This window comes from Lemur catta, chromosome 10 (genome assembly GCF_020740605.2).
Source record: "Lemur catta isolate mLemCat1 chromosome 10, mLemCat1.pri, whole genome shotgun sequence".
Classification (NCBI taxonomy): domain Eukaryota; kingdom Metazoa; phylum Chordata; class Mammalia; order Primates; family Lemuridae; genus Lemur; species Lemur catta.
In genome coordinates, this window is record NC_059137.1 from 68,287,667 (window position 1) to 68,359,755 (window position 72,089).

The following is a 72,089-nucleotide window of genomic DNA, read 5'->3' on the forward strand; positions in this document are numbered from 1 at the left end:
TGAGGGACCATTCACTATGCACTTGTTTTCCACAACACCTAACATAGTTCCCAGCTCAGAACTTTGTAGGAATTCAATAAATGCTTACTGAAGGACTGATGCTATCTATCTCAAATGTGTGCCATTGATATCAAGAATTCCTCTGGATAATAAAATGTTTCTTTACCCATTTGAGAATGGGTGGATTAGACTTTTACTTTAAATGTATCTTCATGCTCAATTTAATACTGATATTGAGTGACAAGGAGAGTAAATCACCAAAACCAAAACTTCCATTTAAGAAAATTCAAACTTAACAAGAGTCATGCAAGGTTGTTTTTATTAAGCTTCATATTCAGCTTACAGCTAAGTATTTCAGGCATTACTTCATTTGACAAGCAGACATAGATCTAGGAAACATTTCAAGACACTCCAAGGACTTCATAGCTACTGAGAACAGAGCAACTTACTCCGTAGTTAATATGTGTGTTAAGTACTTCAAGGAGTCCTTAAGGGAAAGAAGCTAAATGACAGCTGGTCCTCTTCTATGAAATGGTTATCCTGGACAAGTAGCTACAAAGAAAAGCACATGACTATGACAGAGCTTCAGAGATTTGGCATCCAAATCCACCCTTTTTATTTAGGATAGGACTTGGGGTCACATATCAGAAGGCAAATGACTCAGAATAAGCTACATGTCAAGTTTTCTATGGATAGTATTAACACTCAAATGAATAGCTTATGTTTTAAGCAAATCACAAAAAGAATTTGTATTGAAAACCCTCTCTATTAGTGACTATAGGAGATTCTCAGCCATTGAAGAATTTCTCTCCACTCTTGTAGTTTCTTTATGAGTTCTTCTGAGAGATTTTCACCGTGACTGTCTTGACCTCTGTATATTCATGGAGACCATATTCTCCCCTAGAGAGAGGGGAAAAAACACCCAAAAACACCAGTTAGCATAGAGTGCAAATGTACTATACTCCGTGATTGGTACAAGTTTGTTTTTGCTTATCTGGCTAGGAACAATGGAAAATATTTTCTGCGTCCAGAGAATTTTGTATAGTAGCTAGCCAACCAAAACTGTCTGGTCTCACATAAATCCCCTTGTGGGGAAAACGTTTTTAAAATTTCTTTCATTTTAAATAATCACATACTGTAAGTTGATTTTCACAGAAATTGTCCATTTTTGACATTATTCTACTTGATGTTAAAAGCTCTAACTACTCAAAACACAATACAATCCAACAAGACTTTTGTCATTTCTAGTTTAGCATCATCTAAGATAGATATAGTAAAAGAGGAGAGGTAGTAATATATAATCACTGAAAAGTAGTACAACAAAACTGTAAACTAAAGTAGGGCTGCATATACCAAGTGCAGAGAATTGGCACAGAAGTGATGAGGGAGTAAAATTATCATTCTGAAGGGTCCTAATATGGCTTGAAACAAAATATTTTGCAGCTGTGGTTTTAGCAATATCTTTTGATTTTTGTTAAAACAAAACCTGACCTTTATTATTAAAGTTTTCTGGTTTTTTTTCTTTTCTTTTTTATGATTGTTTTCTTTTTAGGAGGAGGACAAGGTTAGATTGTCCTAATTTCAGGCTGTTGGGCTTTTTGCAGTTGTAGGTTTTCCCCCTTCATATGACCTCCTCTCTCCCCTACCATTTGCTTATATAACTCTTAAGTCCAACCCAAGAGATCAGGGATTAACACAAGTCAATTCATTTGGACCCTACTATCTTTCCATAAGGTTTATGGGAACCTCCTACCAGTTTTAGAAGCTGTGATTTAGCCTTTGTTGAAGAGATAACTAAAGGGACTGGGGCTCAGTTATACTCTGTATTGTTCTGACAAGACGATCAAATTACATGTACATAAAAATATTCTTAAAATGACAACACTCACGAACATGTAGGCTTACAGAAAAATAAGATCTTGATCCTTTCTACCCCTCCCTTCTTGTTATATAGACAGGTATGTAGAAGACATCATTTTCTCCTGGGTAACCTAATAGTCTTATACTGATTATTTTCTTGCGCAGTTAAGCTTCTGAAAATACCTTTTAAAAACTTCAATGAGCATGTTCTTCAAAGCAATTAAAGGGTTTAGCCTCAGTTGTCTGAAACCCATTAAAAGATAGTATTTTATCTCCCAGAGTTAGATAAATCAACCCATGATTTTAGCCAGTAGGCTTTCCATTGTATTTCATGTCACACAGCACCTGAAGTTCTCCAGAGTAATAAGTGTGATTATTGTTCTGCTCAGGCTGAGACAGGCCCTGCTCTTTAGGATTCTTACACCTCTGTTATATCTATGATGTAACACAAAGACATCTGTTCACATTTCTCTTTTTCTTACTAAGTCTGTGAGTCACTAGCTCTGTACTTCTATAATAAAACCTTCAATGTACAAATCTTCTAGGACGTTATTCAAACACTGACTCTGATTCAGTATGTCTGGAGTGAGGCCTGACACTGCATTTCTAGTAAACTTCCAGTGACACCCACACTTCTCGTCCAGGGCCCACACTGTAAGAAAAAGGTACTAGTAACAAGTCACACTTGTTTCTTCCCTCTGTACCCAGGCCTGAGATTGGCACTAATGAAGCAGGCACAGAGGAAATATTTGCTGAACTAACTAGACAAATATCTAGCAAAAAATATTCATCTGAGTTCCTGCTCTAAGCCTGGTAGTTTACAACATGTCCTTGCTCCCTTCCTATGGGAGGGGAGGAAAGAAAATATCTTGTGAGGCGCTGAGACCAATTAAGTTTAAACTGGCATGCTAGCAATGTCTCAAGGGACCTATGCTAACCTAAGTGAGAATGAGTGCCATTACATAAAGGGGGAATTTACCCTTTAACCCATTCAGTGCCAACCTACTATCAGAGATGCAAAATCAAGGCTTGTGCATTCTGTGTCACCATCAAACTAACTGGGGTCCGCGGACCACCATTTTTGCCTCTTTGGACTCTGTTCCCAATTGATCAATTCTGCCTTTCTACCTTGGAAGACAAATTATAATTTAACTCTTGGGGATCATTTGAGATTATCACTTGAGTAATTCTCTTGAAACATCTTGCAGCAAATAACTCATTTATTAAGTTCATCAAATTTGGACTTACACAGATTCTCAACTGGAATTTTTGAAGTAAAAAAAATACAGCATAACTTTTTCCTTTGTATTTTAAAGAAGAAAATTACATATAACTATGTTCTAGATACTTAGGAAATTATTGATGATGGATTCCTGTTTTCAATCCTTTTCTTATATGATTCCCTTACGTCTCAACCTTAAAGTCTGTATTCAACAGAATTTACAAGTTTGGTCTACTTAAGTTGTTTCATCCCTTTTGATTATTTTGTCTTCACTGTTCCCAGGAAAATGTGGTAGGTAGCTGGGCCAGCAATGAACTAACTGACCTTCAAAGTAATGTAACCTTTGTTCCAGCTTTTTGCACAAAATAATTAGTTCTGCCAAAGAATTCTCCAGTAATAGATATTATAAAGAGAGGAAACGAGGGTAGGAAGAAACCATTTCTTGAGTTTCCAGTTTGTGTCAGTTACAAGGCAAGGGATTGGACATTCATTATGTCATAACCATCTTAGAGGAAAATTAACATCTCCATTTGAAATATGAGGAATGGAGGCTCAGAAGTTAGATAACTTGAAGCAAGCAGCATGGCTAGCAAGTGGTGGAGTCAGGATTTAAGTGCAGGTTAGTCAGATGCAAATGATGTCTTCTCAGATATGCCTTGTACTTTCTATGGGTTGACCTTTTGCTGCTGTCTCCTCAAAACATTCTAAATTTATCCGTGGCTCTTCACTACTCTACAAGTAAAATCTCAGACAATTTTCTTGGCTTCAGGACTTCTTATTCTACACCCACAATCCTTGACTTTGTGTAACAGAGGAAAATAGTGACAGAGAGATGCCATCCTAAATGCTAAAGTCTGGTGCTGTCCAGATTTCCTGTCCTTCAATACTTTGCTCTGCAGTTTAACTCTTTCTCTGCCCCCGTGAGGTAGGGAGTCTTGACCTAGTGTATGTAAGGTTATTTTGCACATATTTTTACATGTCCCTCCTGCCACCACAGTTATATAGAGGATGGAACATAGTGTCATGTCCCTAGGACCTTATCCATAGCATTGTTGAGAAAGTTGATGGGTCATTCTATCATTCCTCCATTTCGCTGGCTCCCCCAAAAATATTTGTTTCATTGTAATTTTGCTGATTCATTAAGACAAATGACAAAGTACATGGCTACTTCATGCATTCATGACCCTTAGAAATGAAGAAAGACTTATTTTTACTTGCTATTTACCAAATGGGTGGTTTTACTATGTTTGATTCCACAAAGATTGTATTTTTTCTTCATGAATTTTTAAATTTATTGGTAAATGCAAGAATATTAAAAAAATAAAATGGTTGAAATTTCTTGAATAAACTTACCAAACATCTTGTCGCTACTTGTGTTTACATATGTATGTGAACATTATTATAAAAAGTCTCCCAGTTTCAAAAGCAACTGAAGGCTCATAAATACATTTATGTATAAATATTCTCAATCTATTCACTACTGTAAAACATGTTTTCCTTAGTCAAATTTCCCTTCAGGTTTATATTTTAGTTCCAAAAATAACTTATTCAGGTAATTTAAAATTTTAGAGTCTACATCATAATATTTCAACAAATGAGAATCATTCTTACACTGATGTTTTCTGAGATAAGGCACCTAATTTACTTATTTAGGGGCATATTGAAATAACTGGAGTGTTCTTATATTTGCACACTTAACACAATCACCACTTTAAGCTTTTCACCTCCTTTCTGGAGATGTTTCCCACATGGATTTCATTCATCTATGCAGCAAGCAACTCTAAAAGTAAGCAATATTTTGATCACACTATAAAGTGCTTAATACAGACTCTTATGAATAGTAGGAGCTTAATAAATTATATTTCCCTTCTGCCAGCACCTTTCTGCACTTATGGGGGTACAGCCAACATTTAATAAGCTATTGGGTGGTATAAATTCTCCGGGAAACAACAGAAGCAGGTTTTATTTAAGGTGGCAACCGAGAGTTAATTCCTTAGGAGTAAAAACCATTTTTATGAAATAAGTATATCAACAGAAAGTTATTCTTACAGTTCTCGTCCATTTCCAGACATCTTGAAGCCTCCAAAGGGGCACTGGGCAGACACCACGCTATAGCAGTTCACCCTGAAAAGAAGTTATTATAGATGATACCTAACATATGAGATAACTTTTATTTAGCAATTTTAGAAATTTAGAAAGCTTCTTAAGAACTCAATTTCAATAAAACATATTCATTGCGACAAAAAAGTAGCACTATAAATTAGAATGTGGATGTATGTGTATATATACCACCTAGAAACAAAGAAAATGGTAGAAATATGTATGTATGCATATGTGGATAGCTATTTTGGCAGTATATTATGTCCCTAAGAAGCCATAGTTACAATTATAAAAGTTAGAATTACAGAATAGCTAATATGCCATAGGAGGAAGGATATGGTTTGCTGAAGACTGGAATTTGTTGGATGGGTGTTCCTCACTGCCTGTATTCAATAAGCTTTGCAGTTCTCTTGGGGTTTGTGTACTTAATAGGCTAGATTCAATTTTCTTTTGCAATTGCAATACGTATCATATTACTCAGTTCATTTTTTCTCCATTAATTGGTTCAATAAATTACTTAAACAGAGGCCTTGGCAGGAGTTGGACTTAATTATCAATCTGTTTATTCCCTGTCATATTTCTTAAAGTATTTAAATATGCTTATATAAATGTAATTACAAAAATGTGAATAATTAGAATTCAAGAAATAATTATGATAAAATATCAAGATGGGGGGGAAATTAGAATGCAGTTATGTAGGCCATGAACAATTTATTTAGCTTTAAATTTCCTGGTGGCCAAAGTTAAGAGCAAAATCTAATTACCTACATGATTCTCATTACACACAAAAGAAAAAAAAATTTTTAAAGGAGAAAACAATGTTCTTTTTAAATATTTTTCTCTCCCTTACGCTATTATCATAGGTGGACAACAGTGTGGCTTTCAGACTAATTGTATTATATTTGGAACAATTTAGTCATTACTTTGATCGTAAGATTAAATGCTTTCTCAGTTAAAACACTTGCTACCTCAATTCTCAGCATTTTACACTCTCCCCGGACCACAGAGTTATTATCCATGTCTCCCATGTTGGAGTAATAGTTCCCTTAATAAATTTACACTTTTAAAAGGCAGCTTGTCTGAGATTTGTTTAATACCCATTTAAATTGCAAAACCACACACCTGCTTTGAAATTGTGAATAAAATCCCAGCAACTCTGGAATTCAATCATTGTCCTAAAAGCACCAAGCAGCTGTTAGGATGGGACAATGCCACAATATTATTATGCTCTAGGATATATAGCAATAAAAATATGGTCCCCTCTGTTTTAATTGTAGAGAAATTCTTGACTGGGAATTCCTAAGACACCCAGTAAAATGATGTTATAACAAGTTTCTTTATGAATTTTAGGCATGTACCTTTCTATTTTTCAAAATCAAAAACCTGAAACTTGTGTTTGTTAAAAAAATGCAGAAGATAAGTTTTCTGTTTTGACTCTACATTGGTAATGAAACTATTTTAGTATAAATTAATGGAGGACTGAGACATATTCACTTAGTGAAAACTGTGGATTCAAAATACTATCGATGCTCTCTAAGCATGTGTTTCCTCAAATGTAAAGGGGAGATGCTACTATTTAACAGCATTGTTTCAGGGCACACAGAAAATGAGGTGTAGAATATGCTTGTTGTAGTACTTGGTACATAGTATGTCTGTAGTAAATGGACATAATATACATATGTACAATAGTAATGCTGAATTTTATTAATATTTTTATCAGTCATAGACAAATTCTACAGGATCACTAGCCATACTGACTATCGCAGAAGAATTTCCTCAATTTTATTTAGAGGTGTTGGAAAGAAAACATCTCATTACAGAGGGAATCAGGCTTTTAAGTAGCAGTTCTTAGCTCTGGTTGCAAATTAGAATTACTTTTAAGAATACCCTTTAAATAAAAGACCTATGCTCAAACCCAATCAGCAAGATTGTTTTAGCCTGTTTTCTGTTGCTGTAACTGCATACTACAGACTAGGTAATTTACAAACAACAGACATATATTTGTCTCATGATTCTAGAGGTTGGGAAGTCCTAGAGGATGGCACTGGTGTCCTGCAAGGGCCTTCATGCTGTGACATCCCATGATGGAAAACCAAAAAAGTGCATGCAAAAGAGCAAAGCACAAGTGGCTATACTGGGTTTTATAACAGCCCTCTCTCAGTATAACTAACTTGCTTCTGTGATAACGACATTCATTTGCCTTCATCACCTAGACCTCCCATTAGGCCCCACTTCTTAATACAGTTACAATGGCAAGTATATTTCAATAAGAATTTTGGAGGAGACTTTCAAACCATAGCATTGCCATAATTGGTGTATTGATATACATTCTCCTCTACTTCACATCAATTTATATATTTTGGAAGCCCCAGATGATTCTAACGAAGGGTTGAGAACCACAGTTTTAAAGTCTGAAATAAGTCTGACTCTCAGCTCTATTACTTATTGTGTGATCTTGATAAATTATCTACCTCACTAAGCTTTCATTTTTCATTCATAAATTTGAGATAACAATGAATGTAAGAATACAGTGCAGTGCCTAACATAGAGTAAACATTTAGTAAATGCTGACTCTCCCTTTGGCTAAGAGAAAAGATTCTACAGTGCTCAAAAACAGCAAGGATTTTTCTCTTAAGGATAAATACTTTTTTTAATGCATTTTTTTTAAGCTGGAATATGTGTGACTTAGTATTGGGAAGGAAAATAATCTTGGGCTGTTGCCAGACTGAGGGAACAAAGTGAGGTTTGATGTAAAAAAAAATGACTGAGAACTGGCCAGGGCCAGGGGCTGGGGATTGGGCAGGGAATGCAACAGTTTGAGAGAAGCAGCATTAGCATTTATAACCTTTAAATTAATGTATAAACATCAGAGACAGAAACTAGATCAAAAATGAGAGTGACACGCTCCTCAAAGCTCAATGAGTTCTTCTAAATTAAGAACTTCAAGACAGCTCTAATAATCCCAGAGTAAGAAGGTGATATAAAATTTAAATATTTGCATGTATTAGGGTACTAAATGAATATTTTTTATCTAATTAAACTTGATTAAAACAGAACTTTTCTTTTATGTCATTTGTATATAGCATAGTGCCAAGTGTCTAGAAATTACTTAGTAATTTCTTTGTATTAATCAAACATCAGTAAAATATTTTGGGTAAGCAATTTCAGGCTGGAAAGAGTTAAAGAAAACATCCTTCCATGTGAGTTCTTAAAATATGGCAGGTTTTTTTGTTTGTTTGTTTGTTTTGTTTTGTTTTTTAAGGCAGTAACTGCTTTTCCAGCAGGCCATGTATTTCCAAATGAAAAATCCAAGTCTAAAACGGTTTAAGGTAACCTGTTAATGTCGTTAACGTTGAAAACGCTGCATTGCTTAGGGTTGACTTACCACACTGTCCCAGCCTGCAGAGCAGAGGACACTGTTATGGCTTTATCGAGGTCTGTGGTAAAGATTCCTGCTGATAACCCATAGTGAGTGTTGTTCGCTCTCTTGATCACGTCATCTAAAGATTTAAACTTCATGATTTGCTGCACTGGTCCAAATATCTATACCATAAGAAATGGATTAAATAAATCAAAATTATACATTAAAACTAAATATTTCACATGATACTGCATTTTTTTAAAATAAACTATCCTAAATTGATTAAGATTTTGCTTCTATTTTCAAACCTATGTATAAGAATCCAAACAAGTAGCTGCAGAAATGGTAGGTGAGAATAGGTAATGGTCATGTGTTAAGTTCTCTTTGGAACAAGATAGGGCACAAATAATTAAGGCAATGTTCATTTTCTAGATGTTGGAATGAAGCTTGCAAGAACTTATAATTGTGCATCAAATCATTAACTTCAGAATTTCTTTTTCATTTAGGGCCATTTAAAATTCTCTCCCTAGTTTTCCTCATCTTCCAAGTTACTACATATAAACAGTGAGCTCCAGAAAGCAATGCTTGCTCTCCTGGATAAATGAATAGGCAATGATTGATAATAGTAATTGTCTTTTAAATACCAGTATACCATTTGTTGAAATATTAACTATTTTACTGTACTTAGATATTTTCATAATTAGTCAAGGTAGGTAAAACAACATGAATTTTTGTTCAGATTCTACTCTGTAGCCAAATCTTATGCAACTTACATATACTAAACAGAATGGTTCATTACTGCAAGAGCTTAAATCCTGAAACACCCTTACCAATCAAAGCTTGAGTTCATTAGCAATGGCTATAGTTGCAGAAAATAACTAAAAATCACAATTTGTTTATCTTAGCCTAAAATACTCTCACTTTTACTAGACTCTCCAGGTAGTGCAGCCCAAACTCAAGTTATTCTGTATCTCAGCCCCAGGTGGGAGAAAGACAATTGAATTTTCTCTTAAAAATCAAGCTCCTACATTATAGTTCAATAAGAAATTTATTAAAATTAAATAAAAGGGGGAATTCCACTCAGTGTTACCAGAATTTTCTGGGAAACATGAATAAGGGGAGGCAAACATCAGAAGCGACAAATGGTTTTCTTGTGTTCACCACTGCTTTAAGTGTTAGAGGGGTAGGGGCTACCAGTCAGTAGAGACTTGAGTGCATATCTCCAAAGGTTGTAAATCTAATCACGAGATTGTAACCCAGGACCCAGACATACAGCAGCTGCTGCTCTAAATGTGTTCATATTTTACATAATTTTAATTGAACTTAGCACATGGCTCCAGGCTCCCACTTTGAAGTAGCAAGCTAGCTGTTCCACTATGAATATTGTAGGAACACAATAAATATTTCCTTGAGTGAAGATCTTTTTCCTAGTCCTTTTTATCTGGTATTAATCAATATATGCAAGAACAACAGCTCTAATTTTTCTTCCTGATTTTGTATGTTGTAGTTAAATATTTGGTGAGCATGTACATAAATATTAATATAAATGTATATACACACATATATTCATTTATTTACACAATATACACAGATACATATACAGTCACCAAATATTTAACCATAATGTACAAAATTAGGAAGTCTAACAGCTAAAAAATATAGGGTTAACAGCACACAGATGATGGCGAGTGACATTGGGATGAATGCTATTTTCAAATATATAGATGGCTGTTATGTAGCAAAAGTCCATAGGACAAATATGGAACCAGCAGGTAGAATATAAGTACTTATTTATTTTTTTGTGGTAAGAACACTTAAAATCTACTCTCTTCATAATTTTGAAGTATACAATATGTTATTAATTATAGTCACCATATTTAAAATAGATCTCTTGAACTTACTTCTTCTACCTAACTGAACTTTTGTACACTTGACCAGCAACTCCCACCCTCACACCCCACTCCCCAAGCCCCTGGTGACCACCATTCCACTCTTTGCTTCTGTGAATTTCACTTTTTTAGATCCCACGTATAAGTGAGATCATGCTGGATTTGTCTTTCTGTGCCTGGCATGTGTCTCTTAGCACAGTGTCCTCCAGGTTCATTTATGTTGCCACAAATGACAGAATTTTTTTCCTTTATTTTAAAGCTGTGAAGGAAGCACCTAGAAATTGTTCAGCATCCTGATCTGTTTGGCTGAAAATGTTTGGCTGGCCCAATGGATTCCTTACTACTTTTAGTCTTGATCACAAACCTTCATGAGAAATAAAGAGTAACATTTATTTTGAAAGATGTTCAAAGAGGTGAGAATCTTAAGGGGACACTCTGTATTCACACATGCAGACAAAGCAAGGCAACAACAGGACAGAATGAAACCATTTACCTCCTCTTTGGCGATGCGCATGTCATCTCTAACATTAGAGAAAACTGTGGGCTGGATAAAGTAGCCTTTGTTCCCCCAGGGGCCTCCGCCACATTCCAGTTTGGCCCCTTCTTTCTTCCCACTCTCAATGAGATCAAGTATTTTGTCATGTTGTTCCTTGTCAATCTGTTTGAAAAATATCACATTAAAAGGCACACACACACAAAAAGATATTGTAAAGATAACACATTGCTGGGCCTGTTGAGGGTTTCAAAATGCTAAGATATTGTTATTAAATCAAAGATTGAATCAAAACAGCTAACAGAGGCTCAGATTCATTCTTTGGGTAGATTTTGTTCTCATAATGTTTTGGAGAAGAACCCTTGAAGGTAAATAGTTGTATTACAGTTATGTAAGAAAAGCACGTGAGCACTGTGAACATTTCACACAATTGTCATTTATTCACTCTGGAAGAAATGCCTGTTGATAATCTAACCCACTTACCTGGGAACTGTAGTCCTACCTGAAGTAAAACCAGTGAATGGAGACAAAGAGAACTTTGATGCTGGGTTTAAGTAGATATGGCAGTTGGAAAGCAGATGCTTTTAGATTTGTCTCAGAAGACTCCTGTGCCTATGTTTGGATCTCCCCATTCCTGAACCGCCCTCTGGGCTGGTCCAGGCCCTTGGATATCATATTCCGACTATACGTAGTTCGGGCATCCTCCCTGTTCAGGTCACATTGGGACAGTCAATAGGTTTGATTCCAATTTCTGGCCTCTCCTGATTGTGACCATCGTGCTTCATTAAATGGGCCACATCTAAATACATGACAAGTATTACAAAACTTAAATGGTCTTTTAAATATATTTTTATAAGAAAAAATGAGTCCAGAGTTCTGGTTGTGAACACCAGAAACACATTCCTCTTCCCCATGCACTGGCATTGGGAGGTTACATATTGTTTCAATTCCTGCTTTGGGAGGTTGAATGATCAGGTAATTCTCAGTCTCCAAATCATTGGTAAAACTGTCTGTCTCAGGTGTGGAGGGGGTTAAGGATTAAAGGCAAAACAGGAGATCCAGGAGTTAAGGTGGGGGGTAGAGTTTCTTTCCAGTTTAATTTGTCTCTTCTCATTACTTAAAAAGTGTTCTTTATCCTCTTCTTTGGCTCTGCAAATCTTCTAGGCCCCAGCTCTCATATTTAACTATTCACAGATTAAGCGCTATTTGAAACCAGAAACTATCTTCTAAAATTTGGCACAATATTTAATACAATGCTGTTCAATGCTCTTTAGTGCACCATATTTAATAGGATATTTCAAAAACAAAACCTTCCTTCATTTCTCACAGATGAAGGAAGTTGTAGTGTGGGTTTAAGAAGAGATATTTAAATTGAATATAATCAGACTAAGGGTGTAGTGTTAGAGAGACCCTGCTTGGTTAAGATATTCTAGTGTTTCAGTAAATACTCAAGGATCCATGTCCTATTCCAAGATATTAATCTGACTATGTCCTCCACGTGATTTTTTGGTGTTTAATTTAAGATACGTTTCCCAAGTCATAATGTTTCCCTGTCTGTGAGCAGAGTGGATACCTGGTGACAATCCAATCCCTGCATATGTACTAGAGAAAGAGGCTGAAAGGATTTGTTTGTTGGAAAACTTAGCTGGTCACTAACTTCTAAAACTACAGGACTTCATATTTCAGTGCCTTGCTACTGATGGGGTCCTACAGCCAGTAGCTCTGGCATCACTTGGTAGCAAAATGTGCTTCTCGGACCCCACCCCAGACCTACTGAATCCTTGGGTGATTCAGATGCACAAGAAAGATTGAGGAACACTGTGCTGGAGCTTGGGGTAAGTGACAGAAAATTTCAGCTATACTTAGGGGCACACGCAGTTTGGTTTGGGTAATTTTCATTCAGTGTAAATATAAACCTTCTTCAGAAGGTGTGAGATTGACCATATGTGAACTTAGCCTTCTTTCTGGACCTCAAGCACTGCTCCATGCTAGTTGTAGCCGGGGCTCTCTACTGTGTGAGGAAATGATTGGTATCAATGATATTGCTGTAACAGTATCAGAGCACACATTTTCATGTGTTTGTGCAAATTCTTTGATTCCTTAGGCTTGATGGGTTGCAGAAAAAGACAAATTGAGAAAAGACACTGACACATACCTCAAATTATTTAGAAACCATAGATCAACAAGAGCAATGAGAGTGAATAAGTCATTGATCTGTATGATAATTATCACCATAAATGAAAATTACATGCTTCTATTTATATTTATTTAACAGAGACTTGAGCATATACAGCAAACTCAACCCTCTGATGGAAGAATTACGTGGATTATCTCATTTCCCTGCAGAATGATCCCACAAACTTGGTCCTGCTATCACTATTTTACAGATGAGGAAATAGACTCTCATGAAAGTTAGATTTTAAATTTAGCCTGTAACTCAAACGCCCACCTTTCCACACTCTAACAGGATGCTACTCTGCTGATGTGTTAACACAGTTTATGTACATATCATTTTCAAATTAAAAGGACTGATTTTTCCAAGTTTCTAAGGAAATTCACATTTTTGTCTGTGAAGTCAAATAGAAAAATCACTTTACAAATGAAGAAAAATATACATATGAACACACACATAATATAAATGTGCAAAATATACATACATTATATATATTGCAACTATTCCATCCCCAAATATTTTGTTGGTAATATTAGAAATTTAAAAAATCTTGCAAAATTTTTTCCCCAAAACAAACCTCTTTGCTGATTGTTTTCTCTGTAATTGTTTTGTTTTTACATTTAATGGGAAATATTCTATAATTATATTTAAAAAGCCTCAGCTCACTCAGCCACCAGAGGATGAGGCAACACACTAACGTTAAGTGAATGAATGTTCCTTTACCATAAGCTGTTGCTCATAACAACAGATGAATATTTTTAAAAATAAAGAAGCTTGGGGATTTTCAGTCTTATTTCTTAAAGTTGCAGCATACCTACTTAGGCTACTTAGTGCAATCTATGATAAAAATCAATTCATTTATAGCAATTATAGTCTTATATTAATCAGATCACTAGATTATTTACTTTAAAATCCTATGAACAGGAATTTTTAAAAGTCTATTTTAACTCCCTTCTCTTAAAAATAATGAGGTATTCCAGCCCAATTTTTGAGACTGATTGAATTGTGCAGAACCCTAATGGAGGAAAGTCTTGCCTGACCAATATTCAAGATTAAGCATCTTAGATATTCTTTCTCTTTTCTCTTCAAATCTATCCATCCATCATCTATCATCTATCTGTCAATCAAATGGTAAAAATGCTTTATTTTTAGATACATAGATATTTAGAGAGAGAAATAATCACAGGAGAAAACTTAGAATCCTATCCTTTTATGGAATGGGTTACCAAGTCATATTGAATTAAATATATTTCTTGGCATCCATTTGAAAAGTTACCAAATGTGATAAAAATTGGAAACTACTTTTATGTACTCATTAAACTCAAAAACAAATATAAAATATGATGGGATCAACATCAAGCAACTTATTACTGCGTTTGTAAATTAAATTATTTTACGGATTTTAGGTGTCAATATTTGGCATTGCCTAAGTTCTAAGATGCTTCTACTTGGATATCTTGAGATAAGCAGGAGAAGTTCAAGATACTCTTCTAACTTACTTAGAATGTTCACTCCATGAGGTCAGGGATCCTGTCCTCCCTATTCCTTTCGGCACTGCCAAGAACCTATCTCAGGGTTTATCCGATAGCAGTGCTCACCAAATTTTAGTTCATTGAATTTATTTTTGGCTTAGTGAAGGAGTCAAGAATAGTGTTTTGTTTCAAATCAACAGCATGGAACAGTGTATAAGCTTTAGTGTGAAAGAATAAAGCCTCCAAAGCTTAATGTCTACATTCTAGAGCAGGATTTCTCAGCAGCAGACCTATTGGCATTTGGGCCAGATAATTTTGTTTGGGGGCTCTCGTGTACATTGTAAGATGTTTAGCAGCATTTCTGGCCTCTACTCACTAGATGCCAGTAGAACTACTCTTCCTCACTGAAGTCATGACAACTCAAAATGTCTCCAGACATTGACAGTTGTCCCCTGGAGGAGGCAAAAAAATTGTTCCTGGTTGAGAATTACTGCTTTAGAGCAAGACCCTAAAGGGCAGGAGGAAATTCAGAACCAAAATGTAGGAGCGTGAATAACAGATAATGAACAAAGACCTGTACAAGGAAGAGGGAAAGGTGACCTTTGGATAAATGAGAGAGACGCTTTTACTGATAATTGCTCAAAGAAAACTAGGAGCCCTAGGAGCTTTAATAACTGAATGAGAAGTTTGTCACAAACCCAGAAACTGAGGACCTTTTAGAACACTCATGCTCCCATTAGAGGGTCAGAGTAACTGAAGACTTTGCAGAAGATTTAGGGGCATGATTTCTATGTCTGTTGGTTGGCAGCTGAGATGGAAGATTGATTCAGAGGAAGAAATGATAGGAAAGTATAAGAACTTCAAAATGGACAGAGAACAGTTACAGGAATCAAGAGGTGTGCAGATTGAGGAGAGCAAGAACTGTATAGCATTTGTTAACTTCCCTCATGTCTTTAATTTCCAGCATGGTTCTTACACTGTTTCTAGGCAGGAAAACTGGGCAACACAAAACAGAATGATTTTTTTTATCACTGGGAATTGATTTTTTTTTAATCACCAAAATGGAACAGTATTTTTACCTACGAAGACACATAGATGGGAAGTAATCTTATACAATGAAATCTAGGCCTAAAGAAGATACTTTGTTCTTGTCCTCTGAAAATGCTATCCCTTCTATTGTATACTCACCTGAGGGCCTTGATTTACTCCTGGAGTCAGAGGATTTCCAAGAACGTACTTCTTAGCCCGCTCTACACTCCTCCGAACAAACTCATCGTAAATTGATTCTTCCACAAAAAGCCTGGATGCAGCTACACAACACTGGCCCTGGTGGTAGAATAACCCATGGTGTGCGGATTCCACAGCATTGTCCACTGCAAGGAAGACATTCACATTAAAGAAGAGATATTTTCTAAAGATTATATATTTATAATGCATTTCGTAGAGGCAATATGGTGATAAAGAAAAGTTATGAGTTGTATAGTCAGACATGGGCTCAAATACAGTCCACCTCTTAACAGCCTGGTGACAAATTAATATTTCTGATCTTTTATTTACCATGGAAATAATAGGAACAAATAGCAGAATCTGAAAAAAATAGTGTTTATCATTGTAACTTTAATATGGACATTATCAAGAATTGCAGATGTTTTTATGAATATCTCCATTTGTAATTAGATGACTGTGAATCTTTCAGGCCTCGTTTTTACTAAGAAAATTTGAAATGTCTATTGTATTAAATAATCTCAAAATATTCTTAAATACTCTGATAAAGAGGAAAAGTGATATTTAGGGGTGGGGGAACTAAAAAAAAAAAAAACCCAGCAAAAAACTACTAATACTCACCTACCCTATGATCTTATTCTAGCAAAGACATTTTCAAAATCTATCTAAAGCATATCATATTATTTCATATATGCCTATAAATTTTTCTTACCCATTTATTTTAGGTAGTAGAATGTACCTTAACAGGAAGAAATAGGTTGCTTCCTTAGTAAATCCTAAACAAGAGTAAAGTTTTCTTTGCATTTTAATTTTCTAAATGCTGAAGATGCAACTGAACATTATAGCAATTGGGTGTTTTTATTTATTTTGTAAACTAATCACACTGGCTTAAGTTGTAGTAGGAGCAGTTTACAGAAAGGTCGAGAAAAATTAGGAATCTTGTCCTGTTGATAGAATGTTTAATAAGGTAGCGTGTTCCAAAAAAATTCAGTTAAGATCACAGTAGCAACATAGGCCAATTCCATGAAGCATTTGTGTTTACAGCCTCAAATACATAATGTAGCTACAAAAGAAAGAGTTAGAAGAATGTTTGACCATCTATTTCTGCTGATTAACTTCTATTTAGGAATTCTACTTGGTAACATAATTAGAATAAACCCAGAATATGATATAGTGGAATCTCATCATAATTGTAGATTTATATGTAAACTCAACTATACTTGCTAGCAAAAAGAAGATAAATTACTTAAATAGTAGGTATGATTTTCTTCTGGCCATTTCATTTAATGAGCATTTGACTGAGAGGGAACGGTGATGGCAAGTGTGAAACTTCTGTCTCCCCATTTTAGTCTCAGTGCGACATGTCTCTGGGGTATCTCATTATGCTTAATATGATACTAACAATTAAGGATATGGAATTTTAAAAAATACATCATGGCACCTAAATACTAAACATTTATGTTATCTAGAGTTAAGGTGAGGAAATAGCAATCTATTCCAAACCAGGAAGAAATTGTGTTTGTGTTAAACTTATTAATGTTTTAATAAGTTTAGGACAATTTAAGAGATTTTCAAGAGTAATTCTGGACTCTGATTAATTCCTTACACTTTGATGTTAGGAGCAAACCCTTTTGTAAAATTTAAGTTCATTGAATGTCATGATCAGACACAACAAAGGACGCAGGGTGAAGAGTTAAAGCAGCTCATACTCACAGTCCGCATCAGCAAACACAATGCAAGGGCTCTTCCCCCCAAGCTCCAGGGTCACCCTCTTCAGATTGCTTTTCCCCGCAGCTTCTTTGATCATTTTGCCAACCTGAAATGGAGCATTACAAAGGGAGAAGGCTTAATCTGTTCTCACGAAGACAGGTTTATTTAGTGTTCTAAATTTATACGATGTTTGTGCCATAGTTAAACTTCACAGTTAAATTCAGGAGAAACCCCTAAATGACATTTTTCAAGATTTGGCACCTTTAGATATAAAAAGCTCCCTTCTCCAAGCATACAGACACAGAGGAATCAGAAAAATGCTCATCAGTAAGAGGGCAGAGATACAGAACATGAGAGCTGATCTTGATTGTCTGGCTACACAGGAGGTTATTTTTCATTTAATCAGAATGTCATCTCTCTATGGATTGATCAGACATATCATGACCCAATCACAACTATGACTTTTCATCCCCCTACTGACATCCAGAGAACTCCATCCAGCCCAACTGGCATATTCACCACCTCCTGAATCTCATCTCTCTTCTCATGATATGCCCACCCAACCTGGGCTGCCTCCACGTTCTACCCTTCTTTCCAGTCCAGCTCACATCTTACCTTCTCCCTGAATCCTGATGACTCTAGGTAGAAACGACACTCCTCTCCTGGTCTCCCAAAGAACCTCAGACTCTTTCCGAGTCTGCCTCAGGTTATATTATTTGTATAGACATAAATTCCCCAAACAGATTGTTACCTCCTTGGTAGCAGTGACGATACCCTAACACTGCAGACCTCTCCTCAGTAGCATCTCTCCATAGTGGGCTCACTTAACTGTTGATTGATTGACAGACTTCTCTCTCTTTCCTCCCCCATAACACACTCACACTCTGAACAGTGAAGTAGAAGAAAGAAATTGGATCTGTGCTCTGCTGCTACTTCAGTTGGCTGGAATCCTACTAGTCTGGTTTCTTCTTTAATGCTAGTTACCTCTATTGTCTACAATTTTTTTTTTTCTTGGTGGATCACTTCCCTTCAAGATTACTTTCTATTGTTGTTCTTGTTTTTCTATCTCTAAAACTTGGCTTGTTTTATAATTATTTTTTATCATTTTCATTGGAGCCTTAATCCACTAAAATGAACTTTTCTTTTTTTTTTTTAATATAATTCACTTTATTTTGCTTCTTTTATTCTCTGGGTTTATTTTAAAATATGCCTAATACACATGCCAGATGTTAATAAAAAATGTCTATTCTAACTGAACAAAAGTAGATGCTTGCTAAGTGTATGTATAAATTTTGTGTGGTTACTGAACTAACTGCTACAGTGCATTATAGAATAAAGCATTAACTAATCTAATGTTTTCATCTTAAAGATTTCATGATTCTAAATTAAATACTTAAGAGTAGATTAATAAAAATAAACTAAAAGTAGACTTTCATTGGGGAACCCAGTCTGAAATGTCTCTTGTGTTTCATTTTCCTTCTACAACATACTCCTAAAGACTATTTTCAAAAGTTGAATTTTCATTTAAGGTGATTTAAGAATTTTCTTTATTCTAGATAACATTCTTTGCCTTTCCCTCTTTGAGTTCCCCGATTTTTTTCTGCATCTTTTTTTTTTTCCCCCTTTTTTTAAACTTAGGTTTACTGGAGAAACTCTATTAAAGTAGATAACTTTTATCTTGGGAACGGGAGTAAAATCAGAATTATTTTTCTGAAAGCTACAGATATCAAAAGACTAGTGTGAAGAATGGTTAGAAGTGTGGATGAGAAAGAAAGGTTATACTTTTGCTTAGTGCAAGTTTAAGTGGCCAATAAAAGGCTTGCTTGAATTTTTCCAAAAGTCTAAGCCCAAGCAAGGAAACATTGATTTTTTTGTCTCATGATTTCTTTCCTTTACTTGGAAAAAAGTAAAGATTCATCTTTTTTCTCAAAGAGGTTTACAATGAAGAAAAGATAAGAACTATAAGCACTACAGGTAAATAGTCTATGCTATGATATTGTGGCATTGCCACCTGGGGCAGAAGTAGCAAACACTCATGAAAAGTATATAACTTACTATGTTTTGCACAGTGTGAGTAGGTTCCTGTTTTACACGAATCTCATGGGACATTAAAGTTCTTACCTTGCTAAAAATGTTGTTAGAATGGGAGTCATTGCTACAATGACCACAAAGGAGGGAATCCATTGCCTTTTTCATGGTATTTGCCAAGTTCCCTAATACCTGCCCAGCAACAAACCTGAAGCTAAAAGAGGTTCGTTCCAGGGAGCATGGACCTAAGTTCCACACACTGGAATTAAGATGGGTTTTTCTGTGTAGCTTCTAAAATCATATTATTCACACCTAATTCTTTATACTTATTTAGAATTAGTCACTCTACTGGTTTTGGTAGATGATAATGAACAAGAGTCTAGAGAATGACACATAAAAAGGCCACGGGCATGTGCTCTTACAGTTGTGTATCACGGCCAATGGGAACACAGACGGCTGTTGTTAAATTCAGAGTGCTCCTGCGACTGTAGTGGTGAGGAGAAGGCCATCCAGGGGATATGTGGGGGGAGCCAGGTTGGAACAGGTTATGACCACATGTGAACAGAAAGCATGTGGGAATGAAAAGGTGCATGGAATAATCAGGAAGTGACGGGGCAGGTGGCAGAGATGGGGAAAATTTATAGGGAGAGAAAGCTCTTCCCTCACACCTTCTAAATTATTGTGAGAAATTAAAGAGTGGGAGAGGAAAGAGAAAAAGGAAATGAGTCCAGACACATATAATAACCATGGCATTTACTGAGTGCTGGGTAGGGTGCTATGTGTTTCACCACTCATTAGCTCTCTTAGTTTTATTCTGTGCAACTCAGTAAGGTTGATATTATTGTTTCCATTTTACAAATGAAGAAACTGAATTAGCCAGGATATTTAACTTTTGAAGACACACTGCTAGGAGGGATAGAGGCAAAATATGAACATAGATGTTTCCTAGCCTTTTAATGTCCAAGGTTTGGGGGGTTTGGTAGGTAAAACACCTCCCCAAATACAATAGAGGCTTGGGGTTGAGCCAAGACAAACAGGCAGTGATGCTGGAGTTGGGATCAGGGAACAGCATCTCCTGGTCCAGATGAACTGGAGAAGTGAGCAGGTGTGGGATCTAGGCCTTGAAAGCCACATGGATTCCCTACTGGGGAAGGTCAAGAAGTCCAGCCTGAGGAATTTGTTCCATTCTTCCCTTGCCTTGTCTGCTACGATGTCAACCTGTGATTTCACCATTTTAAAATTTATTGCCACGTCTTGAACATTCCCATTTGTTTTATTCACAGTGAATCCTAAATGTGGGGCTGGCTTCCCTCTGCCTCAATTAGGGATTTATAGAATGCAAACTTTTTCTACTCTAGGTCTATGAAAAACAAGGAAAAAAAATATATGTATTTACCTGATTTTAAAAAGATCAAGAGAAATAAAATTCGATTTTCTGCCATTTCTGTCCTTTATGTAAACATTTCTTTATATTGGAGTGGCTAATTAGGATTATAAAACAATCAGATTAGCCTCCTCTCCCTATCTGGAACATTGTTTTTGCTTCTCAATCTAAAGGGAGTTAAATAAAAGGAACAAATTCTAAACACACACTGCAAATTCTAGCACCCATTTGGACATCATTATTCCTTCCTGTGAACCCACTGACAACACTTTGTACATATTTTAGTACTGGTCACATCCTGCCTTGTTTCTTACTTGCCTCGGTAGCTTTCTAAGATGGGGTCATCCACACTCTTCATCCTCTATACTGTATACCAATGAAAGGCATACAGCAGTTACTGCATTGAGCATCTAACAATGTCATATTATCTAACAGAATGACTCAAGGATTTATTTTTCTTGGCACAGTATGATCTCACCACTTTCTTTTGCTTAGGATAGAAAATCACCTCAGTAAATGGGAATCTCATTGCAGTGCTCATGGTTGGGGTCCTGTTCTTTAACCTTTGGATGGCCAAGTTTGAGCCACACAGTCAGAAAAGTTAGGCTAGGCCAAGTGTAACATTGAAGGAAGCTGAGTTTCTGGCTCCCTGTCTGAATGTCTAAAGAGGAGAGGGCCCCAAATAAGGAGCTATGGGTGAGGCTCTACTATTTAATTTTCATAATCTACAGGATAACATTACATCCTTTCATACAAATCACCTATGGCCTAATTTACATTTTCTAGAGTAAAGCTTGCTAATCATAGGACAAGGTCTCAGCAGCCATATTTCTCATCAGAAATAATGAGAACATGTTAAAAATAGTTCACTCTAGTCCTTCTGAGTTTGTAATAAGTATTTCATTTCATCCAAATTAAATCTGCTTATGTTCTATACATATATTTGAGGGTTAAAATAAGGAAAAACTCATTAAAAAGAACTTTTAAGAAAGTGTTACCCTAAAAATAGTTACATAAAACATGCTTCTGGTAGCTGGAGATGCAGACATTCTTAATTTCTGGGCTGAGTTAGTGATATTACCTCTGTTGATCCTGTGAAGGCCACTTTGTCTACATCCATGTGAGAAGAAATGGCTGCTCCTGCAGTAGGCCCGTAGCCAGGGACAATATTCACTACTCCAGGAGGAAACCCTGCCTGAGAGGTAAAAAAGGAAAATTTACCTAAGTGGTTTTATTCTTTATTATTATTGTTGTTATTATAGTTATTATATATTATTAGCAATATATTACAGTTATTATTAGCCCACATAAAAATAACCTCAAGCATTGCATTACTGAAGGTCCATTTTTCCCCAGGGTGAGGCTACGGATTATTGCCCCACTGATAACTGTCTCAAATTTCATCATAGTAACTCACAAAGAAAGTATAAGTGTTTGGTAAATTACTGACATAGAAAGAAAGCAATGTGCTCATTATCCCCACCAGCAAAACTAAGAAGCTAAAGGGATCTCTCATTTTTAGTTTCTAGCTGTTGTCAATTGCTCAGGGCATAACAGCTGAGGTGTGAGTCCCCACTGGCATTATTTAATCAGTAAAATGGTAAATAAGCATGGTCAACCCCTTTATGATCGCACTTCAGGCTTGATTTCAACCCCAGTTAAAGAATTCAGGTAGAAAGTGTGGGAACTGAGTAGGGCACATTAAAATTTCATGTTAATTGAATAAAAATGTTTCATTTTGACATCTTTTTTACCTGTTTTTAATTGGAAATAAAGAATATTTTTAAGATATGAATTCAGATTTCCTAAACTGAATTTTATAATGAATGAAATTTATTTAAGATTTGGTAAGATATGAAGGAAAAGGACAATGAATTGTTTGCAACAGAAGTATATTAACACAATACAGGTAGTTGATGAAAACAAGTTTCATGCGCTCTTTTGTCACTTTTGAACAGGAAGACAAATGCAGAGGAAACCATAATATAAAAGTGAAAATAAACATATCCACCTATGGGTAGATGTGTTTAGAAATAATGTGGCCTAAGAGTACAAACAAGCACATTTGCACAGAGGCCTCCAATCTTCACATATCCTATAATAGTTTGAACAAATTTCCAGAAACCACCAGGCCATTAGTGGAAGTGACAAACCAACTTAACATTTCAAAATTTGAAAGAATATAATATCAATTTCAATATGAATTTATGTTCATGAAAGTTGGACAAAAGAAACAAAAAAGTGACCACAAGGTGACTGACACCAAGCCCTTGCATTGGACTTCCTGTCTGCATTTGGGCAGAGACTCCTTTGGGTTAACTGTGAGGAATCCCAGCCAGCAGCCATGCTAAATGCATCCCCACACTGGACAGGAGACTTTTGTAAATAATGTAGCTGGCAGTAGCACCAAATGAAGTCCTCCTCTTATACATTAGGACTGGAGTTGTTGTACATAGTTTGATTTAGGAGACTTACCTCTTTTATTAAGGATGCCACATGGAGTGCAGTGAGAGGAGTTTGCTCTGCTGGTTTGACAACTACTGTGTTTCCACAGCTCAGGGCAGGCCCTATCTTCCAAATCAGCATGACCAATGGGAAATTCCACTAGAAAGCAATATATAACAAGAGATTCTTTGTATTGCTGAAAAGCACATTTGCTAATCTAAGTTTACATGATAAACCCCCTGCAGATATTAAAAAATAATCGTAGTACTTTTGTGTAACCATCTGGTGTACTCTAACTTCATTGATAAAAGCAACTAGTAAATACTAAAATGCTCTAAATAAACTAGATATGGGAAAAGAGTAGGAGAGGGCTCCAATGTTCAATCAAGTGCTGTCAATTTGAGTTCTTGTTCTACCAGGAAGATAAAAATCACTGCGTGGTTCGGCTTACCATTAATCATATTATAAGTTATCTGTGTTTAGAAAGTATGAGTATTCCTGCCAACCCATAAGTGATTTATTATATTTATTTACCTAATTGTATCATTAGTAGCATTTATTTCTAGGACAAATATCTTATTAAAGACAAAGATATTCTGGGTCCAGGAACCAAGTGCTTGGGTTCAAATCTCAGCTCAGTCACTACCAGCCATGTGAAGTCACACAAGTTACTTGCTCTGTGTGTACAACTGCATCATCTTTAAGTGATGATAACGGTCCTCTCCACCTCAGAAGGTCTCCTGAGGATTAATCAAGAAAGTGGGCCAACAGCTTGACACACTGACTGGTTCATCATAGGCACACAGTATATATTATCTGTTATTACTATTTGAAGTTACATAGTTTTCATAGATTTTATTGGGATTTTTGAATTAATGAGGAATTTCGTTGAAAGTGTTGATATAGGTACATTTCAATCTCATTGGAGTGGAAGATAAGTAATAGCCACTTCTTCAGCTAAAAACTTCAAGATGCTTCACGTCTTTATTTGGCCCTTTGAAGTATGTCAGCTAAAGTGACATCATTTAGATAGTTTTCCTGTTTGTTGAGCTTTAAAGGAAATCTTCACAATTCTGCTTAAAAATACTACCTTGTCTAAGAAGAATTTGGAATATCAGAGCCTCTTATCTTAAGGCACAATATATTCCATGCAGTGCTCTAAATGCCTCTGGCATTGTTTCTTCCATTTTAGTTTAAAGGTATCTTTCAGGATTAGAACACTGTGGTTGGTACTCTTCTCTGTAATGAGAAGCCGCAATGAGGAGACAAAGAGTGTCAGAGACTAGTAGACCCTACTAAAACATCTCACTAAAATGGTGACCCATAGATATGCCAGCGATGAGCACTTTGCCATATATATGTAATACATGGCTCTTAAAAAGAGGACATGATACTTTTTAAAAATAACATGAAGAGTGAAAGGTTAAGATTTGTTGATACTATAGTATTGAAATGCTCTCAAGAGACATGCCAGGATATAGATAGGTTTTTGGACTACCTCATTCACATCTAAGACATTTAGACTTAGGGAGACCAAGTTCAACAAATCTTACATTTGCTCCACATTTAACAAATATATAAGAATCCATTTGTGTTGGAGAAAGCTTTATTACTAAAGCTAATAGTATTACAACTCTTTTTTCTTAATTTGAGAATGATATAGGAGAATAACTTACGGGAATGATTTGGCCACAAACGCCAATAGGTTCATGTCTTGTATAAGTAAAAACGTCTCCATCTGGAAAATGAAACACATACACAATCATATATAGACAAATGTTTTTGACATTTACAGAATAGTGGTTTGGGGCTTATGTGAGAGAACAGTGTAGACAATAATTAAAAAATAAAACATAACTCCAACTGTTCACAAAATGAAAATGAAGCCTTCAAATCATAATTTGGAATGACAGGAACCATAAAATTGAGTTAGGTAAAAGCAAAGATGCAAAATTGGAAAAGATCTGAAAGATAATTCTATCTTTCCTTATCTAATAGGGCTGATTTCTAAATCATCCTTCTCAAAATTTTATAAAAAAAGAATGAGAAAGGAAGTAAGAGGTCTCCAGCTAAGAGAACCACATTCAGGTATGGTTCTGGCAGTTCAAAATTCTATCAATAATAGTAACATTTTATTTTTAAAAGTAATACAATTTAAAAAATAGTAAAATTAAAAAAGAAGATAACTTTAAAAAATCTCCCTATGATTAATAATTGTTTCCTATTTGTTCTAAAATGTTTTTTTCTATTTGCCTACCAAACACTAAAAGCAAATTCTATTAGTCCATGAAAAAAAATGCCAGAAATAAAAGACATTTCTTTTCAATCTAGATTTGACTGATTCATGTGCTTCAAAGTTTGATGTGGTCATTCCAAGAGTTACATTGCTCTTTGTGTTCAGTTCTGCTTTGGTTTCTGCAGAAGTCTCCTGGCTTCAGCAAGAACTCTCTTTATTGAGATCTATTTGTGCTTTAAATGGTTTCTACCATATTGTCCCAAAATAAAGTGAGACAGTCACTAAAATAGTCATACTTCTTGGCACCACCATGGTTTCACTCTCTTCTTTTCACTTCCTGGCTATCGTTTCTGACCTATTAGATGTTCCAAGTAGATTGGAAATGCACATCAGGGCCAGTGCTGGAGGGTGTTGTATTCCTCAAGTCAATACATTTACATGAATTAAATTCTAACAATAGTGTTTCCTAAAGTGATGCTTTTTTATATTTCATATAAAATGTTTTTCAATATTTCTATCCTGTCATGTACATACTCCACTACACACATACACGTTCACACACAGGAATCCTTAACTGGGGCTGTAAACACAGTTCCTTCTTGCTTTGAAGCTGTTTGAAACAAATCAATGTGAATTAGTTTGTTTAATTAGTCTGGTCTACTGCAGTGAGTTTGACCAGGCACAGATGATCATAACTGACTCATCCTTGACATGCAAAGAGGTGTAAATAATTACATTATAGAAGGGGTAAAAATGCCATTATTGGAATAAAACCCAAATAAATAATTTCAGAGGCCAGCTTTAAAAAGTCTGGGCCCTCAGAGAGACAACTGCCTCCAGTAGGTAATTGCAGCCATAAGAATGTTCTCACTTTAATATTTTCTAAAATATCCATAGTGTTATCTTCTGTGTGATTATGTTGAAACAGTGTTAAAATTCATTTGATGAATCTCAACAGAACTTCCAGGTTCAGAGCTGTGTTGTCTCAAAGTCTAGGGGAAAACAATTTTGCCTTACTTGGTTGATGTCTTTAAAAGGGAGAGTTTAAAATTACTCAGCTCTATAGTAATCTCCTCACTGCTACTCCCACCCCTAGGGGTTTCCCAAAGCTACTCACCAGCTGGTATTGTACGGCCCTGGATCTTGTCAGCCCAGCCTGCACAGTAGCGTAATGTTTTTATGCAGCCTCCTAAATCCATCAGATACGCATTGGAAAATAGTTTTCCACCATTCATTGCTTCCATTGTCTGAAAAACAGATCAAACCCCAAATCTAAAATTCCATAAAAATTTTAGATTGAAAAAAATGTGTAGCCAATATTTTGAATAATCATGTGCTAGAGAATTTTGGAAATAAAAGAAATCTTAAGGCCGGGCACGGTGGCTCACACCTGTAATCCTAGCACCCTGCGAGGTCCAGGTGGGAGAATCGCTCGAGGTCAGGAGTTCGAGACCAGCCTCAGCAAGAGCAAGACCCCATCTCTATTAAAAATAGAAAGAAATGACCTGGACAGCTAAAAATATATATAGAAAAAAAATTAGCCCGGCATGGTGGTACATGCCTGTAGTCCCAGCTACTCGGGAGGCTGAGGCTTAAGCCCAGGAGTTTGAGGTTGCTGTGAGCTAGGCTGATGCCACGGCACTCTAGCCTGGGCAAGAAAGAAATCTTAAGTCATCTTGTATAACTTCCTGTTTTTAAAAAGGAGACCAAAAAAAGAGTTAAATGACTTTCTTGAGGTTACATAGCAAGATCTGGGTTAAAAGGGTTGTGAGATTTTGAGTTGTAACGCCTAGTGCTTTTTTTTAAATCTCATTTTGAATGACTTCCAGCTAAAAAGCTTTCTAGGAATCAGTCACAATTTGATATATACACAGCAGGTGAGAATGGTACCCAGTTTTAGTCAGATCAGAGTTTCAACATGATTTCACTTATTGTGTAATCCAACTCTGTGTGACAATTTAGTGTCAGTGACTATTAATGATGCCTCAATAATCATTTTTAATTTTTGCATTCCATCTGGAAATAAGCAATCTATTCACACAAACTTAAATAACACCTGGATTTTTTATTCATAATTTACTTCAGAATTTTTAATGATGAAACTCCCAGTTTTGCCATTATTATCATAATTATCATTTGAATGGTCAGGCTATAAAGTTCAACATTTTCTAGTCTAGTGCCCTAACCATTATAGGATGATCTATTTCCTCTTTTCCTTCTCTTCTTAAGCAGAACTTTAAAGAGTTCTTTGGGATATATTGTTCTGCTGGGGTGATTACCTGGCAGGAATATCCACATGATAAACTGTTAAAGGTGTCCTGTCTCTGGGTTACACTGTCTACCATCTCAAAATTTAATCTAACACAATTTTTTTATGACTGTACTTTTTCCCCATAAGACCTTATGCTGACAGGCATAAGATGGGATAAATGAGAGAAGCCAAGTTTAAGCAAATTCTGCTTTCTTCCTATAGGACATTTTGGTTAATACAGTTTTATTGCACATAGCTTCTGGTTCCATATTTTTGCATATTTTGAATTATGCTGAATCATCATTTGAGTAATTTTTTTTTTGAGTAACTATAATTCCTAATGTTGATTTTTTTTTTTTAAAGCAGCCTTCTTTGTAACTGCCACTTTAAGATTCTAAAGGTAATAAAAATTTTTTATGGAACTTGATCTTGGTATTGGTTTGTGTTAAACTGGTTTCATTATAATGCCCAACTGAAAAGACAAAAAACAAGGAAATACCCTCCAAGGATATTATGTGCTGACTCTTATAATTGCTAAAATATAAAGAAAAAAACATAATTTTTATAAACACATCCATGATTAGATTTTTTTTCTTTAACCTTTGCCCTTTTCACCTGCCAAGAAAACATCATTTAATTATGACCCTTCTGAACAGACATTTCAGGAAGGGAAAATGTAGCCATTTATTAAATAGCTTGGTGGGCTAAAGAAAAATAAGATTTATTTTAGAGAAATATTTTGGGCACCTTTAACAAATGATGAGTTTTTCACCTAAAAGGGTTCAGTGGCCAAGTACTTTAAGAAACCCAGTATATCCTTCCAGGAGATTCATTCTACATGTGACTTTGTTAAAGGCTTTGAGAAGTTCTAAGGTAAAGGAAATAAATTTCTTTAATTTGGTTTAAAACTTGGGGTTTGCCAACATTTAGACTGTAGAATCTATTATGGGAGCAGAAATTAACATCATCCAGAACTGGAATATAGATTAATATTTGAGAATAAACACAATGGTAAACCGGATGTGGTGGCTCACGCCTATAATCCTAGCACTCTGGGAGGCCGAGGCAGGAAGATTACTTGAACTCAGAAGCTCCAGACTAGCCAGACCTGTCTCTATAAAAAATAGAAAAAAATTAGCCTGGCATGGTGGTGCTCACCAGCAGTCCCAGCTACTTGGGAGGCTGAGGCAGGAGGATTGCTTGAGCCCAGGAGTTTGAGGTTGCAGTGAGCTATGATGACACCACTGCATGCTACCCAGGACAACAGAGCAAGATTGTCTAAAACATACACACACACACACACACACACACACACACACACACACACACACACACTCAATGGTAAATGTCCTATGTAAGAGCTGGGAGATAAAGTCTTTTCATTTTATTAGTAGAGAGCACATAGTGATCACTAAAACCAAAAGAACTTGCCAATTCAAACAATGAATGCTTTTGAGAGCTCTATCTACTTATCCAGTTTGGTGAATACTTACTGCCAACAAGAGACGATCTCTTTCGATTAAATCAGCCAGCTTGTATAATAGTCGTCCCCTCTCTGAAGCATCCATAGTACGCCATGGAGAACCGACCTGAAAAGCCTGTCTTGCAGCCTTCACTGCTTTCTCAACATCCTCCTGTGAGTCAAAGAAAATTTAATTTAGTAGGCTGAACATACTGGATCAGGGAATTCAATGGCAATAACTCAAATAGACTGAAGCTCCTTATAAACACGCTCTGTGTATCAAATGGACTAAAGTCTAGCACACTGTGCACACTTCACTATACCATATTGGAGTTACACTTGCTGAATAATCTTTAGAATGAAGCTCCACACATCTCGCATATGCTTCATTTCCTAGACTATAAATATTATAGTAATAGTTGCTATCATTTGCATGCTTGCCATATCTCAAACAATGTTCTAATAACTTTACACATATCAACTCATTTAATTCACAGTCATCATATAGGACAAACATGTTCCTCATTTTACGGATGAAGAAACTAAAGCAAAGAGAGAGGAGCTTTGCCCAAGATCAATAACTAAAAGTGGCTGAACTGAGTTTATTTATTTATTGTAGACATGAAAGCTTTATTTTACCATCAAAATATACTTTAAAGTAGTTAAAAAACATGACTCTTAAAGAACTAAACTCATGCCACAGATCTTATTTAATTCTAAATGCTTTATATATATGTGTGTGTGTGTATATATATATATTTATTTATTTATTTATTTATTACAGGGGTATAAATGGTTTGGTTACATAAATTGCCTTTGCACTACCCGAGTTAGGTATGAGTTTACCCATCCCATCCTATCCCTTCCCATTTGCTCGACACCCAATAAATGTTACTTCCATATATGCACATAAGTTTTGATCAATTAGTACCAATTTAATGGTGAGTACATGTGGTGTTTGTTTTTCCATTCTTGTGATACTTCACTTAGAATAATGGGCTCCAGCTTCATCCAGGATAACATAAGAGGTAGTTCATCATTTTTTTTATGGCCGAGTAGTACTCCATGATATAAATATCCCACATTTTATTAATCCACTCATGTATTGATGGGCATGTGTGTTGTTTCCCCACCTTTGCAATTGTGAATTGGGCTGCTATAAACATTTGAGTGCAGATGTCTTTTTTATAGAATGAACTGATACTTATCCTGCAGAAATTATTCCACAACATTGAGAAGGAAGGACTCCTCCCCAACACATTTTATGAAGCCAATATCACCTTGATACCAAGGCCATGAAAGGACTCAACCAAAAAAGAAAACTACAGACCAATATCCTTTATGAATATAGATGCAAAAATCCCTAATAAAATCTTAGCAAACCAAATTTTGCTGCTCATCAAAAAAAAAAAAAAAATCCATCATGACCATGTGGGCTACATCCAGAGATGCAGGGATGGTTTGACATATGCAAATCTACAAGTGTAATTCATCACATAAATAGAAGTCAAAAACAAAGACCATATGATCCTCTCAATAGTCACAGAAAAAGCATTTGACAAAATTCAGCACCCTTTTATAAGAATGCTTAAACAAATAGGCATAGACGGGACTTACCTCAAAATGACAAAAGCCATATATGACAAACCCACAACCAACATTATACTGAACAGGGAAAAATTGAAAGCATTCTCGCTTAGAACTGGAACCAGAAAAGGTTACCCTCTATCACTGCTTCTATTCAACATAGTGATAGAAATCCTAGCCAGAGCAATCAGACAAGACAAGGAAATCAAGGGCATCCAAATGGGGGATGAAGAGGTCAAACCACTGTTCTTTGCTGCTGATATGATCTTATTTCTAAAAAACCCCAAAGATTCTGCCAAGAGACTATTGGAATTGATAAATAAATTCAGCAAAGTCTCAGGTTACAAAATCAACATACACAAATCAGTAGCATTCTTATACAACAACAACAGTCAAGCTAAGAACCAAATCAAAGACTCAATACCTTTCACAATAGCAACAAAGAAAATAAGATACTTAAGATCACTACTAGGTATTTTAACTAAGGATCACCTCTACAGGGAGAACAGAGAAACACTGAGAAAGGAAATAGCAGAGGGCATATACAGATGGAAAATCATACCATGCTCATGGGTCAGCAGAATCAACATTGTTAAAATATCTATACTATCCAAAGTGATCTACAGAGTCAATGCAATCTCTATTAAAATACCAACATCATTTTTTTCAGATCTAGAAAAAATAATTTTATGCTTTACATGGAACCAGAGAAGACCCTGTATAGACAAAACAACCTTAAGCAAAAAGAACAAATTAGGAGGCAAAAATTTACCAGACTTCAAGCTATACTAGAAAGCTATAGTAACCAAAAGAGCATGGTTCTGGCACAAGAACAGAGACATAGTCCAATGAAAGAGGATGAGAACCCAGATATAAAACCATCCTCATATTGCCATCTGATCTTTGACAAAGCAGACACAAACATACACTGGGGAAAAGAATCCCTATTTAATAAATGGTGCTGGGAGAATTGGATAGCCACATGTAGAAGACTGAAACAGGATCCACATCTATCACTACTCACTAAAATCAACTCATGATGGATAACAGACTTAAACCTAGGGCATGATACTATTAGAATTCTAGAAGAAAATGTTGGAAAAACTCTTATAGACACCAGGCTAGGAAAAGAATTTATGAAGACCCCATAAGCAATCACAGCAACAATAAATAAATGAGACTTGATCAAATTAAAAAACTTTTGCACAGCCAAGAAAACTATCATTAGAGTGAAAACATAACCTACAGAATGGGAGAAAATATTTGCATGCTATTCATCTGATAAAAGGCTGAATCTATATACAGCACAGGAAAACCACCAAGAAAAAAAATCAAACAACCCCAATAAAAAGTGGCCAAAGGACAGGAATAGAAACATTTCAAAAGAAGACAGACTAACGCCCAACAAACATATGAAAAAATGCTCAATGTCTCTAATCATCAGGGAAATGCAAATTAAAACCACAATGAGATATCACTTAACTCCAGTGAGAATGACTTTTATCAAAAAGTTGCAAAACAACAAATGCTGGCATGGATGCTGAGAGATAGGAAAACTCATACACTGCTGGTAGGACTGCAAACTAATACAACCACTACAGAAAGTAGTACGAAGATACCTCAAAGAACTAAAAGTAGAACTACCAGTTGATCCAACAATCCCACTACTGGGTATTTACACAAAGGAACAAAAATGAACCAAATTTTAAATGGAGCTCATCTCACTGTGGAGCCTTTGCTTGCTCTCACCACACATTACACTCCGTGGGTGACTGGGTTATAGGAATTCTGGGCTAAGCTAAAGATCCAAAGTAGTGAATATCTTCTTTGGTCTCTTTTGATTCTACAGCCTGTCCATTCTCATGAAGGGCCTATTAAAGGGTGAATAAGAAGTTTTCTTTGCTGTTGAAGAGTAAATGTTATAAACATGTGCTCATTCCTTTTGTGCAGAGGGAAAAAGCATAGAGGGTGTGGACTTGGTATATGAAAGGGTCTACAGGGGGCAGCCCCTCATTTCTGATTTGGAAACAAAGAGATCTTTTTAATCACTAAATAGGTAAAGAATTCATTTTCTTATTATTAGTAATGTATTACTTCAAACTACATTCATTTTAGCAAAAGTCAAATAGTAAAGTGATTCCCCACTCAGTCTACCCTCCTTGATTCCCTCTTGAGTTGCCTCCCTGCAAGCTCTTTCTTCTTTCCTGTGTTTTTCTACCCCAGGTATCTCCTCTGGTTCTTTCCTAATCCACCTCAGTAACATTGCCCTGGCCACAGCATGCCCCTGCAGATCTTTGTTCAGACCTCTTTGCTCCACAGAATATACCTACTACAAGAATCACCACCTCTGTCTTTCGTTACTACTTCATAAGTCCTTTTTTTCTCCATCAAATCAGTCACAAGCACTTTAAAGGCACAGATTATGTCAATGTTATTTTATACATAGGACTGGACACTGTATGAAACTATGTATGCTCTATAAATCATGACATCAGAGGCCAGGAGCTTGCAAATTTTTGTAGGAGACATAATTACCTTTGAGAATTGGTGGGGGGAGGGGCTAATTACTGTTTTAAGTTGTCCAAAATTAAGCTAAATCTCAACCAAGAATGACACCTCCCCCTTGGAGAGGCATGGACCTCAAAATAATATTCTCCTCCTTAGGCTGTATTCAAGGTGCCCCAAACTTGTAAGTCTACAAATTAAATAAAATTTTTATGGTATTTATCACTAAACTAAGAAGATCTGGGGTAAGAAGGGTGTTTTAGAAGTGTAATCTGTTCTGATTAAGTGATGGTATCTACTGACTACAAAACAAAGATTCTTTTCCTATAATACCTCACACACTGGTACATCTCACTGTAAAACTTTTGAGAGAATGATGAGTATATACAATAAAATACATGCATTTATTGCTTTCCTTTCCTGAGAAATATGTATACACTGCATATTTGGGGCATTCAGTTAATCACATTGATTGCTTATATTTGGACATTGTCTCATGCCATTTAACTTTTTCTAAGTTAAATTCAGAGAGCAATGTTTAAAAAAAAAAAATTTAAAAAAGCAAGCCGTAAGAATCTGAGATTGCCAGTATGATCTGTGGATAACATGGCCTATAAAATATACGCTGCTTTGTGTTTAAACAGATCTGTGTGACACAGCTTTCGTTTGGGTCTTCTGCTCAGTGTCCTTCCATGAGCCTTAGCCAAATATGGGGCATTATAGGCATCCTGGCCTCCCAAAGGGCTATGGAGAAACTGGCTTCAAGACAAGTAACTCTGCCGTATGGAAAACACATCCCTAGAGAATGCTGCTATAAATAAAGATGTTCTTGTGCTTACGTCTTTTGGATCATGCCCTTCTTTTTCTTATATTTTATATTTATCTTACAGGAGCAGAAATAGAATAATGATAGTTAATATATAGTTTCAGAATAAAACAATACAGATTTGAATTCTGATTTCTCCTTATTAGCTATGTAAGCTTTGAGCTATTTGACTACACATCAATCCATCTAAAGATTTGATAAACACACCACTCTGTAGTATTAGCATCAGGCTGCTAATGACAGAAAAATGAATTAAGGAGATTGCCCTTTTGAAATATTCAATCAAATGGGAGAGACATACAACCAAATCATCACCCCAATACATTATTATAAACTATGAAAAATATTCTGGTGAAATATATTGTGGCAGGACTTCTCTAAGTTTCAGTTTTCTTATCTTTAAAATAGGGACATGGTTATCTCACAGGGTTGTTTTGAAGATTAAATAAAGTAACACTTGGAAACACATTTTCTATATGACAGATGTTAAGTGTTAAGTGATAGCAATTATTATTGTAGTCCTATCAGTCAAAACAACCTTTAACCGTAACTCTTGGTAGTTCTAGTATATTCTAATCTTCCTTTCCATTTTCACTGTCCTGCACTATTTAGGCCCTTCGTATTTCATATTGTCAATAGCCTTCCCAAGTTCATTCTCTTTTCTCCCTGAACTGTCTTGCCTGTTACTCCAGGCTAACCTTCAAGTACTTTTATCTTATCACTTTCTCTTTCAAACATTTACAACTGTTTCCTTTTAACTACATTCTGAAGGCCAAACTCCTCTGCCTGGTTCTCAAGGTCCAACACTGTTGGGCTTCACCTCACCCACTCAAACTTAGTGTTCACATTTTTTCTGCTCTATCTGACCCAACTCCTTCTCACCTTTGCTCCTGTAACTCTCCTTGCCTAGAATGTTCTACCAGTACACCACTTTGCTTTCAAAATCTTACATATTCTTTAACACCCAATTCAAATGTCAATCTACCTAAACCCTTACCAGACTAATCTGGCTTGTTGATAGCTACTAGTCAAGAGCCTGCTAAGTTCCAGGCACAAGGTAAGTCCTTTACAGTCCCACCAGTACTGCTAGAGTTAAGCATCACTGACTTTGGTTTTCAGGTGAGTAGACTATGGCTCAGACATGAAATCCAGCAGGTAGTAGAACCAAAATTTAATCCCATATCTGACTCTAAAATATAGTTCTTATAGTTCTGCAAGGCTGCCCTAATAATGAAATCGTTTCAATATTTACTACTATCTGTATTATAAGCTATGATATTTCTTATTATTCAGGACCTACAATAGGCAATCAATAAATATTTAATAATCTGTTTACCTATCTTATGAACTTTTCATGTTACACTGATTTTACATAAGGATACATCTTCTATGACATTTATATAATAAATCATATTTTAATAGGTTTCATTATATAACAAAAATTTTTACATTATTCAAAACTATTAGGCATCAGAGTTGTTTTCTTTCTTAATTCCCAGACTAGGATTTCTTGGATTCTTATTCCAGGACTCAGATTTTCAGAGATGTAATTTTTGAATTAACCAGAAAACAATTTGGTACATAAACTCAGATTTGCCACTGTTAATAACACTTTTGCTGATGGCATTTAGAACATTCCTTTTTGGGGGAAAGGGCCACAGGCTGAATGTATGAAGACAGTTCGAATGTTGCTGAGGTATCAAATGGCTGCTGAGCACAGTTAAGGGAGAACTGAACCCTTCAGTCACTCCCACATGGTCCATCTCCAGACCAAATTCATTCAGAGATGCAGAAAATAGTCATCAGACCAGTTCTACTTTTACACCTGTCACAGGCACTTACTTTAATGGACATTTACTTTTATCCCCACCAATTATTTGTTAGGTCATGCTTTAGTATTAAAAGCAGTTTTCAGGATTAGTCAATATAACCTAAAAGAGCCACTGAAGTGAAAAGAAAACAGTTCCCACCCACATCTGTGCTTTGCTTTGTAACCTCCATTTGTTCTGGCCCCTCCTCCTGTCTTTATAATACCACTGAAAGGAGGTACATAGCCCATTGTGAGCGCCATTCTACTTCTAAATTAAATCCCTAAAACCTCTTGGCTCATTATCTAAAGAGTCAGTTCCAGAATATCGGGTTTACTGTGACTATGTAATTTGCTTGATTTGTACCTTTCATTAAGCAGTGTTATCAGAGTTTGCTATACATTTGCCAGCAAAATTGTGAGATCAATAATTATTTAAAAACAAAAGTTTTGAATAATTCCAAAAAGAATAGGTGAGTGCTGGTTGGTAAGCAAACAGCAGCTCACCATGAACAGTTTGTATCATAAATAATTGAGTTTCAGGGATCAAATGTCCAGATACCTCAATCAACATCATGGCCTGATGTGAAGCTTTGCTGGATGTTACTGAGTATCCTTGATTGCTTGTCTGAGCAGTACTAACTCCCAACGAGCACCGAGCACGTCAGTGGCAAAGATTTCTAAGGCTTCTAGTGTGACCATCAGCTTTCCCTTACTGCACGTTAGGAAGAAGGTAAATCCTGCAAACTGTGCCAAGAAAAGTCCTCAGACTACCTGACAAGGTTTCAACTGGAACTTTCAGGAGCAGAGATTTGTTTTACTGATAAAACTAATCCCTGTGGCAAAGCTAAATGTTCAAGGCTCCAGAACTAAAACATCAAAAATATTTTTCCATTTGCTAATTGCAAACTGCAAACAGATCTTTTGCCGTCTCCCTCCTGAGTGGCATTTATATGTATGGAGAGAGAGAGTAGGCAGCTGTCACGGGTTCACTCTGTCCTCACCTTGCCCTTCATTGCTTTTCTCCCCTCTGCTGGCTTGCTAGAGCCACTCAAGCAAGTAAAGGGACATTTGAGGTAAAGGAGTGTTTAAGTCTCTGATAAGGGGTATTCAGTCCTTTTTGTTGAAATATGAAGAATAAAATTTTTCCTTATTTCTGAGAATGCGTCATAGGACACAGGCTTCCAGGTCTCCTATAGACCATGCCAGGGATGGTCAATATTTCTCACCCAAGTTTAGTCTTGCGACATTTCAGAGAGGTACACAGTGACTGCCACAGCACAGCTTCTAACTCATTAACTTTCTTACCTGCCAAACTCCATGCCCCCTATTAAATGTTAATGCTTGAGAGGAGATACAATTACAGTTCAACACTTTAGTTCAGTGGTTTTCAAAATGTATTCCCCTACCTCCACCCCAACCAACAATATCAGAATCACCTGAGATGCAAATTCTCAGGCCCCACTCTAGAATTATTGAGACAAACTCTGGGGGTGGGTGGGACTCAGCGATTTGCATTTTGCAAGCCTTTCAGGACTTTCTGATGCAGGCTTAATTTTGAGAATCACTGCCTTCATCAATAATCAGGTTAGATTCCTCAGGGGAGGTGTGAGGTGTATATGGCAGTTCAAAGCTTGACGGAAGAGAGTATTTCATTACTGCATCACCTATAGTGTACCAGAAACCAAGCATATAAATATGAGATATACTGTTGATCTCTACAAGAAGCATATTGTCTCAGACAAATTAACAAAAAGCTGTATAATACACAAGTGTTATAAAACAGGCAAATGGTCCACAATGGCACAGAAGAGGGCAATTCTACCCAGGAAGGTCAGAGAAGGCTTTAAGGAAGTATAAAACCCCATAGAGACTGAGAATTTATTATGTACTTGGCACCGTTGAAGAGCTTTGTATATTTTATTTAACTCCCTAAGTATTTCCAATCTCCTCATCTTACAGAAAAAGGAGCAGAAATCCAAACTGGATTAGTACAAATGTGGAATCTCCGTGCTCTTACTACAGATGGCCACTTGAACTAGGTCCTGAGGGCTGCGCTGTGGACATGCACACAGGCAGTGAGCAGCAAGCCATGTGTGGAGAGAGACACTGTGCATGGTGAAGGTGAAGTTCTTAGGTTGGTGGGGTGGCCTGGGACAGGGGCCAGGAACAAGGTTGAGTAATATTATAAAGGATCTTTGTGTGTTGACTTTTGCCCAGAGACAGTGAGAAGCAGAAGGAAAAATGCGTGTACTGGGGAACTCTTTGGTCTACACAGAAAGGGAAATCGGAAAGCAGGTGATATGTACCTGCATCCTCTTCTGTTTCTGCTGCTCAAATTGTTGACCCCTGTGGCTAAACTCTGCACTCCTGCCCCTATCAAATGGGTCTCCCTTGTTCTGATAATACTGCAACCTGAATTCAGGGCTACCCCAAATCCAGAAGGGCCCACTGGTGTCCACTGTTTTCTTGGAATAGGTCTGTCTGTGTGGCTCAGGACCTTGAGGTTTGTGATCTCCCTGACTGGAGCTAAGGTAACAAAAGGACGGACACTTGGACCCACGTATGCGCTGCAAGTTAATCGAAATGCAGTGTCCCGAATGCTGTTATCCTTGGGTTTTGCTGACTTCATCTCCCAGAGGTCTTGTCCCGCTGCAAAACAACATACCTCTCTATCTCATGTTACAGAGATTTAAAGCTTGGTAATGTCTGGACAACTAAAGAACAGACAAATTATTTCAGATTAGACTTAGCAACACAGAGACTTTTTTAGGTATGTGTTCAGATAAAAATTCTGAAGGCTTTTACTCTCCCTCACACCCTAGGTTGTTTAATATTACCCAACCTTATATTCACAATAATCACAAGGTAAAGCGGTAGCCTTGGTGGTCATAGGCTAGGGGGTCAGAAAGACAACATTTCAATGCTCATTTCTTATTAGCAATGTGACCCTGAATAAATAACTTAGCCTTTTGATTCTGTCATTTCATCATTATTTGTAAAAATGACTAAAAATGGTGCCTTCTCTATAGGGTTGCTGCAAGTATTAAAACGGCATTTAGAATTTGAAAATATTATCACTAAACAAAAGTTGGTTTTTGTTGTTACTATGATTAGCTTGAGAATAACAATACTTTTGTTATTCAATTTAAGTCATTTTAAAATTCCATTTGAAAGGTATTAATACTAATTCGATGATTTTTAATAAAATAACTTGGTAATATATTGTTATATAAGTTCTACGTTAACATTTTAGTTTCACTAGCCACTTAAAATGAAAAATGTTAATGTGAATAAAGGATTTCTCTTCTTTTCAAACCTATGATTAATCCCTTCTTAGGCAGCCTGTATAATAAATCTAGACACTATTTCAATTGACAATCAAGCAAGAAAAAATTGTATGAAAACCTCACCAAGACACTCAGAAGCACAGGCTCATCGTCATTGTGACATGACTACCGAGTGTCTTTATGTACCAAGAACTTAGAAAATTTCCCCAGACTGCCCCAGAAGCCGTATTTTCATGACACATCTTGAATTTGCAATGGAGTTTGTGAGTTCAGAATAGCAAGAAACCAGGAAATCTGGCATAAAAATGGAATTAGTGTTTAAAAACTCACCTTATCTCCTTCTTCTACCTGGCAGATTATCTCCTCAGTTGCAGGATTAAAGACAGGAAATTTCTTGCCACTCACGGAATTATACCATTCATTGTTTATGAAGATCTGTAGGGATGGAGACAAAGTAGGTAAAAAGGTATTTGAAAATTTTTATAAACTTAAAGCATTACACAATGCCTAAATGATGCATATCCCTTCACTCCTCAAAAGTTTTTGGCTGTTTAAAACATCTGATGTGCTCACATGTGCACGCATGCTAAAATAAAGTACATAGTGCTTTTAAGTTTTACGAAGATATGCACTCATTTCAACCCTAGAAAATGTAGCCCGGAGAAAACAATCTAGAGAAGAATGCTTTTACCTGAAATAGCCGTGCATTAGAGGCAAGAGTGGAGGCTTTAGTGGGCTTGATTTTGTAAAACATTGCTTCTGTTTTCCACTTCAATTTCTCAACATCCTCATTTTGGGCTACTGGTGATTTGGTATCATAAGCGACTATTTTCTAATCCTTTTTATTTTACTGTTTTAAAGCTAGTAAAATAATTTGCCTAAGTAAATGATTTTAAAAGACATTTTCTCAGAAAAAAATAAATGACATGATTTCACTGGCTTTTTAAAAGCATAGGAGTTTCATCCTCTTTTTCAAAAGATTTCCTGATAACTTATTTGTCCTCAAATGACATCAGGTACTAGATTTCTTAGTGATATCTAAGATATGCATCCAAAAAAAGAGAAAACTCTAGTAATATGCAATTTTGTTCTATGTGTACTGTAATAGAAATATTAAAAAGCATCAGTATGTCATTAACTTTTACATCACTGAATTTGCATTTCATTAAGCAGCCAGCTTTGATATCTCCTTCACTTTTCAGTGGAGAAAAATATTTGACAACATCAAATTAATAAATACCCCTTTTGTGATAAATCTATGTTCTGTTTCTGACAAAAGCTAGTATTTGTCTCTTTCACCCCTGTATTTCTTGAGTATTTCATTTTTTCCTATTCATTATTTAACGTATAAAAATAAAGTACAAAATACATACATAATATGTAATCATAACTATAGTATTGGATGTTATAATTTTCTGTTGCATTTATGACACAATGAATTAGTTTATTTAATTTAGAATCACAGGTAGCTGATACATGAAGTTTTAAAAGGGTGACATACGCAACGGGTTTATAATATGTATCTTAATTCTGACACTCCTCCTTACTTGATATTTAAAGATAAATCATTGATAGCTCAACCCTGAGGGTGAATGTATTGAAGTACTCTGTCCAAGTTTTAATAAGTTGCTATGATAAATGTAAATTAGTTATTAAAAATTTTTCATTGATCGTTACTGAGATTATACATTGCTAGATCAGTTACTTATATTGTGTATATTTGACATAAACACTGTGTTTATGAGTGTTGAAATCAACGTATGAGTGTTCACCCACTTAGATATTCTATCATGTAGTGTCAATGACATGGCTTAATGTTCTGTCAGATTAATAAAATATATTACTATGTATCCCTAAATGCTTAAGTATTATTAATTAATTCTATTTTCTGTGATTTAAAAGATTATTTATACCAAAATATTTCCCTGGTCTCCTATGCATTGTGAAATTTGTCCCTTTTTAAATAGTCATTTTTACATGTCTGCCTTCCCTTCTAGGCTGTAGGCTCCATAAGGTCAAGGACTGTGTTTGTTTAGTTTTCTGGTTTATAATCAGTGTCCAACACAATTCCAGCCATCAAGTGACTTTAGCCTCATTAAACAGCTCTTAAGTATAATTGAATCAAATAACCTACAATCCGTCGGCTACCCATAGCTATGACCCATAGCATTCTGCACATGAGTACACTGTGATACTTGTGATTTGCTATCAAATGGGGAGGAGGAGAAGCCTCCTTGCTTGCCTGTTCAGACAAAAACAATTATCCATATAACAAAGCAGCAGCGTCCTATATATTTGGAGGAGTTCAAAAGAATTGTAGTCTAGCCTGGAATTGACATGAAAGAGACGTGGGCATGCATAAAGGAAGGGGGAAGGAGTCTGAAGCAGTTCGGATGGAGAGACCAGAGGTGCAAAGATACATTTTTGGGGGTATGAGAAAGATGGAAGTATCAAGAAAATCCTTTTCTCTGATAGAAAAATTGAATACAGATGAAGGTCATAAAATTAATCATATTACCCCTTGAGAAAAACATTGGCTTCTTAGTTCAAAATTGCAAGAAACATAAATTCAGATTTAAGTGCTGATTTAAATGTCTCTTAGAGTGAACCAGCACTTTAGCAATCAGAAACACATTTTACAGACTCCCATAGTTACTCTTAAAGAGTATTTTCTTTTATTCATCCTTAGCCCTTGCTGCTTATTATTTTCTTTCCAGGGGATGACTGGGAAAGACCTTAATCAATTTGTCCCAAATTCAGCTCACTGTCATCTCTAGCTTTATGCTGCTCCCACCCCAAACTGAAATTCTAAGGTTTGCTCATGCAAGTCTCATTCTCTCTCTCTCACACACAGTCCCTTTTGTGTCAGTTTGTTCTATGCTATTATAAAAAACCTTTCCCTGTTCTCCCTGCCACCTACCTCTGCCTAATTAAGTTTAATTTTCACCTTGTTATCATAATCTCCCTGAGCCAACCCAGTTTAGATTTTGTCTGCACCCCTCCCCTCCTTAGAACACTGGTGATTCTCCATTGTCAAACTCCTCAGCATGGCACTCAAGGAGGTTAGTGATTTTGCCCCAATATGCTATTCCAACTTTTTGTCCTACCAGTCCCTCAGTTTACCCTTTATTTCAGATTCATTCTACTGCCTCAAACACCATGCCGTTCTTCGCTCCACACCTTTCCTCATGCTGTCCTTCACACTGGAGTTGCACTATTTCCTTCTGCTTACCCTTCAAACTCCAGCTTAACATGTCATCTCCTCATGAAGATTTCACCAGTTGCTCCAACTGGATTTAACCTCTTTTTTTTTGTTATCCAACACATGTTAGTGCCCTACTATTAAATTCCATATTATGTTCTGCTTTTTGTTAATGTTAGATAGCTATATCTCAGGGCATGAAATTCGAAATGAAAAACTAAAGACATTATAGTACTTGCCTCAGATTTTTTAATGGGCCTTTCAAAACTTGTATTAGATTTACTCCCACTTGCTAGTCCTATCTTCTCTCTGCCCTGAAGGTTGTATTACCTCCTCAGACTTTGTATCTCTAAATTAAGAGAACACAATATCATTCGGTCAGAGATATACCCAGAATTCCACTCTTCTACAGTATGATTTCATTAAAAAATAAAATAAAAACAACATACAGAATTGATTACATTCTGTTAGGCCTGTGCTGAAACTTTCCAGCTCTTGCCTGAGTTTCTTATCTTTCGGTCTGTGATAATTTGTGGTTTCAAGTTCTCAACATACTCTCAATACATTAGAGCTTATTTCATGCTACATAATCTCTTTTGGTGAAAGACTCATTACAATATGTATGTACCATCTAGTTTCATCATCAAAATCTTATGTCTAAACTGTACATAAAACTCCCCCCTCAGATTAAAGTCAATGAATGTTTTGTAAATGAGCATTAACCTAAAGTCAAAACACAAGTTTATCTGGCAGCCTGAAGGCAACAGAAGAGATCAACTGTAGCAGATCCCAAATTACCAGAAACTGCCTGTATTATTTTTTTAACATTTAATATAAGAGCACATGGTAGACCCAACCTTTGTTTGAACTTGTGCTTACATTTATATAACCCTGGCTAGTCACTTTTGTTTCATCAGAAAAGTGTCTGTGAAATAATGAGTAAATACTTGAGACACACTCTGGATGGTACTGTGGGAAAATGTGAGATGAGTTAGCCATGACCACTGCTCTCCAGGGTTCTATAATCTTGGAGGAGAGTGTATTTATACCAAGATCAGCCAGTAAAGAATTAAATGCTGTGGAGAAAAGTGGCCAAAGCAGTGGTTTAGACAATAAATGGTATAGAGGGAGGCAGGCTGGAAGAGCGCACCCTTGAAGGACCGGATTGGATTGGTGGAAAGAAAAACAATGAGCAAAGGAGGGAACAACCTTGGCAAGTTCTGTAGCACAGTAAAGAGATCAGCTCCTAACAGAACAGAGAGTTCCAGCAAAAGAAAGTTATAGATAACGTCTGACAGTGAAAATAATGTGCATTTGTGGTGGAGCTTGATCCCCAGAGTGAGAAGTTTGTATTCTATTCTGGATATTAGGGAATGACTGCATGAAATGGATGTTTTATGAATACTGATTTTAAAGTACCCAAAATTGACTTGAAGTAGAGCAACCAGAGTCCAGGAGATCACCCCAGAGACTACTTTAATAATCCAATCTTGGAGTCATAAGATTTTAGAGTAGAGTGGTGCAATAGTACAGTTTGCAAATTATGAATTGTATACATTCTCCTACAGAGGCCTTTCAGCATAAAAAAAGAACTGAGCATAGATCTTGTGATGATCTAGATTGGTAGAAATTACATTGCACTTTTCTTCCCCTTAGGTATGGAGAATTTATTGTTAAGAACTACATTAATTATCTTGTTTTTTCTGTCTTAACTTTATTAGTTTTACATTTGGCATTTGCCTTCTAGCTATGTTACCAAATGTTTTTGTATACTCACCCTTCCTGTAGGTATATCTAAAGGTTATGTGGAGAAAGTCTAGGCTAATGAATGTTTGTTACAATAATTATAAAATCTTTTAGGCCTGTTAAAATATTCTAACATGACAACAACCTCATTTTCCATTTGTTGTGTGCCTTTAGCAAGTGTAGGGAAAAGGAGTGATATCATAAAAGTAAAATATTCTTGGGTCCTATTTAACCATTATATTAACTATATTCTAATTATGAATTTTGGACTCGGGATACTTTTGAATAATATATACGTACGGTAGATATCAAATTTAGGTTCCCACTACTGATTGGAAATTATAGATGCCTATGCATACTCTTGGACTTCAAGTGCTTTTTATATGGGGAATCAATGGGATTGTTGAGGCAACTTAAAAATTGATCTTTACTCTTTCAATTTTAGATATGTCAGGTTTTAAGACATGCATCATATTACCTTTGATACATAAGTGACTGTTTCCTGGATGCAGTTTTGTTTCCAAAAATAAGCCATAATTTTGAAAAAAACAATTGCCTTTCCAGAGTAAAAACTATTATGTCTTAAGGCACTTGGTATAATGCTACAATTCTAAATAAGTAAGCACTTTCCTCAAAATATGTCTGGCTTGGATCAAACTGGATTTGACTAACAAGCAAAGTAAAGACCTAATAGCCTTATCTGTTGATATGAGATTTTGAAGCCTGTCGGCTAAAGGGGAGAGCCCCTGACTCCCTCCAAACCTGAGATTTCCAAATCTGAGAGCCTGAGTCACAGAATCGGGAGCGATGCGTAGTGTCAACGTGCAGGGAGTGACGTGTGTTGTGTGAACCTTTTCTCAGCCTTAGGAACCTTAAAAATGTTCCAAAGGCAGTGGAGAATGAGGGGGAGAAAGAACAAGACGGGGGATGAATAACTATGGACGGAGACTGAACAAAATCAGGTGGATGTTAAACATTTAAAAGAATCAATGCTGGATCTCCAGCAACCGTCTTCAACTCAAACCCTGAGGCAGCAAAGCAAAATGTTGAGACTCAAAGTTGAAAAATGTAAAAGGAAATGAAGGAGGAAATAACAGATGAGAGGAAAATGTTTTAACTGCAGTCAAAGGAATGAAAACAAAACGAGACACTGACCAAAACAAAAATAGGAGAAATAAAATTTTCCTTTCATTTCTGTTTTATATTAGGGTCTGACATAGTAACGTGCGTATATGCTCTTTTTTCTTGTTTGAAAAACCCCTTGGCCTTTTCAATTCAGAAAGAGGAAAAAAAAAAAAGATGCCACAGCATGTCTTGAACCACACTGGTACCATGACCTACAGATGATAAAAATACTTGTCAACAACTTCTGTATATCATACATATCCTGTATCAAAGAGCTAAGATGTAAAAGCACTAGATAGTTCTGCATGTATTTAACAGTTGCAAGACCCAATAATACAATTACTTGCATGTAAGTCCTCTTCCTTCTAAAGAAAGTGCCAAACATAGAGCACAATTCAGTTTGTTATTTATAATCCTTTGACTTCTAAAAAAGTATTAGGAGAGCAGTGGAAATACATAATGAGACCAGGGGAGGGAGCAGTTTAGGCAAAATTTTGAGAGATGTGATATTTGTGCAAATTCACAGTGAACAAATTTCTATTAGCAATTCCAACATTGTAATAAATCAACTAGCAATACTATAATACTAGAAAACCAAGTATTAGCAATATTTTACATCCCTTGGAAGTAATGCTTCTAAGTTTGTGAAGACTTTTGATACCTACATCCACCCACACACATAAGCACACTCAAAACGTATCAGTGTCATGAAAACCAGGTTTATTCAAATATTTACTTTTCTGTTTTATTAAATTTTAATTGTTTAATTATGAAGCAATACTTTCTCAAATTCTTTTGAGCATGGCTCTACGTTGCCACTTACATTTGGTAAATGTGTAACCTATCCCCTGGCCGTAATTATAATAGCATCATGATAACCTAACCCAACCTGCCACCACCATCCCAAACCAGATAACTGCTGTTTTGAGACCCCTGTAACTCCATTTGATCAACACCTGTATTTCCATGAGATTTCTTTCATGCTCATGCATACCATACTATCCTGTGGACTCTCCACGCCATTTCAGAGGTATTACCTTAACTTTGGGTTGCTCTTCAAATAAGCTGTTTTTCATACTTAAGGGTGTTTCTTATCCAGCTCCTTTATGCTGGCAAATACATAGTGACAAATTCAATAGGTAAAGTCCAAGTTAAAAAAAAAATCACGTGAAAACTTGTAGTAGTGGAAGTCCTTATTAAACGGGGATAATACCTTCTTCTTAGGACATGTGTGCCTTACTTTAAATGTTTTATTGATTAGATTTTTCTTAGACAGGTGCCAGAGACAAAACAATTTGCCAAGACAGCAGTCCTCAGAGATGAGCTAAGATGTTGCGTTCTGAATTAATGATTATCTCCCAGGAGTAAAACTCAATGGTTGGTTCTGTTATTGTATTGGCTTATGGCCATGATCTGGTTCCTGCTGGGCTCTGGCACTTTCTGAAGGGGAAGGTAAGTGGTTCTGGCCTGGCCGGGTGGGAGCAAGTGTCCAGGAGAAGCAGGAACCCAGATCCTGGGATATCTGGAAGGTCGTTGCTGCACCTCAAGTTGTGAGGCTGACCCAAGATTTTAGATGTTGGTGCTGATCAACAGGTCACACTTTGAGTAGCATCAGCAAACCCTGAAAGACTGATTGATAGCAGTGCAGAAGCTCAGACCTCAGCCCAGGTCTATTCTCTCAACAGGAGTAAGGAATGAATGATACCAATGCAGTAATAGGTGGGAAGACCGTTGTTAGAGACAACTAGGACATGGGGACAGTACCATCTTTTCTTAGGATATGTGTTATTTAAGTTTGTTGTTGATTAGGTTTTCTGGAGTGAGATTTGAGTACCACTGTTTTTAGTGTTTAGAGGAAAAACATCGTATCTGAAATGAAAAAATGCAGAATCTAGTTGTTTTTGCACCTTGAGAGCTTTGTGACATTGAACAAGTCAATTACGGTCTCTGAGCTCAGGATCCTCAGCTTTAAAATGGGACTCAGGCAACATCTTTTCTAGCTCCTTCCCAGTAGTTATGAGCCTCAAGTGAGAAAAATATATGAAATTAGTTTTTAACTGTGATAAGCGATACAAATATAAATGCCACTTTCATTGGGAACTGAATAATCTTAGAATCCTGAGTCATCTTGGGAAGGAGAGTTAAAGAGAAAAGGGACGGAGTAGTTAATAAGTGCCCGGCACTTTCCACCATTACCTCACTTAATTCTCACAGCCACTTTCCAAGGTGATCATTATTGTTCCCAGTTCACAGGTGGAGGAACTAAAGCTCAAGGAGATTAGAAGCGTGGTCAAGGTAATATCGTTAAATATATACGAAAGCTGAAATTGAAGCCAGGTTTATCTAGTGAAACCATTGCATCTTCAAATCATTCAGCTATTTGTTTAACTGCTTCCAAGCCCAAAGCAAACAAAATACTGCCTCAGTCAGAAGGGAGTTAAAAGATTTCCCAAGTGAAAGCCGTGCTGCAGCAGAGTCAGCTTTGCTTGAACCTAAGTTGGGTCCTGTTTTAAGCACTCCTCAGCGCTTTCCGTCAAATAAAATCCGGCAGCCGAACTGGCCCCAGCCTGTATTCTAGTCTCATCTCATCCATTCTCTCCCAACTCACTTTATTCCAGCCAGATTAGTCTTTGGTCATTTCTTTGAACGTAATAAGCTCTTGTCCGCAAGGTCTTTGCACCTCTAGATCTTTGTTCTTCCCCACTCTGCCTGGCCACCTCATTCTCTGCATCCCTCAGACTTACCTTTAATGTCCCTTCCTTAAAGGTCCCATCCTAACAACCTCATCAAAACTAAGCTCTTCCCTCATATTCTCTCAGCTTTCAGTTTTCTTCCTTTAAGCTTTTATCCTGCTATCTGATGAAAGTGCTCTCTTGCTTGCTTGTTTTCTGCCCCAGGGTACCGCACACACCTTCCAGGGATATAAGCTTCATGAGACGAGAATCATATCGCCCTTCTTGTATCACAAGACATAGCACAGAGCAGTCATTCAATGATTTGTTTAATAAAGAGAAGGAGAAAATGGGAGAAAGTGAAAGAAAAACAGAGAAATGAGTGAATAGTGGGGTCACGGAGGGGGAGGGTATTTGGAAATGCATGTGGCCTGAAATGGTTTGTTGTAAGAATTTAAAAAGAGATAATGGTGAAAAAAAGAAAACCACTTCAAATTGTACCCAGCGTCTAGTATTCAATGATTCATAACGCTTTTCTATGAAAAAATGTACCTTTAATACCCCAATTACCCTGATTTGATTAATTCACATTATATGCCTATGTCAAAACTTCACATGTACCCTATAAAGATATGCAACTATTATGTACCCATAATAATTAAAAATTAAAAAGTATATGTTTAACCCACAAGGGTTAAACAAACCAGAAATCCAGGAAAGCAATCTCCTACTCTGACCAAAAGTTGCTCCACTGGAGTTGAAGAAAAGTAGTTCACACAGAAATTTCATACCTGTGTCTAAGTCTTCTCTGCCTCACAGCCTCTCCCAGTCCGAACCCCACATTTGCAATCAACTCAGAAAACCTGTTTCCTTCCAATCTTCCCTATTGTTCTCTTTTTCTAAATTGTCTGCAAACTTTCTCCTGTTGGCCTAGGATGAGCTGAGCAGCAGCTGGAGCAGCCCATGGGAAAGCCTCTCCGGTAGTCAGGACAAAGGAGGACAAGCCAGGATTCCGGCAACTAGATGTCCCAAAGTAGTGGCATTGACCTTAGACAAGTCACTTGTTAGTGTGATGGCTCAGACTGCCAACCGTCTAGCTTTGTCACTTACTAGCTGTATAACTTTAGGTAAGTCATTAGCCACTCTGTTCCTAAGTTCCCTCGTCTGTGAAAAAGGAACAGTGACTCCTCACAGGGTTATTGTGAGGATTGAATAAAGTCGTTGTAAAGAACTTACACTGGAAGAGCAAACACAATGAATTTTAGGCATGATTATTTCCTCTGTGTGTGTTTGTGCATATAGAATGTCATTAGCTGATGAAGATCTTTTATAGAGTGAGCAAACAATTGTTTAATGAGTTTAATAATTAAGTGAAACATTTTGGGGTTTAAATCCTGTCTGAGAAAGCTTGTCTTCTTGAATTTCCTATGTCTTTTTTTCTTTTTTAAAGACTAAACCACAGCATTGTGAAGGGAGCATGGAAAACAAAGTTACCAAACCCTGTAAGAGAAAACTCTTGATCCCTGAAATCCTGGATAAACCCTCAGAACTTGCTCCAGTGCAACTTTTGTCTGGTGGGACATGACTGTGCAAGACAGAGTGACAGCAAAACCAAGAGAAGAAAATGAGATGAGAGCAACACTTGTGGGAAACAGGTCTAGGAAAGGTTGGGTAAAAGAAAAAAAATCTGGAAAAACTGGAAAGTATTCAGAAAAATAAATAGGACTAGGATCACTAACATTAATCAATCACTTCCCATGTGCCAGGCACTATTTCAAGTGCTTTATGTGCATTAAATTCATGTAATACTTTCATCTACCGCAGGAAATGGGTGCCTTTGTAATCCCCATTGTATACACAAGGAAACCGAGGCACAGAGAGGTAATGCAGTTGGCCCAAGAATCACATAACTTTAAAGCAGCTCTTCATTGAAAGGCTCAATAAAATGGATGGGCTGGCAGACGTGGGATTCAGTTAGAATTGGAAAGGAGAATAGGAGGGTAGGGATGGGAACCGAGTTCATGTGAATTTATAACAATGTTTGAGGTTTTAAATTCTAAAAGCTTTTGTATCATTTTAGAAAGTATCTCTTAAACTCTGATCTCTCTTTAATCTACTCCAACAAAGAAATAATCAGACTATGCTAGAAAATAAGTCATAGGAAGATACGCGTCAATGAATTCTTTTGTTTGAGTGAAAGGCAGCCTCAGGCTTAAGAGTATATAGCTTTTCTACCACAGTTGTAATAATTTTTTGTTACTCAACCCTGCTGGTATCTTCCCTTTGCCTTGCCCCAGTGACCGGTAGATTGCTAGCAATAATAGAGAACAATTTTAGGAAGAAAGAAAGAATACAGGAGTTTAGGGGCTGGTCACAGAACGTAATTTCTCAGACACTATAAAATTCTTGCTTCCTTGGTTTGCAACCAGGAAATGTACTTAATAACCATCATTTTTCTAACTCCTCTTACAAGTGAAAATCCAATACAATTCTCCAGTAGGACATACACACACACACAAAGCAAAGGTATTTGAAAAAGCTCACCCATTTAGATTTAATTACATACATAACTGGTGTCCTACCAAGTGTGAAAATGTTGTAACCAATAAATCAAACAAAAAATGCTATCTGAGCAGAACCAGTATACATAGAAGATGCATGAGAAATCAAAATTTACTGACTTGCATTGGGTACTTTTTACCTAGAGAAGTTCTTAAACAGAGCAAATGACTGCTCTTTGAATCTTGCCTTCTTCTGTACACTTAGGTCAGTCACTTTCCCTAGAGGGTGTTCTTGTGCAAGGACTTCAAGGAGAAAAGGAGGATTCAATCTTAAAATCATCTCTGTGTTAAGGGACCACTGAATCTTTGCTTGTATGTTAGATTTTAAGGACCATCTCATTTGTCTAGTACTGTTACTTACATGCTTAATTAATAACTACTAAGTGAAGCTTAATTCAGAAAGATTATTTCACATTAGAGCTTCCTTGAAATACAAGGAAGACTTGCAAACTGCTGAAAAGCCAAAGGGGTTGGGGGAGAGGGACATCCAGACTCCCCAAATATCTTCCCAGGTAGTGTCATAAAAATACATTCCTTTTAATAATAGTAATAGGATACTCTAAGCATTGCCAGCAATTTTGAGCTTCAGGAAATGTATTTTCAAATGTACCTACTTCGAATTGAAATTTCTTGTGAATGACAAGCTTGGAATACAAAAGTGAGAGAGACTGGAGTCTTGGGATCTTCTGGGCATACCTTTGCCAAATGCAAATTGTTTGAGGGTATGGATTCACCACATTTTATGTTCTCATTTGTATTGAAATTAAATGGAAAACATTTTCCCCTTTAATAAGACCTTGTGGAAATAATACCTCAATACACTTCATAGCTTCTGGTCAACCGTGTTAAAGGCACAATCTGATCTCTGTTGACACTTTCCTAAGGAAAAGAGCCAATAAACTGAACAACTTCCTCATGTGTTGTGCATATGAAAATGAAAATGCAACAGACTTAGGACTGCAAAACCATTCATAGTTAGATATAAGGAAATAAATATGAAAGACCAGGAACTTTTTGCTTTGTCATTAAATTATAAGGCTCTTTGTTTTTCATTGGTTAATTCGGAAAGCAAAATGGCTCTCCCCCCGAGTTGCAGTAGTTCATTTCTTACTTTACTTTCTAAATCACACCATAAAGATCATTTTAAGTGATCAGATTGGTTAGACTGTGTTTTGCTTGTTTATTTTGTCTGTTTCAGAGTTCTAGGCTTTGACAGAGAAGCAGGCATTTAGAGGGGAACAGCAGGAAACAGGCAAGGTTCAGAGATAGTCTCAGAATGACTCAAGCAGAATCCACGTCCTCCTTCTCCCTAGCTGCAGATTGTGAAGTCTGGACCTGCCTCCTGCTCTCATTTCTCTAAATATTTATCAGTTAACAATTACACATCTGCCCCAGTGGCAACAAACTTGGGTGAAGAAATAAATAAGAATGCTTTCTTTCTCCAAATATGCAAAATAATGTATATCCATTTGAAGTTTTTTGAAACAGGAGCTTTCTCATCTAATTATCAGACTTGAGTCCTCCTGTGTAAACATTTTATTAAGCATATGGAAAAGTGATGTTATTTCAGTATGCTCTGTTTCTCCTTTTTTGTTTTCTGTAATTGCCACTTGTCTGGCTCTTTCCAGTAAGTTTTTCTAATGAGTATATGCTTCTCTTATCATTCGTGCCCATTATACTAAAGTTAATAGAACTGCTTAGTAAAGTCCGCTGATTCTTGGAACAAGAACCATTCACATGAAAGAGAATTCCTTTCACTTGCAAAACATTTAAGAAATAAATTTATGAAAGACTGATGTGATTTAGAGTTCACTATTTGATCAGGACACTAAACCCAGACCTGCATTTTGCAAGCCTTTTATTTTTATTTTTATATTTGCAAAGGACTCTTTACACAAGTTTACTTAAATTGACCTTTCATGCTTTAAATGAATGTAGTTTTTACAAAACCAAGTCAAAGCAGCAAATACAAATTGTACTAACCTTAGTATATTGAATCTTCAAATTGGCGAGGGGAACAGGTAAGTCTGGCTTGCCTGAGGACGACATTTCTGGTTCAGCTCGTGGAACACAGGTGACAGGCAATTTGGTTCTGATAGAGCACTTGGCTTTATTTGTTCCTTTTTATCTGCAAGGGCTAAAGTTTATTTGCATACTGGGATGTGATTGGATGAACAAACTCAGAGCAAAAAAAGAAAACTACACTACTTATTTGTAGCACCTAGGGCAGGAAGCCTTTGACTTTAACCTTAAATCCTTAAGAAACCAGCTCTCCGGCATTGAAGTTGCATCTGGAGACACTGCACTATTTGCAGATGAATTAATTTACAAAGCCGAAAGCTGTGATGAGAGTATGCAGCACAGCTGCTCTGGCCACTAAGTCCAGTTATTATTTTTTTGACTTTTCATGCTTTGTATGCTACTATGTAACTTTCTCTGACGGACTTAAGAGAATTTGAGGATTGAAAAAGTCTTAAAGGGCATTTGTTCTCAGTAGAAGCTGATGAGGAGAGAACCCTGGCCAGGGGTCTTCAGGACAAGGCTGTCAGGAAAACAGTCCATCTTCCAGAAAAATCAGAGTGCTGCTTGGGAAAGAAAGGCTCTCTAGCTAGACTCTAACCTAGGTTAGCTTTAAAATATCATATCAAGTGTATTTTGAGTGGTAGGTAAGTAGACTTACTGTGGTTTCAGAAGCCCTAAATTATTATTTTTTTCTATATGTGAACAGAAAAGTCAGCAGGACTTTTAGGGAACTCAGCATTAACTGTCACACATGGGCACCACAATTAGCAATAGGGAAATATCCTCTGTTAAAACTCACTTAAATTGAAAATAACCTTTGGTTTTGGAAGTTATCTGTACTTATCAATATAGGCAGTTATACAAAGAATAAATTGAAGTGGAACTCCCAAATAATTCAAATTCTTAAATTAATGTTTCAAGCTGGGAACATTCAAACTGGACAATTTTTAATTGTACTACTCTCATTTTAAGTACAATACTTCATTGTAATGTAGCCCTAGCAAAAGTTACAGTAGGAACAAGATAGAATACTTTGGATGCTCTGATTGTTAAGAACTAACAACAATTTTGTTCCAGTGAAAACTGCCAGCTCCCCTGAATATGGGATTTAGATAGAGAAACTAAGAATGATTGGATAGTTTGTCCAAATCAGGTGCAGGAGCCTTACTTTCTCTATCTTTACTTTCATTATATATTTTACAGACATAGAGAGGCGATTGACTTGCTTATAGTCACAGATCTAATAAGTGCAAGGCCACAATTTCATTTCAGACCAGTCTGACTCCAAAACCTGGGCTCTTATTCCTGTTGAGTCTCTCTGCCCTGTTCTCCACAAGAGAATTCCCAAATGGGTTCTAGGATCAACTGCTTCTCTAAGTGCATTGTCATCCTGATAAGCACTTAAGCACAACTTTCTGTTCACCTAAGACAGAGGTTGGCAAACTTTTTCTGTAAAGGAACAGGCAATAAATTTTTTCAGCTTCCTGAGCCAGGTGGATTTTGTTGTAACTTACTTGACTCCACTTAGAAGAAACTATAGACAACAGTTAAATTAATGAGCGTAGGTGTTTTCCAATGAAATTTTGTTTATAAAAACAAGTCAGGCCAGATTTGGAGCACGGGCCAACCGCCTGGATGCTAAGGCAATACCATCCCCAACGTCCTTGACTCCCCTCACCTCGCCCTTGAGGACCAGAGAGAAAACTCTGTGTTCCTTCAGCATTTCTCCTTCTTTTTTTCAATTTCTTTCTTTTTGGAAAATCATTCTTTGCTCTTTCAAAAATGTGTTTTGAATTAAATGCACAATTACACAACAGCTGTTACATAACTTGCGGAGTGGGGCTCTGGCCATGCCCAGACAGCTGTGTTTTGCTGCTTTCTTGTGGTCCCAGTTTCACAGTTGTTTGTGGATTCAAACACTGGCTTATTTGATGCCAGACAGTGAAAGCTCAAGGCTTCGTGACACACTTGCCATGTCATCTCACTCCTTATATGTTCAGCTTTTATTGTATTTTATTGCATAATTATGTAAGAACAGTCCATTTATCCCAGTCATTACTGAATGTAGACAAAGGAGCAGCTTTAGATAGGTGACCACACCTGGCCATTTAATTTCAACAAATATTTACTAAGTATCATTTATGCATCGGTAATTCTCCAATCTAATCTCTCTTGAAGAACAGATCTTTTCTACCCAGAAACCACAGGACCTAATATTTATATTTTTGAGGCAAGCATCACCTTGCCCTGAAAACTTTTCTTATACAATAGGATACTACTGGGAACGGTTACATGGGTGCAAGGCTTTATCAGACCACTTCCCTCTTTTATAGAGGGAAACATGGCTTTGGTGAGAACATGGGGGCCAGGGAAGCACATGTCAGGACTGGACCCAGGGGCGTGTCTTTTTATTGTTTGCCAGGATTATGCAGCAGAAGAGAGGCAGGTACTTTAACGTGAGGGTAGTTAAAGGTAGAAGGTAGTTAAAGATGAAGGATGTTTAATCTTCTTCCCTTCTTAGGGACAAGCTAAATTACACACACACACACACACACACACACACACACACACACACACACACACACACACACAGAGGTAAGAAATATAAAAGAACAGTTTATTCACTTCCTGAATATAACTTCTTCCAGGCCTTTGTGAAAGCTGGCATTATACCAAGAAACTTATAGACTATGAGTTCAACCATTACTGAAACTATGCTCTCATTTTACAATGAGCCTCTCCAGAACTCCATTCAAGTCTCAGTTTTGAAAGACAAAAAGAGCCTAACCTTTCACCCACATGAGTAATTAAACTTAAAGAAGATCAAATTTTTTAACGAAAGTCAATTGTACGGTGAAATAAAAATAGCTTCTGCAATGGGCTGAATGTTCATGTCCCCTCAAGATGCATATGTTCCAATCCTAGCCTCACAGTGTGATGCTGTTAGTGGGTGGGGCTTGGGGAGGTAGTTTGGTCAAAAGGGTAGAGTCCCCATGAATGGAATTAGTGCCCTTGTGAAAGAGATTCCAGGGAGGTCTCTTGCTGTGTTCCTCCATGTGAGAAGACAAGAAGTCAGCAATCTGTGGCCCCAAAGAGAGCTCTCTCCAGAATCTGACCATGCTGGGACCCTGATGTCAAACTCCCAGCCTCTAGAACTGTAAGAAATAAATGCCTGTTTTTTATGTGCCCCCCAGTTTATGGTATTTTTGTTATAGCAGCCTTAATGAACTAAGACCACTTCTTTTTATATTTCCTGATTTCAGAATCTTAGACCCATTTATTGAAGCTAAACTTGTCCTGCTCCAGTCATGACAGCCCTCCCTGACCATCCACTCTTGCCTTCAGCGTGGCTGGGTGAGTCTGCCTGTTGGTCAACCCAGCCATGGATCTATCTCTATGTTTTGTATCACTACAATGTTAGCAGATACCGCATCACTCTTGTGCCTATGTGGGCTTTAATAATTTGGAAAAAGTGGATCTTGCATGTTCCTAGAGAATCTGTGCTTGGTTGGCACGTTGGTGTTCAAAATGGAAATGGAAGGCAGAATTCGAGTATGTGAACATGTGTGTTTGTGTGCTAATTTCTGTTCACCTGCCATTCTTCTCCCATTAGCAAAATCTCCTCACCTCTGATTTCTCCTGCTCCTCCTATGTCCTTTCATTGTTTTTCTCTGTCTTGTTTTACTGAGATATGGTAGATGCCCCTCTTATCTGATACAATCAGGAACACTGACTGGTAAGGTCACTAAAAGATTAAAAGCCTCTGTAAGACAATTGTTTTAAACAGATTTTTGCTAAATCTATGGGTCAAGGCCATTTCTTGGAACTGGGTCTGCTGTTTGGAATGTGAAATAATCTTGCATAAGTAGCACTGACATTGTGTTGTCTAGAATTGTGGTCCGCAACCAGGGGGCCGTGGCACAGTCTGTTAGGAAACCAGCTGCGCATCACAACCTGAGTTCCTCACTGCCACCTCTCCACCCTGCTACACCTCCACCCCTCCACCCTGGTCTATGGAAGAATTGTCTTCCATGAAACCGGTCCCTGGTGCCAAAAAGGTTGGGGGCCACTGGGCTACATTTTTCAGTTTGTTTTCTTAAAGTAGAAAAAGAAATTAAAGACACTAATGACATCAGTGAGGCAATCTAAATGTAGACTACTTTGAGATTTCTACAATTTTTTCCCAATTTTTTCCCATTTTTTTACAATTATGTGATGCACAGAATATCCAGCAATGTGTTTAGCAACTTGATATATTGAGTGTTTGCAAAATATTCAGTTTAGTTTTCATAGAAATAATTCTCCTTCCCCCCAGTCAATAATTTAAATAACATGTAATTCAATTTTATAATTGAAATAATAGGTTCAAGTGAATAATCAAGTTTTAGGGCAAAGAGATCTCACTATTTGGTAAGCAGAGTAGATTGTGCCTTAATCTGAGCATTCATAGACATGAGTGTCAGCACTAATATTTTTATGCTTTTAAAATATTTTTTGTTTTTTCAAACTTTTAAAAAGTTTGTATAAAAAAAACTATAAAAATCATAAGTGTACACCTTAATAGTCATAAAATAAACAAAACAAAATAACCATCACTTGGGTCAAGAAATAAAGCGATATCAGTACTCCATAGTCTACTTTCTACACTCTTCTGATCACTGTCTCCTTCTCTCTCTCTCTCTCTCTCTCTAACTACCAGGGTCCTAACTCCTAATGTCTCACAATCTTTTTTCCTGATTTTGAACTTGATATAAGAAAATTATACAGTCAGAATATTTTTACAAAGGAAATTCAAAGGTGTCAGTTAACTTATCAAGTTAATTAAACAACGGTTGGAGCAAAGAACATGTCTCAGGGGCTACTTCTCACCCCAATATCCCAGATGGTTGATTTACTACCCCCCAATAAATACAGAATAACAAATACAAAATAAGTAGCAATAATATAATAAGTTAGAGTTTAATATGTTAGCATTTTTGTCAGTGAGGATCACTTTTTCATCCCAATTACAGTTCATATGACAGTGCAGAGAAGTGGCCATTTTCCTACCATCTTTTGGTGGGTAATAATAGCACTTGGAAGATTGTACCAAAATATTAAAAATATTCAAATCCTGATCAAGTTATTCTACTTCTAGAAATCTACTTTAAGGAAATAATCAGATGTGTGTAAATTATGAGCAAGTATTGCAAATTTAATTTATAAAATAGAAAAATACTAAATGGTTAGATAAATCATGGTTTAGCAACAATGACAACCAGAAAAAAATAGAAAAATACTTAAAGTAGGCCCTGGTAACTTTTGCGATATATTGTGACTTAATTAAAAGCAGATTATAAACCTGTGTGCTATTTGTAGGGTTGCCAGGAAATTGTGTTTGTTCCTTCATATTTGGCCAAAATCTGCAATTTGCCTCTGACCCCAGCCCCAGCATTTGGAAAGCTAAATAGCTGAATTTCTAGATCAGTGTCATTTTTGGCATCCAAAATTTATGCACGATCAAAAATACTATGATTGCCTTGATTATATATTATATAATTGTCCTTGGCTGAATAATGGCCGTGAAAGGTATTCCAGGAACCTGCGAATGTTATCTTATCTTGCAAAAGAAAGTTTGTAGATGTGATTAAATGAAGAATCTAGAGATTATCCTGGATTATCAGGGTGGGCCCTATGTGAAATCGCAAGAGCTTTTATGAGAGAAAGGCAAAGGCAATTTGTAGAAGGTGATGTGACCACTGAGCTAGATGCTCTGCTGCTGGCTTTGAGGCTGATGGAAGTGACCAGAAGCCAAGGAATGCAAGAAATGAAGTTCTATGAACAGGAAGAGGCAGGCAATGAATTCTCCCCTATAACCTTGTAGGGAGCAGGCCCTGTTCCCCTCTTTGGTATTGACCAGTGCAACTGATTTCAGATCTCTGGCCTCTAAAATTATCAGAGAATACATGTGTGTTGTTTTATACCACCAAGTTTGTAGCAATTGTTAATAGCAGCTTTTGGAAACTAACCAATGAAAGCTCAAGGATACCAAAAAGTACATGCTATCATTGATCATGCACCAGTCATCCTGCCTGTGGTTCAGGCTTATTGTTACTGTCTAAATATTCTTATTCCAATAAAGGGAAGCTTCCTATCCGTACCCTGCAATAAAAAATTCCTCAGGTGTTTTAGGTCTTGAAGATCTTTCATTTTCAGTTTTAGTATATTTATTATATTGCAAAAGTAAATGTGATAATGACATCTGTGAAAGCAAGTAATTTTTTGTAGTAATCATTTTATTTGTTTTTTTTTTTTTTTTTGAGACAGAGTGTCACTTTGTTGCCTGGGCTAGAGTGAGTGCCGTGGCATCAGCCTAGCTCATAGCAACCTCAGACTCCCGGGCTTAAGCGATCCTCCTGCCTCAGCCTGCTGAGTAGCTGGGACTACAGGCATGCGCCAACATGCCTGGCCCATTTTTTTTTTCTATGTATATTTTTAGTTGGCCAGATAATTTCTTTCTATTTTTATAGAGACGGAGTCTACCCTCTTGCTCAGGCTGGTCTCGAACTCCTGACCTCGAGTGATCCACCCGCCTTGGCCTCCAAGAGTGCTAGGATTACAGGCGTGAGCCACCGCGCCTGGCCTAGAGTAATCACTTTATTTGGACAATGTCAAACTTTAGTTCACATTGGATTGCTTGCATTTGTTCCCACATTTTTACCTTATACACACACTCCCAGATCTATAGCCAAAATCCAAGTTTGTCTTCCAGGCCCCGGCTTTACATTTCAACTCCTTGTTGGATAACTAAGCTAAATGTCGCACCTGTCCCGTAGCTGGATTTGCAAACTTTAGAGCTTGCACATTTGTTTTATGTGGACTCAGCAATGTTATACAAATTAGAATCACTTACATAAAACCTCAGATTTTCACTTCTTAAACATCAGAAGACCTGAAGAGTGTGGTTTTTGGCTGCCCATTGGAATCACCTAGGGAATTAAAAACAAAACAAAACAGAGATTCTGATTCATTAGAAGTGGTTTGAGCCCAGGTGCATTTAAAGTGCCTCAGGTAGTGCTAATGTGTGGTCAGCTGTCAAAACCACTGAAGCTGCTCTGGGCTTCATTGCCTCCTGATGCAACCAGCTGAGGCTGAGTAGCAGAGGTTCTCAAAGTTTGAGCAACATCCACACCACCTGGAAACCTTTTAGAAATGCAGTTTCAGGCCCCATCTTAGACTTACAGCATGAGAAACTCTGGAATGTGGCCCAGCAATCTGTGGTATAGCAAGTCCGGCAGAGGATTCTGGTTCAAGCTCAAGTTTGAAAACTCCTGCACTACAACATAGACCTCCACCTAGATGGATTATCTATCCTAGCCAGCTTCCACTCCAAGTTACCTACCTAGTCCTTTGGTTTCCATTTTAAGACCCCTAAATGACCTCATTATCATTTCCCCAGACCTAATCTGTTTCTTGAATTTCTGTTTCTGATGATGACAAAACAACACCAACCAAAGTTCAGACATTGGTGATTTCTTTGCCTTTTTCCTATAAAACTTTTAATTTTATTTAACGAAACAATTGATACTTTCAACCTTCCAGTGTCCTGACATTTCAGGTCTAGATTTTAAAGAGGGTGTAGCTGGAGTACTTTGTAATCAAATCTGAGAGTTTCTGCCTTCACTGTGTATTTATGTTTAATGTTTAACATGTATTTAGTTTGTATGTATGCGTAGTCCTTTTTATAGCATTGTGATTACTGATGTAGTTTGTATTTTCTGTTTGGTCTTAGACCAGTTCAGATTATATTTTGCTGCCCATGATGGAAAACCCAAAATAAATACTCAAGGTGGAAACTGATTTCTCTTTCACATAAACAGAGAATGCATGTAGGTTGTCCAAGGCAACTGTGGTGGCAGAGTGGAAAGACACGGAGGCTCCTTCCAGCTCACTGCTCCGGCATCCCTAAAGCAAGACTCTTGGCCTCCTGACAAGAGAAGGCTGCTAGAACTCCAACCATTACATTCAAATTCCAGGTTCAGAATGGGGAAAAGAAAAGAAATGTTACAAAGGTCTAGGGTTTTTGAGGAGGTTTCCCTGGAGCTTGGAGCTCATTGATCAGAGCTTAGTCACATGTCCACACCTAACTGTAGGGAAAGTAAAGATTGTTAGCTTTTTGTAGGCAACCAGGCTCACAGTGAAAAATCACTGGTTGTGTTTTTAAGGAGGGAGGGAAGAATGAGCATCCCAGAGGTAACAGCAGTTTCTGCCCCACACTCTTCTTCTTGCCTGTCTTCTGTTGTATTGATTATAATTTCTTCATTCCTCCTTTTTCACCTCTTGTTGGAGAGAAATACTTTCTATTTTTACCAATTAACTTGAAAGTTTTAATGCACTTATAAGTATGTATAAATGTAATCACCATCTCTCTCACAAAGAATTCAAGTATTTTTTGAACACTTTATCATCAATTCTCTAGTCCTGGTGGAAATGTTATAGTTGTCGGTTATAAATTTTTGTTCCAATTTGATTAATATCCCCCAAATTAGTCATAATTATATCATTATTATTTGATTCAGTCAATTCCTATTTATTGAAATATTTCTTTGCCTATTATTCATTCTTTAATCTCAGTCATTCCTTCTGGGTTTAATTCCCTTCTTTGAGAGGTTCACATTCTTGACCAGTCTTGTCAGGAAATTGTTAATTTTGTTAATTTTTTAAAGAACTTTCAGCTTTGTTACCTTCTTTCCTATGTGTTCTTTGTTTCTCATTAATTTCTGTTTTTATTATTTCCTTCATTATTTTCTTTAGGTAACGCTATTCCTTCTCAATTCTTAGATCATCTGATTTTCAGCTTTTTTTAAAATTTAAAGCTCTAAATTTCTTCCTAAGCATGTCTTTAGCAGCATCTACAAGTTGGGATATAGTATTTTCTTTTTCACTCAATTCAAAGTACTCTCTAATATCCACTGTGATTTCTTCCTTGATTCATGTCTAGTAGCAAGGCTGTTTCTTTGTGCTTACAAATTTAGAATGAACATATATACATTAGCATGGCATATGTAGATCCCATTTATTTCTTCTCTACTTTTTCTCAATAATATATTTTGTATTTTTTATATTTAATATAAGCAATATACTTGATTTGGCTCTTTTTTCTAAACTTATTAAGGTATACTTGACAAAAATTGTATATAGTTAAGGTGTACAAATTGCATATTGATATATCTATGCATTATAAAATGATTAATAACACATCAAACTAATTAACATATGCATCATCTCACATAGTTATCAAAGTAATTCATTGTTCTATTAGCTTGAAATTATATATTGTCTTTACTATTATTTTAATGGTTATTCTAGAAATTACATGTATTTTTTACTTATCAAATCTAGAATTAATTAGTATTTTTACTTTTATCCTTGGCAAATCCAAATACATTAGAATTTTTACATTTGTCCCAACATACATGTCATTGTTGTTGGGTATTTACTTAAATGTTTGAATGCATATTAGTATTACTGGAAATTATGTTTTTCACTCCAGATATATTTCACTCATTTTTTGTGATGAGAACACTTATCAACTCTGTCAGCAAATTTCAAGTATACAATACAGTGTTATTAACTCTAGCTACCGTGCTGTGCATTAGATTTCCACAACTTATTTGTCTCGTATAACTAAATCTTTGTACCCTTTGACTGACATGTCCTCATTTCCCCCACTTTCCAGCACCTGGTGACCAACATGCTTTTCTCTGCTTTTATGAGTTCCACTTTTTTAGATTCCACATATAAGTGAGCTCATGCAGTATTTGTCTCTCTGTGTCTGGCTTATTTCACTCAGCATAACATCTTCCAGATTCATCCATGTTGTCACAAATGGAAGGATTTTCTTCTTTATAAAGGCTGCATAATATTCTATTGTGTATATATTCACATTATCATTATCCACTCATCCATCCATGGACACTCTAGGCTGTTGCCATATCGTGGCTGTTGTGAATGATGTCGGTTCTTAGTGTGCTCATGGCCGAAGAATGTCTATACACATCAAAGAAAGGCAAGCATGAAAATGAGGTTTATTAAGGAGAGAAAGTTAGATCATAGGGCAAGAGCAAGATATAGGTTTACAGAGCATGGTACATACACCACAGATGACGACCACACCCATTGTCACAGCAAAGGGAGAGCAAAAGGAAGGGCACAAAAAAAAGAACTGGGTATGGTCTGCATTTTGTTTTATTGTGCCCAGACTGGGACTTCCCTAGTGGCTCAGATGTCACCATGGAATCACTTTGATTGTACAGCTGGGAGTTGCATTACTACACATGAGGAGTGTTCTAGGTCACTTCCAGAGTCTATGGTACCTATGTGGCTTGGCTCATGGGCTAGAGAGTCCTCTGCATTCTTTTGCAGCTGGTGCACTAAGTTCTGATTGGCAGATTTGTAGGTTGTTCCCTCTGACTCCAGGTATGGCAGTTGCTCCAGACAGGATTAGAGGGGACAGGAACAAGATGGAGGCCTGGGTCCCACCTTTGTCCTTCATCCCAGAGAAATTGCCCCAAGACAACAGTACCCACTTTCTTCCCTAGGAGACCCAGAATCCTTCCGTATCTACCTAACATATACTCTAGTTTACTTATTGTCTATTCAGCTGTTTTTGATCTGCTGTTTAGATCATCCATGGAGTTTTTAATTTCAATGACTTTTTCAAGAGCTTTATTGGATCTTTTAAAAAATTATTATGATCTTTTTTGTATTGTTTTGTACTGATTTAAATAGTCTCAATTGTTTAAATAATTCAACAGATTTGGGGGTGTATTATATATTGTATATATAATGATAAGGAAGAAAGTGTAAAGTTCTTCTAGACTAACAATAAAAATCTCAAAATAATTTATCAATTTGAATAGTATTATTTGGGAAAAACACAAGTTCATTTGGAGGAGGACACAATTCAAAAACACAGCAGTAATCTTCAAAGTCTGAATGTTTAAAAGGCTTATTTGTTTAAGTAACACTTCCAAGAAAGTGTTAGGGACTAGATCAGGAGTATACACTTTTATACAAATCCCTTTAAGGGAAAGGAGAATCCTATTGAGATGATTTTGTAAATGTTCTCAGTTTATCACGTTATCAGAGCTAAATGTCAGACATTAAATTATATCTGTCCCTTTGTTACTGTAGAGGAAGAAGGAACATTTTCTTCTTATCTTTCCTGTCCTTGTCATTTGGGAGGGGCTGCAGTTTTAAGTCTCTGTGCTGGAACACTGACAATGGGTATGAGTCTTTGCTTATGAAATCTCAAGAAAGGAAGAATTTTTTCCCCCCACCCACAGCTGAGGTTAAGGAGCTATCACCATAATGCCTTCCCATCCCATTTCAGAGAACGTATTTTTCTGTTACATTCTTTAGTGGGTATAAGCCATTCAAAGATGTGGCGTCAGAATTCCTACCTCCTCTTCCTGCAGTCTCGACTGGACTGCTCTACTTACTTGCCTATTCAACCTTTTGGCTATCAAGGCTGACAAATTTTCAAGGGTAAGAACAGTTTGTTTACCTCCCAATTCTTAGTTTCCTCTTTGCTCTTTTGACTTCTGGAGATTTCCTTCCTTCTTGGGCCAAGTATGCATTTGATAGCTACTTATTTAACATTTTTCTCTTGCATTTTTAGTTGTGTTGTACAAGGAGAATTTTCACATTATCTGGCCTGCTAGAATGAGTGAAATGGAAAGTATTTTCTCAATCAGAAAAGAAAGAGCACAGCCATTTAAAAAAACCTGATGATTTATAAAACTGCTAGATTTTTATGGCTGTTCCTTTTTAGTTTGTGTATATTTTTGTGAAGCTTTTTCTGATGAATAACAATCCATATAAAAAGATGTTCTTACTCTCTTATAGAGTTTATTTTTCCTAATTATTATTACACTTACAGAGATGAATGTGCATTGACCCATCTTTCTTAATCTGGTGCTGACCGCGTTCGGCTTTTTCCTTTTACAGACACTTGGTTAATTCACTGTTATAAGTTACAAAATTATGTGTTTGTTATTGTTCCAATATAAAGATTTTTAACTTGTTTTTAGATAGAGCTCCAGGTTGAACGTATCTGTGTCTGGAGGAGTAATTATACATGGCCTATTAGGAGCGCTTTTAAAGATCTTCTCGGGAATAACACTCTTCAAATAAAAATAGCAGCAGACAAGTAAGTTTGGGTCTGTAATAATGCTTTGGTTTCCAGAGATGAAGGTTTAATCTGATCACAACTGGCCATTTGCTATTGATACCTGCTTCTGACCTAGTGTCATTTCCCAAAGATGGTCTCTCATCATTATGGTAGAGACAGAGTAGGCTGAAATTAATTAATGAAAAAGTGATTGATTAATGAAAAGTCATTCCCCCACATAAGCAGAGAAATTCCAGGGGTACTTGATTTAGTTCTGTTACCTGCATGACAAAAAACATGGAAAAGGGAAGAGACAGACATATTCTATCTACAGTGGCTCAGGGGCATGGATATACCCAGAAAATACATTATCACTGGCATTTTTGAAGACTCCTATATATTGCCCATGGCAGCAGAGATGTAGGGGTCAGAACAATGCCCAGGAGATGGGGCAGCCAGGGAGATAAGATAGCAGCCAGGTAGCAGAGGGATATTGGCAGTTTAGTAACAGAGAGAGAGAGAGAGAGAGAGAGAGAGAGAGATTATATCCTTGGCTCTAGTATCAGCTTTCTTAAGTTGTAAATGGCAGCAGTGAGGTGCCATCAGATGTCTTTATGGACAGCAAAAGCCTTGATAAGAATCTTCACTAAACAGAATGGATCAAGAAAGGGGAAGCAGATGAGACATAATGTAGACTGGTGGTTACCACAGGCTGTAGAGAGGGGGAATTGAGAGAAACTGCTTAAAGGATAAGGAGTTTTACTTGGGCTGATGGAAATGTTTTGAAATCAGATAAGGGTGGTGGTTACACCGTATTGTGAATGTTCTAAATGCCACTGAACTGCTCACTTTAAAATGGCTAATTTATGTTATATGAATCTCATCTCAATAAATTATTTAAAAAATATAAAAGGGAAGCAGAGAAATGTTCATTCATGACTATGTGTAACCCTACCCCAAATAATGGATGAGTTCTTGATGGGGGCCAGAGACCTTGCAGCACAATGGATATTATTAATAAAAGCCTGAGAAACAGTTTTCATTACTTTCAAACTGACCCAGGAATGGATGCCCTGGGGAAATATAAATTTCACACCATTTTAAATATTTTGCTCCCATGTCCTATTGTTTCAATTGCAATTCTTAGATATTGTGACAATATAAGCATTGATTAACATGTATTGGATAGCACTTCTAGAATATTCTGAAAGGGAAATTTTTGTATATTTTTCTTTTTATTTTTGATCACATTCTGAAGGATGAAGGATTATTTCTCTCATGTTCTCTCTGTTTCAAAGATAAAAACAAAGGAAGATATTAATACATAATCTTTGGTAAGTAGTCCTGGTTAGTTTTGGAAAGGGTCTGGACAGCATCTTGAGATTTAGGAATTCATTTCTCTCTAAAGTCAGTTACTATAGCTTTAGAGGACCTATTCCTTTATGGGAACGTGGAGTTTACACATTTTAAAAACAAATGGTGTGTGAACACAGGAAATGGTTTTCCTCAGACAATAGTAGCATGGTTTGTCCTGGACTCAGATTTCAAAGTCTTCCTAAACTATGGGGAAATAGTTCTCCTAGTATATAATTTTCCTGGCCAAAAAAGCAATGGCTTGTTTATTTCCCTCATATTCCTATATGGAGACTGATTTCTTAAATAGATGGGTCATAAACTCCATAAACACATATAATCTCCTAAAATTATCTATAGGCAATCCAAACTGTTTCTCTAAGAAAATAGACCTCAACAGTTCAAAGTTCTGGAAGGGCTCTGGGAAAGTTCATTTAATATTAACTAGTTGATTTTCCATGAACATTTTTTATTTCAAATATGCAGTTAGGTCTCTAATTTGATCCCTCCAAGCTGCAAAATTCTAAGAAGCACAGAGCTAATGTAAAAATATGCTTTTTTTTTTTTTTTTTTTTTTTTTTGATTTTAAGAAGCACCCATGTACATAGATTCCACAGTGCTTCACAGAATTGCAAATTATTCATTCCTCACCATTGGACTCAGGGAAATTGAAATTGACATTATGTAAGGATTCTTATGTCAACTACCATTAAGGAAATCTGAGGACTGACCCTATAGAAATGTTCTTTCTGTGCCTCCATATCTGGACTGTCATTGACACATGGATGAATTCTTTTACCTTAGTCAACAGATAGAAAGTGGCTGGTGGAGTTCTGCCTCCCAAGTATAAAACAGAAAATTCATAAAATTTGGTAAATAAAATAATTCTTTTTAAATATAGAAACGAGGTCATAAAAACCTTGGTGCCTAAGAGTCCCTGTCAGGCCTCTGGCTTAGAATAGGCATTTCGCTGAGTCCATCCACACTGAATCCTGCTGCATTCTGGATTCCTGCCCATGACGCACCCAGCAGCTGATGCCTCTGTGCCGTCTGCCTGGCAGTCTGCACTCCAGCGTGCTCAGTTGCTGGGATCTTGTTCATCACTCACAATGGAACTTTCAAGGAATGATGTTAACTGAAACAAAAACAGCAACAATGACAATGACAATCATTTCTAGCTATTATGAACATAATTCTGCTCTAAGTTCTTTATAAATCAAGGCTGAAAGTACTGGTATTTCCCCCATTGTACAGACCGGATTGCTAAAGTTTGGTGAAGTCGATAACATCTTCAGAGTCCTACTGCCTTCGTAACCATTCTAGGTCATTTAGTCCCTACCTCCTTTGACTGGCCACCCCCTATGTAAATTTAATAATCTTATCTCTGTATATCTATTTCCCATGCAAACTCTTGTTCATGTTTTCAGCAGTGTAAACACTGAGTGATTCACCGATTTCACTCAGCTCTCTACCAAATGTGGTGTAGAAGGAAGTGCCTTGCATATGATAAAATCTTCCATAATTACTTTTGAAGTTTGAAAGTTATTGAAATTGACATGAAAGAGAGGTCCCTAGAGTTAAGTATAGACCACCCAGTATCTGTTCAATGAATAGCTTATGGTTTATCACTTCTAGGTTCCTGAGCAAAGATTCAACCTGAGTTGGCACGGACAGAACACTCACATTCCACTGAAGAATCAGGATCCTCAACCAGCACACCCAATCCAAAGACGTTTTTAAGAAAGTTATTAGCCGTAGTTTTCCATTCATGAAACTGTGCTTAACCTGCTTAACAAAACAAAAGACTTTTGTGTGGGTTTTTTTGGGCTTTTTTTTTGTTTGTTAATACACAAGAGTATTTCCCATGAAACTTTATGTTTATTTGCCATATAAGGCAGGTAGACCATGACCATGTCACTTTGCCAGTGTTCTTAATTTGTGGCTGTTTTGCATCACTAGTTGTTTTTTCCCGGGGTGGGGGGGGGCGGTTTACTCTTAGATTGAGGTTAGTTTATTCTGTGACCACATTGTGGTTCTGCCAAATTTGTTCTCCATATTTCAAAAATATTAAATATATAGAGGCTTCTGTGACAGGAAAAATATAACATTTCCTTCTCTCATCTTCTAGCAAAAAGAAGACAAATTTTAGAGATTATTTCTTATAATTTAGTTTAAAAGTAGAAAGCCCTGAAGAATTTTCATGGACTTTTCTCCCAAGCCAACATTGTTAATATGTTACTTTGTTATCTGTACCATTGGAAGTCATATTCTTTGCATGTTTGTGTAGTGTGAATTGGGTGGGCATTCTTCTGCTGGATAGAAAACTTACTCTGTGTGAGGGAGAAACTGCTACTTTCCCACCAAAGTCTCCTACCCTCATTTTCCACAGCAATAACATTGACACAGGCACATGACTACTCAGCATGTTTCCAGAAGTTTAGTCTGCCACTGCTGTACCTTCTCCATGTTCTCCCTCTTTGTTTTCCCCCACCAACAGTAAACTAGAGAAGGTGGAAATTCAATTCTGAATATACAAATTGAGACAGTGTTTAAGGGCTGGCAATTTAGGCATGTAGAAGGAATCTGGTCTATGAATTATCCCAAGAGTTGGGCTTCCCTGCAAATCTGAAGTAAACTCACAGGGACCTCTACAGGACAAAGACATGGACTGCTGTTATCATCTGGCTGCTGGATTTTGGGGCATCATTTACAGTAGCTTAACCTTATCCTGAAAAATGTACCTAATCTGTGAGTAGGTACTGCTGTTGTAGACTACTATCATAACTACAGGAATCAAGAAAGTAGAATGACCCAGGGAATCTAGTATCAAAACTCAACCTCCTATCATTTATTTTTTAATATGTTTAGTTGAGTCAATTATATCTATGTGAACTTGAAGGGCTTTGTCAATTCATAAGAAATATTTGCCCTTCTATTCTAGCTTTTCCATGTTGCCTACTAGATATTGAAAAGTCTGCTATATTTAGTCACATTCTCATATCGGTTTGGTAACCCACTCACATTACCAAGCACTGGACTATGTTATCTTCTACTTTAGCTCCAATTTAGCATAAATGAATCCTGTAATTCCTTTTCATGATAGTGATAAGAATCCTTTCATTGTTTCATTAAAATATACATTTTTAACTTCATCAAGACTTCTGATTGTTTTTACTTTCCCTAATCTCCTGGCAAACTATTTCTGTTAGGGTAAAGTAAATATTTTAGTCTTTGGGGGCCATATGGTCTCTGTTACAACTGCTCAATTCTGTTGTTTAGAGCAAAAGCAGCCATAGATCATAGGTAAATGAATGGATGTGGTTGTATTCCAATAAAACTTTATTTACAAAAGCAGGTAGTGAGCTGGATTTGGTCCACAGGTTGTAGTTTGCTAACCCATGTGTTAGTCTATGTACTAACATGGATACTACAGATAATTATTTCAACTTTCGCTTCTACTTGTACTCTCAATTTTCTAGCCCTCCTTAATGTTAACCCCATCCATCCTGACAGGGTTTTTTTAAAAAAAAAAAAAAAAAAACCTGTATTAATCTGCCTTCTTCATTTTTATTGCTAGCTTCTAAGTATATCTGGAAAAAATTATGTTCATTGGTGCCATTTCACATTTTTATTTTGAATATCACTGAGCATTCAACACTGGTCATTTTTGTTTTCACCACCAGTCACCACTCTTTCTCATTCATTTTCTAAGGCTACCATTTAGTCATAATAGAAAATGACAAACTGTTCTCCAAAGTGGTTGAACCAATTTACACTTCAGTAAGCAGTGCCTGAGATTCTCATTGTTCCAAATCCTTACTGGTACTTGATATTGCAGACTGTTGAATCTCTGCCAGTTTGATGGTGGTGAAACAGGGTCAATGCATTGCACATTGCATTCAAGGGGCTGCCACTCATACTAAATGCACACAAATGGTACTTCCTGGAGTTAAGCAGCATACAACCAATGCAGCTATATGTATCAATCATGGTATAAAACATATCTCAGTACAGATTTAATATAAAACTGCTTGATTAATGAGTTTAAGAACCTTTTCACCACCCCCTACAACAATCTGAGGGACAATGAATGACCCTGCACAAAGATCATCCAGCACTAGCTTGAACTGTGGCAATCACAAGTGAACGGGACCAAACAGAATAGCTGCACTACAGGCTGTTAGTGTGCACGCTTATCCCCGGCCAGGTCAACATTCCAGAGTAGGACACAAAAGCTCCATCTAGGTCCCTCCTCTTCCCTTAACTAAGCAGGAGAGTTCTCAGCAAGGGAGATCAGGTGCCCAGCAAATGTATTAGCCCTGAGCTGAGAGAATAGGATTCACATGAGAAGAAACCATCAAAAGAACCCTGGAAACATGAAAAAAACAGAACAGTTTGATACCCCTAAGGGATCACAATGGAATTACAGTAGGGGACTCCAACCACAAGGAAATTGTTGAAATGACAGGAATGGAATTCAGAATATGATGGCAAATAAGATGAATGGAATTGAAGAGAAAGTTGAAAACCAACAGAAAGAAGCCAAAAAAATATTTCAGGAAATCAGTGAAAAATATTGCTAAAGAGCTTACAACATAAGAAAGGATACAATAGAACTTAAAGAAATGAAAGAGTCATTTAGGGAATTTCAAAACATAGCAGAAAGCTTCAACAACAAACTAAACCAGGAAAAAGAAACAATCTCAGAGCTTGAAGACAAGGCTCTAGAACTAACCCAGTCATTTAAAGAGGCAGAAAATAGAATAAAAACGATTGAGCAATCACTTAGAGAGATACGGGATTACGCAAAGCAAAATAATATATGAATTATAGGTATCTCTGAGTGAGAAGAAGAAAGAGCAGAAAAGCATGGAAAAATCTATTCAATGGAATTATTGAGGAAAACTTCCCTAGTATTGCCAGAGATTCAGACAACTAGATACAAGATGGTCATAAAAGACCAGGAATATTCACAGCAAATAGGACATCTCCAAGACATGTAGTAATCGACCTGGCCAAAGTCAAAATGAAGGAGAAAATTCTACAAGCAGCAAGACAAAAGCAACAAATAATCTACAAAGGAAAACCCATAAGGCTAACTGCAGACTTCTCAGCAGAGACCTTACAAGTCAGAAGGGTACTAGTAGGGCCCCATCTTCATTCTGCTTAAACAAGAACAACTGCCAGCCTTGAATTCTGTACCCTGCAGAACTAAGTTTCAAAATTGATGGAGAAATAAAATCTTTTTCAAATAAGCAAACAGGAGATTTGTCATGACCAGACCTGCCCTGCAGGATATACTCAGAACTGCTTTATACATGAATCAGCATAATTTTATCCATCCGTGTAAAATCACCGAGAAAAGATAAGGCTTAGAGCTCGTATAAAACAACAGCACAAGAAGGACTACAAAGCAATAAGGTACTACCCAACATGATGAACAGAACAGCATCCCACATCTCAATTCTATTACTCAGCATTAGCAGTGTGAATGTTTCACTTGAAAGACATAGACTGGCTGAATAGATAAAAAAAAAACAAAAAACACAACGTATATATCTTCTATCTCCAGGAAACACATCTAACCCACAAGGACACACACAGACTCAAGGTGAAAAGATGGAAAAATATATTCCACGGAAATGGAAACCAAAAGAGAACAGATGTAGCCATTCTTACATCAGATAACATTGACTTCACATTAACAATGGTAAAGAAAGAAAAAGATATTCATTATATAAAAGTAATGGGAGCAATCCAACAAGAAGACATAGCAATGGTAAACATTTATACACTTAACACAGGAACTCTCACATACATAAAGCAAACATTACTAGAGCTAAGCAAAGCAATAAATAGTAGCATCACAATTGTTGGGGACTTCAACACCCCACTGTCAGAACTGGACAAATCATCAAAGCAGAAAATA

The 72,089-nt window shown here is 36.7% G+C and overlaps 1 protein-coding gene and 1 long non-coding RNA gene across 2 annotated transcripts in view; both read right to left on the reverse strand.

Annotated features, from left to right (window-relative positions):
• Positions 1-302: 302 nt before the first annotated feature.
• LOC123646038 (aldehyde dehydrogenase 1A1) lies at positions 303-52,813 on the reverse strand. Its single transcript, XM_045562662.1, has 13 exons — positions 52,615-52,813; positions 39,656-39,760; positions 29,342-29,482; positions 26,715-26,844; positions 25,038-25,099; positions 23,392-23,520; positions 21,998-22,111; positions 17,508-17,610; positions 15,759-15,943; positions 10,926-11,090; positions 8,568-8,725; positions 5,132-5,206; positions 303-900 (listed from the first exon to the last, which is right to left on the reverse strand). Exons 1-13 carry the CDS (start codon positions 52,678-52,680, stop codon positions 828-830), a joined length of 1,506 nt encoding a protein of 501 aa, XP_045418618.1. The 5' UTR covers positions 52,681-52,813; the 3' UTR covers positions 303-827.
• Positions 52,814-67,049: 14,236 nt separating this feature from the next.
• The window catches only part of LOC123646039, a 23,618-nt gene continuing 18,578 nt past the window's right edge, over positions 67,050-72,089 (reverse strand). Inside the window, exons 2-3 of the long non-coding RNA XR_006737766.1 lie at positions 67,844-67,945; positions 67,050-67,295 (exon numbers count right to left, since the gene is read on the reverse strand). This is a non-coding gene — a long non-coding RNA (uncharacterized LOC123646039). The remainder of the gene's footprint in view (positions 67,296-67,843; positions 67,946-72,089) is intronic.

Coding starts and splice junctions, on each gene's coding strand:
- LOC123646038 (XM_045562662.1), bottom strand. CDS start 52,680: ATGTCGTCCTCAGGCAAGCCAGACTTACCTGTTCCCCTCGCCAATTTG. Junction 26,845..29,341: donor GAGATCGTCTCTTGTTGGCA/GTAAGTATTCAC, acceptor TCTGTTTTTCAG/ACAATGGAAGCAATGAATGG. Junction 25,100..26,714: donor GGGCCGTACAATACCAGCTG/GTGAGTAGCTTT, acceptor TTCATTTTCCAG/ATGGAGACGTTTTTACTTAT.